Raw genomic sequence first — 60,948 nt, 5'->3', positions numbered from 1 at the left:
TGTCCACATCCAGGAGGTCTTGCTGGTGTTTGGGAGGTGACCAGTGCCTCGTTACCTCTGCTAGGACCTGGCATGAGACCCAGCACAGCCTCTGGCACACAGAGCGCTCTGTTCTGATCCTTTGCACTTCCCTGCTGCTGAGCTGCCCTCTAATCCCCCCCAAGGAGGGTTTTTTCTCTCCCAACCTTCTCCCAGTGCCTCTGTCCCCTCAGAGAGCAGGGGCAGGGTAATAATTTACTTCCTGCCACAAGCCACTCCTTCGGACTTTTCCTTTGACCTTCAGCCCGAATCGCCAAAATAAAAACACCGGGAGGGAGAGCGGGACAGGCTGCTTCCCGCAGCTGGAGCGTGGCAGTGCCCTGGATCCCAGCTCCCTGCACCTCGCTCTCTGCAGGTAACACCAATTTACTCTCTCTGGGATGATTGTGACTTTCCCTTCTCTTAATGAGGTCCAGAACCTGTTTCACAGGAGCAGAGGTTTTTGTAAAGGGACCCCGCTGCTCCCTGGGTCTGGCTCTGGGACAGCAGCTAGAAGCAGGGGGGGAGGGTTATTTCCAGCAGCAGGTTTGTTTCCCAGTTGTGAAGGAATCCAGAGAGGAGACCAACAGCATCCTTGCTCCCTCTGAAAACACTGGATAGGTTTCTTGCATCATCTGTGCCTCCCCCAGGAAACTTCCATGAATAGGAGCTTCCATCACCCTGTTTGTGTCCACTGCCCCACACCAGCTCACCTCCTGTGGGGAGAAGCCACAAATGTTTCCAACCCTGAGTAATTTCAGGAGCTGGCAGATCAGCAGAGGTAGCTGGTGACTGGCCATGTGTGTCCCCATGTCCCTAAGCCCCCTGTGCCAGGAAAGGAGGCTTGGGCTGCACTGCAGCCAGCACCAAGAAGGGTGAGGTTTGCACCAGAAACTTCAGGTCGTTTCAGCTGCGGTTTCCGTGGCTGCATCTCTGCAACCAGCCTGGGCCTGGTGAAGCTCAGAGTGCTGTGTTTGGCATCCCTCTAGTGAGACAGCCCTGACCCTCTCTTTGGCAGGACCAGGAGGGCTGTTTCTGCTCGGTGTCAGAGCAGGGGAACAGAGATGGGCTGAGCAGATTTCAGCCCAGAGCTGCTGCTCTTACCCAGGGGCTCCCAGCTCCTGCGAACGCCTCGAGCAGTGCCTGGCCCAGCTTGGACTGGGCTGCCTGCTGCATCCCTTGTGTGTAACTGCTGGAGACAATCTCTAGCCAAGCCAGCACTAGTTGCCTCCCAGGTTTTGTATGTGGATAAAAAGAGGTGAAAACATGCAGCCCACACAGCAGAGCTGGAGCCAACAGCTGACAGAGACGGGGATGGAGCAGGGCAGAGGGCAGGCGTTCTGAGGGACACTTTGTCCACAAGCTTTCCTAACAAACTCAGTGCTGTGCCAGCAGCAAGGGGCCCGTTTTCAGGCTCTCTGAGCCATTTCCAAGCTGCTAAACCCTGCTCAATCCGGCCAGGAAACTGCCTCTCTGCCCTTGTCCCTGCCAAGCCGGTCACACGCAGGGCTTGAGACTGAGCATGCACCCTGCATCAAGGCTGACTGTGCTGTGGGAGAAGAGAGGCACTCATCCCAAAAAACAGTTGCTTCTTTTAAAGAAAGGCTCTAAAACATAGGCTGTAGTGTGTTCTGAAGTCCTGCTGGGGAGGAGAGGAGAGCAAGCAGGAGAACTGCACCTTCTCTGAGGACAGCTGAGCAGCTGCATTACTCACAGCCAGGCTGCTTCCAACTTCATGTTATTTATTCACCAAGACTGCACCTCTGCTTAAAAACTGCTTGGATGCAAGAAAATCCCAGCCAATTAATTTACTGGCAATAATAATGTGAGACATCTAGTCCTCTGAAGATGTAGAGGCTTTACAAGAGATCAGTAATATTCTGCCACATTTATATTTGTAGAAACAGAGGCACAGAAAGTTACAAGAGCTGCTGAAACCCATGTTAGCTGTCCTTCAGAATAAAAAACTGATTCCGAGCAGCCTCCACTTGGCTCCTTTCACCAAAACATGGGAAACTTCCCAGCACCCATGTGGGATTCCTCAGCAAAATCAAGGACAATGCCTGAGGCAGAGCCTTGGCTTTTTGAGGCTAAAAGGAAAATATAGAGAAGGGGGAGGGGAGGAGAAAGAAAAATCTTTTCAAGAACCTCACTGGTCACCAAAAGTCTATTTGGCCTTAAGATGAAGAAACTGGCTAAGACTTTATTATCCCTATCCCTATCCTATTCCTTACTCAACAGAGATATCCGAGTAGCCAAACATTTTAAGTCACCTTTCACTGCAGGTCGATGGGAACTTGCTTTGTGCTCTCTAGAGAAATGTTTGTTTTAATCTTATCTGGACCATTCCCTGCAATTCTGATTGCTCAGGACTGTGTGGTTCCACTTCAGTGATACTTTTATGATTATACTTACAGATATTGCTAGATAGGGAGATTAAGATAGTACAGCTTTCCCTATAAAATAGCAGATATGCATAGCCTGTAAAATATTATATACTTCTCTGGGTGTAGAGGCAACAGGTGGGACCTGTTGTCCATTGGATGTGTCTTGCCCCAGAGAAGCTGCAAATGTGGCTTCCCCAGGGTGAGGGGCATTGACCACGGAGGGACCAGGATCAGCTGCTGCAGCTGGAGGGGCCATGCAGCCCTGGACCCTCTCTAGGGTTTGGGAAAGTGAAGGCAGCTTTCCTCCCTCGGGGGGAAGAGGAAAATGTTTCCAAGCACAGGCAATGTCCAGAGGCTCTGAGCTGTGCCAGTGTGGTTGAAAAATCATTCTTCTGTGGCCAGGGCTTGTTTCCACCTTGTCTGACTTTCCCACCATGGTCTGACCAAGCCCTGGAGACATGCACAGAAGGGGTTAAATCACCCAAGAGCTGCTCATCACCTCTGGACTCAGGTCCAGCCAGAGATTTTCCTGGCATAGATGTGCTCGGGGGGGGGGCAGGGAACCACCACCCCTGCAGAGAAGACCAGCAACACTGGCAAAACCCAGCACTGAACCCAGCGGTTCTCCAGCTTTTCTAAACTTGTTTAATTGTGTTTAGGAGCTCGTGGGTGCTGGGCAGAGGAACAGGCCAAGTCCAGTCCTGGTGAAAGGGGTGCATGGCCATGCCTGCAGCACCTGCAAGGATATGTGCCTGCAGGCCTACACAAAGGACGTGTCCTGCAAGTGTTCCCACCTCCAGCAGTCTCTTCAGCATAGCACTGATGTGCCCCAGCATGAGGGAAGAGGCAAGAGCTGCTGCTGGATGTGGCCCAGCTCACATCTACCTGTCCCACTCATGCCCCTCATCACAGGGACAACTGCTTGCCTGGGACACCTCTCCAGGACGAGTCATGGGGCTCTCCAGGGCAAAGCCCTCTGCAGCTGCCCCAGGCATCTGGTGGCATCTGATTGAACCCCTATGCTATGCTGGGGATTTACTGCTGCTCTGCGTGTCCCTGTGCTTCCAGGGAATGTCTTCTCCTGTGCCCAGGAGCCATTGGTCCCAGGGCAGTCACCCCAGGCACATGGAGGACAAAAGTAGTCTCAGTCCATGAAAAGCACCAAATAACAAGATCCTTTCCTGAGAGCAGAAATCTGAATTTAACAGTTGTAGGGTCAATATCTTCTGCTGTACAGAAGTCAAACAGCCAGGCAGTACCACCCAGCTCTCTGCCAGTGCCCTCCTTCTGCCAGTCCCAAAGCCCTTTCCAGAGGAGCACAAAGAGAGGGACACTGGAGTGCTGGCGGAGCCTGGGGTGACCCCAGCACCCTGATCCCCACCAGACCAAGTGCTGGTGAGTGCTGGCTGGGCAAGGGTCAGGGAGCTGGCCCCGTGTCCCAGAGCCCTCCCCAGCTGTCAGGCAGCCAGCACTGCACCCCAGGCCTTGTTTCTTCTCTGACTCCTGTGCCCTTCGCCTTTGCAGCTGGAGAAACATCCGTGTGCTCTGCTTCCTGAGGACACGGTGGTGGTCACCAGGCAGCCCTAAGGAGAGGGGACTGTTTCGTCTGGCTTTATGTCCGTGGCCTGGATGGAGCCCTCCTCCACTGCCCTGGGGAAGACAAAGGGTAATGATCCTGGCTGGTATGGTGTCACGAACCCCTTGGGGACAGCGAGGGCGTGGAGGAAGCTTCCCCACGGAGGTCTCCTGCCAGCATCGGGTTGTGGAGCCCTTCCCAGGAAGGGCTGCATGGTATCCAGTTCTCATGGGAGGGGGGGCAGCAGGAGGTGCTTGTGTGCATGGATGTTGGGTGAGCAAGATGTTCAGGCTTTGACATGAGAGGGAACAATATTCCAAACAACACGCTGCTTCCTCTCTCTCATTACACATGGCAATGAGTACATGAGATGCTTCAGATGTTTTCATCCTCATAGTTGTAGTTTGGGGGAAGGGGATTGTCAGGCAGGAACCAGCCCCTCTGCTCTCAAACCAGGACACCTGGGAGAGCACACAATTCACCTCCAACACCAGGTTTTCTCCTCCGTGTGTGTTTATGTTTGCATTTACTCCTGCTGCAAAGCACTGGTCTGGCCACCCCAGGCTGCAGTCTGCCCAGGTCAGTGGAGGACACTGGAAGGAGCAGCTTCTTCTGGGTTTGACCTGAACCAAACGACAGTTTTGACCTTCCTCCAAACCACAGGACAGGGGACAAATTTTCAGCTTACTAATGTGTAGAAAATAATTCTGAACACCTGAGATGCCAGCTGGGATATAATTGGCTCCTACCCACCACCCCCATCCCTCCCTCCTCAGTCAAAACTATCACTCCCCCTAAATCCTCACTCCTTGGTTATATCTAGCAGGTGTCTCCTCATTTTTTGCAGCTGATCAGCTTTTCCTGCTGTCTTTAAAGGGCTGCAGGGAGGCAGCAGCAGTGGTATGTTCACCCTGAGGAGGTGGGGGAGTTTCTGGGCTAAATGAACTGCTGCAGGAAACAAAGCTATTCCTCTCTGAGTTTTAGGATCAAGCCTCGGGCTTCTGCTCTGCCAGAGCAGTCTGTGGCAGGGCGGGCTGGTGCAAGGATGGGAAGTGCAGGGGATGAGGGGTCCTCGTGTTCACCAGCTGTGAATTGCTTCCCCTGCTTCAGGACACAGCCTCTGCTGGTAGATGTGTTCCCAGGTGTGTCTTTGAGGCTTTTGTTTTCTGTTTTCATGGGGTTATTTTAATTTTTTTCTTACAAGATGTTCCAAGCTTTGGCCACCTGCTGGTTTTTTTTTAGCTCTGTGTGTAGCTTTTCTCTAAAGTATGGGGGGGGTTTGGTCTGTGGGCTCCAGACTGCTCAGAGTCAGGGTTGCTTGGCTGGCATTCCTGCTCTGGTTTGCAGTGTTCCTGGGGTGTAGGGGAAGGGATCCTCAGGAGAGAACTGGAAGCTGGGAGCTCTGAAGAGGGCAGCTATGAAAGCTTTCCCAAGTGTAGAATTCCTTTAAAGTCTCTCCTAGCTTCTTCCTGGATTTGCTGTGTGCTGCAGTGTCTCAACAGGAATGGAAGAGGAGGCCCTGGCCTGGAGCTCTTTCTTAGATCTGTTGCAGGGGGAAGCTTGGGTTCTCTTTTTTTTTTCTTTGGCTTGTAAAATTGTGCATTTGCTGGAGTCCTCCCTGCCCCCTCCCCCTGTGCTCCTTCTCTGAGCTGGAACAGGAGCATTTCCCCCTTATGCTGTGCACAGCCTCCGTGCTGGATGAAAGCTGTGGGCTGCCTTGGGTACCCCTCTTTCACCCCTGCCCCTCCAAACCCTGTGCTGCTTCCAAAAAACCTCACCTGCTGGCCCAGCGACAGCCTGCCAGGCCTCCTTGCCTCTCTATGCTGGCTGCCAGCCCTTCCCAGAGCGGGAGAGGACGAGGCACTTGCTCGGAGGGGTTTGCAATCTAGGTTAGGTAGGAAATGATTGCAGTGACATCAGGGAAGAGGGTGGGAGGCAGCCCTGCAGACGACGAGTGGCTGAGGTTGCCTCTCGTTGCAAGGTACGCCTCGTGCTGGGGATGTGTTTGTAGCAAATAACGCTGGGCTAGCATGGGAATGTGGGTCACTGCTGGAGGAACTGTTGGAGGAAGAGGGAGCTGCTCGTGCTGTGCTGGGAGGAGAATGTATGTTACCGAGGGATGTTTGGTGGGGGGGAGATTTGGCTGCAGGAACTGCTCCAACTTGTAAGTAGCAGCTCTGTGCTGTGTGAGTGGGTGCCTGGGGGACGGCTCTGGCCTGAGGGTTGGGGTGAAACGGTGCTTGAGGAGGGAGGGCTGGGGTGCAGTGGGTTGTGTTCCTGGTGTGCAGCTGTCACACCGTGTCAGGGAAGCCTTAGGTTTGCTTGCTGATGCTCTCTGTGGCCCTGGCCGTGCCTGGAGCATCCTTGCTGCCCCAGCAGGCACACGGTGGGATGCAGCTGGGCATGGATAACCAGGGATTCCAGCGTATTTTCGTGACCTATTTCTGATGCTGTTGTTCAGTGTGTGTGTGCTCAGGAAATCTTTGTGCTTTATGGGGGGTAGGGTTTGTTAGTGATAAGGAAAAGCCTGTTGGACTGTTCAGGAGATTTAAAGCAGAGACTGATCTGGCTTTGAAGGTGAGCATGGGCTGGGGAAGGTGGCTCTGAGCCTGATATGGGATGGGGATAGACTTACCCTAAACATGTGCATGGTACTTCAGTGCAGAAAGAGACACTTGCTTCAGAGCAGGTACATTTAATGAAAGAGCTTTGTTGGGAAATGCTGTCCTTGGATGAGCAAGGACTTGTTGAGTAGCTTCATTTCCAGTAAAGACACACTGGAGCAGAATGGGGTTTGTGGAGGGAAGCATGAAGGGGCTGCCAGGCTGTGGCTCTGGAAGAGCTGAGCAGCCTTTGCTCAGCAGCAGTGATCCTGACTACTTGAAGGCTGTGGGGACCTTGCTAAAACAGCCTTGTCTATGCCCATCAGAGCATGTCAAGAACTTGTCCTGCTTCCTGAGCTGCCAGCAAGGACCTCCAAGCCAGGTGGATATGTTTCTGTGGCTTGCCTGTGTGCTTCCCAAGATGCCCACATGTTTGGAGTAGGAGCAAGGTGTTAAACAGCACAGGCTTGGTTGGGTGGCTCTGGCATGTGGGAGCCCTCACTCCTCACCTACTGCTGCCACTTGCAGCTTGGGACTTCTTCCACAGATGCCTGTGTGCCCTGGTCATCCTCTGTGCTCATCTCCCTGGTACTGAATCTTGTGTGAGTGTTGGCTGTTCTGAGACAGCAGGGCTGATGTCCCTCTGCTGTGACCATGCTGTCTGGCCAGCCTGTCTAGCAGTCTGTGAGACAAACACAGCCCTGAGGCAGGCATTGGATGACCTTCAGCAGACCTTGGTGAGCCAGGGAGGGTCAGACTGTCAGGGAAATAAGGGCTATGCCCAGTGGGAGGAGATGGGGGTTGATCCATCTTGGTGCTGCCTGCATGCTGCCCTTGTTGGTGGGTGCCTGTTGGGACAAGCTCTCCTACCTGCTGTAGAGCAAAGTATTGGACAAGGTCAGGGTCTCAGACCAGCCTGGTGTTCTCAGGTCACTCACTGAATTGTTTGTGTTTCTTTAAATTCCTGCTTTCTCCTTCCTGTCTCTTCAGAAACTCTAAAACCACAGCCTGCTTATTGGTTCCTCATCAGATCACAGAATTATAGAATGCCAGGTTGGGAGGGATCTCAAGTATCATCTTGTCTAACCTTTCTAAGCAGGAACATAGTTTAGAAGAGACAACACTCTATCTTGTCAAGCTAAGTCTTAAAAGTATCTAGTGTTGGGGAATCTACTACCACTTCCTCCCTTAGGAGATGATTCCAACGTTTTAGGCCTGGTTTGGTGGCTCTCTGGAGCATGCAGGTCCTGCAGCCTGCCAGATTCTAAGACCTGTGTAGGAAGGGCTCTGCAAATGGGCTTGTGTTTACTTTGAAGTCTGATGTTGTCCTACCAACCCCTTGCCCAGGGAGATGGGCTCTGGCTGTCAAGTTCTTGGTCTGTAGAAGAGGATGATAACTTGCTTGTGTCTACAACAGGCACTATGTTTTTGTGAGTGTTTTGACTCTTTCTCTTTCCCTCCAATAGCAAAACTGGGACTAGTAAAAACTAGTCTTGGAAGACTTTTATCTACAGCTAAGCAAAACAAGGGACTCCTCCACTAGGTTGCACTTCTCAGGCTTTTCTCTTGCTCAGCCTGTGCCGGGAGGAGCAGGCTCAGAACTTTGCTCCTCTGCAAAGCGAGAGGTGATGATGATGGGTGGTGGCAACTGCCTGCACAGCTGAGCAGCAGGGATGCTCCGTGGTGGGAATCCCAGCTCCTGGCTGCAGGTCCTTGGGCGAGTCAGTTCCTTGCTGCGATGTGTGTGTGCTGGCTCACCTCCTGCAGGGCCCTGAAAGGTTTCATTCATCTCCTTCATTACGTGCCGAGTCCTGAATGAAAGGGGCAGGGGATGTGCCAAGTGCATGACGTATCCCAGCACAGCAGAATCCTTGTGAGCACTCTCCTTGTCCCTCCTGGGGATCCAGGGGTGGCTCAGGGAGGCTGGATGGTGGAGCTTTGTCCTGAGCCCCCTCTGCTGTGGGATGGGGTGGCTGTCCTGTGGCTCTCATCCCTGTCCTGTGAGCTATTGAGGGCTCCTTGCCGGGGTGGGAGGGGAGCTGTCCTGGTTCCTATAATTTCCTGGTTATTTTGGTATGTGGGTGGGAGGGGGAGGAGGGCTGCTGTGGAGAAGAGCAAGGTCAGTGAAGAACAAACGTGCCTCTGTGCACTTGTGATCGCGCCGCCAGCTGATCGGCCCCGCTGCTCCAACTTCTCCTCGCAGAGCTCATCAAGCACGGCCGGGAGAGGATAGAACAAACCATCAAGGCCTCCGGCTCCAGGCTCTGCTCGTAGTGAGTACGAAAGCCTCCCAGCGGGAGTGGGAGCCCTTTAAAAGCTCAGCCTGATAATCCCTGCCCTGGCTCAGTGGTGAATGGAGCTGACTGGCACCGGCCAGATGTGGGCAGTCCCTGGGGACAGCTGCCAGCACCCACTGCCACCAGCATCTCCTGCCATGGTCGGCCTGGCTGCAGAGCAGGGGGGCTCTGGGATGGCCGTGGTGATGCGTGGGGGTGGAAAGGGGGAGCACCCACAGGTGAGATTTGGGGGAGGCTGGTGGGATCTTTGGGCGGCCTTTTTGGGAAGGGTTTGGGGGGAATGGGAGCCTTCAGAGCCTCCCTGCGGTGTAGAAGAGTTTGGTGGAGAGGGGGAATGGGCAAAGCTCTCTGGGCACAGAGCTTTTTTCCTTTTTTTTCTTGTTTGTCATCTTTTTAATACTAGCTTTTGCAAGGAGTGTGGGGAAACCCTTAAAACTAAAGGGAGAAATCCCTGGGGTTCATCAATCACTCCCCAGGGATGCTTGAGCAGGATGGTTCTGGACCAACAGGTGTTGTTCAAGTACAATTTCTCCACTGGGTAGGCAAGACCCCTGTGCTTTAATGCCTCTGCTTACTGACCCTGCCCTGGCTGCCATGGCCAGCCCCCCTTCCCTGCAATTCCCACCACTCCAAACTGCTCTGGTCTGTGCCAGCCTGAAAGAACAGCCTCTACTGCCAGCCTGGATGGCAAGTGGTGGTTGGACCCAGCTGGACTCTCCTGGTTGCTCTGCAGGGACACTCCTTGAGTTTCCAGGCTGGGTGTTGAGGCATCCTGGTGTGGTGGGGTCTGGTCATGGCAGACAAGGGCTGCTGTCCTGTCTGGGCACAGATGCTGTGTCACTGCTGGGGCTGTGCTGGTCTTCAGGTGGCAAGACCCTGACCAGTTGCTGCCATCACAAATCAAGGGCTAATTGTGACATTTAAAGTGCTTGTGCCTGCTTGAGTCACTTGTGCACCCAGTAAGCTTCCCCCATCTCCTGTCAGCATGGATCCACTGTCCCCTGCTTCCCACCCTCTGGGAATAGCAGTGTTACCAAGGGGGCAGCTGGGGAGCTCAGCTGAGACCTGTGACAGAGGAGTCACATACTGGGCTCTGCACTGGTCCCTGGCAGGTTAATGGTGTCAGGCTATTTCTCTTGGATTTTGTTTTTGATGATGGGTTCTTCTTTTCCAAAGTGCTGAACGAGTTGCTTTCTTAATGGATCGTTCTCGGAGCCCGGACAAAAGCACCCAGGTGAGATCATGGCTCTGAGACAGCAGGTCTGCAGCTTTGGGGCAGGAAGGGGTGGTGCCTGTAGGAGAAAGGCAAAGAGGAGAGCCTGTGTCAGCCCCTGGGAGCCTAACTGCTGCCTTGTCCCTCTGAGTGAGGCTGGGTGGGGAAAAAGAACAGGGAGGCACCATATAGCCTTTTGAACAAGGCATAATGCTTCCAGAGTCTGTGGAGGGGAAGATTCCTAGGGGAATGGTGTAAATATATGTACCCCTGGGACACTGGGAAGAGGGCTGAGCACCTCTGGTGCTGGGTGTGCATAATGGTCCTTCCAAGGCTCCGGACTTGGCATCTTTGGAGATTGATGGGAGTAGGCAGAGGGCTTCAGGGTCTGGGGGAAGGGATGCTGATGTCCTGCTGCAGGAGCACTCCTGTCTCAGAGCTGTGCCCAGCTCTTGCCTAGCAGAGGTGGTGGGAAGTGTCTTGTCTCGGTGCTGCAGTGGGAAACTGAGCCACGCAGTGCCTCTCTTCTGTGGCAGCACAGTAGGTCTTGAACACCTCAACTCAGGAGCCAAACAGTTCCTTGGTACTCTTTGTGTGAATATGGGATGAGGTTCTAGCTTAGAACAGCCTCCAACTGTACTATTGCTCTGTTTTCCCTTTCCTCACCACTCAGTTTTCCAAGTCACCCACAGTGTCTTTTCCTGATGGGTGCTTCTCAAGGGGATGCTCTTCTGAGGAAGAGAGCACAACATGCAGTGAGGTCCTTGTGACTAATGTTATTGTTATCCTCCCTAGCCTCCAACACCAACTGACAACATCAACCTTGGACCTTCTGCTAACCCAAAGTAAGCTCCCTGCAAAAGCCAGGTAGGGTGTGGAGTGAGCAGTGGAGATCTGCCAGGGGAATGCAGTTGGTTCCTGTCTTGCATGGGTGGTGTCTGCAAAAGTCCTAACAATTACACATGTATCACCAATGTACCAGCTTTCAAGACATTCAGCTGTAGCAGGGCCCCATGATCATAATCATACTCTGCTGTCAATGTCTGCAGCCCCTGTCCCACCTCTCTTGAGAGGCAGTGAGGGGAGATCCTCCTCATAACTGCTGGCTCCCTGACTACCTTTCTCTCTAGAAATGGGGATAAACTGGTCCCCTGTAAAGGTGCTACTTGCTCATGCGCTTTCACCTGCTGCCTTGTTCAGCAGGTGGGTTGCTGAGGGAATGCTTATCCTCTGCTGGGTGCACCCACCCAGGGTGAGAATCCCCTGCTTGCTGACAGCTGGGTGCGAGGGTCACCCCTCCAGTGCCCTTTAATCCCTTGCACAAACACTCGTGCTTCCAAGAAGGAACTCTGCTTTGGTGGTAGTGTTGCTGTTGTGTGTCTCTCTCCTAGAAACATTAACTTGTTTTATTCTTGCCCAACAGTGCCAAGCCAACAGACTTTGACTTCCTGAAGGTTATTGGCAAAGGAAGCTTTGGAAAAGTAAGTGGATTTGTTCAGGTGGGTTGTGGCTCTTTAGAGGCAGCTTGAAAAGAGACTTTCCTGCTGAAGGAGTTTCTAGCTTTGTCCTTTGCTTGCACCTCTCCTCAGGAGCTTGGCCTGAGTGGGAATGAGACCAGATGAGAACTGAGACAGGGTTTTCATAGTTCATTCTTAACTTGTGCTATCCTGCAGCCCCTCCAAGGACAGAACTGTGAGGTGTTTCTTGCTCAGGGTGGTGACTGTGAGGAGCGGTGCTTGACTGAAAACAAGCCCCAGACTTGTTCAGCTAGCAAAAGATCTCTAGACAAATCTGTACTTCATGGAATAGCAAGGATCCATTTAAAAAGGGACTATCCCCAGGTGCTCCAGAATTATTTTCTATTGGGTGTGCAAGAGATGTATGTGGAGACCTCGTATGTCTTTTTCTGGCAATGAGACAATGCTGGGAAGTCAGTGGGCTGGAGCTTCATCTTTAGAACTTTGACCCTCTGAAGCTGCATTCTGTGTATCACCACTCAAGGGTGTTGAGCTAATGAGGAAGCACTAACCAAGTGGCAGAGGTGAGCCTGAAACCTGTGACCAGGGCCTTCTGTTGCAGGTTCTCCTGGCCAAGCGCAAGTGTGATGGGACCTTTTATGCTGTGAAAGTCTTGCATAAGAAAACCATCTTAAAGAAAAAAGAGGTATGTCTGCTCTCCTTGGTTGCTTCTGCCAACAGTGCTCAGTATATGAGCAACTGTGGTAATGTAACTGAGGTGTCTTGTGGCTGAGTGAGCATTGGTGTAGTCATATGTTCGACATTGATTTTCTGGTGCCATGGGAAAGTGGAGAAGAACTGAGATTAATCAGATTAGAGAGAGTGGTTCCTTTTCTGGGGCTGAAGATGACCTCTTAGAACTCGCAGCTCCTGCTTGTTTTCAAAACAGCAGTGAGCCTATGTCAGACTGGACTGGTTCCCTGCCTGAAAGTCTAACTCCTTGCCTGCTTCTTGACAGCAAAACCACATCATGGCAGAGCGCAACGTGCTCCTGAAAAATGTCAAGCACCCCTTCCTGGTGGGACTCCATTACTCCTTCCAGACCTCAGAGAAGCTTTACTTTGTGCTTGACTATGTAAATGGGGGAGAGGTGAGTCCACATACAGGCTTTATTTTAATCCTCTGTGTGGTCCTTCCCAAACATGCTGTGTTATTGACTAAAACTCTTCTGGTCAGAAGATAATGGTGTTGAAGGATAATGCTGCCTTGACTTGCTGGCAAGGACCAGCTAGGAGTAGCTGGTGAGTTCTTTAACAGGTAAATTGAGTGAAGGTCATGGTGGATATGACCTATGCGAGCTGACTCCCAAGGCAAAGACAGAGGAAAACATGCTAGGAACATTTTAAAATCCTGTAGGGAACATGGGAAATGCTGCTGAACTTTACACAAAACCCACTTGTGGGCCAGCACGGGATTCCAGTCTGGGTAATTCCCTTGCAGACTTCTTTTATTGTCCTGGAGAAGCTCCTCTTTCTTCAGTGGTCTTTTCCTGTGCTACCAGAAACTGGCTGGGAGAAATTGTTAACACGGATGTTTTGTCCAAGTCTAATTTACAGGAGATGTCAGCAGGTTCAGCTCTGTCCATGTACCCACCTTCATTGCCATACTACAGCTATAATTGGCTTGTGGGCTGTGGAAAGCTTAACTAGAGCAGCAGATGACCAGTTTTTTTGGCAATAAACCAAGTGAGATGGTGATACAAAAGAAAGACAAATCAAGCAATTTCTGGAAAGGTGTTTAGATTGCTTAAAGTAACCTGGTTTGGGCTTATTTGGTGCTGCTCATGTGTCTCTGAAAACTGCTTTTAACTAAAGCAGCTGGCTTTCAGGCTTGTTCCAGATAACCTCCAGTTATTTGGAGAAGAAATGATCAACCTTATGATCTGCTTGTAGCTCTTCTTCCACTTGCAAAGGGAACGTTGCTTCCGTGAGCCCCGGGCCCGGTTCTATGCTGCAGAAGTTGCTAGTGCCATTGGGTACCTGCATTCCTTAAACATCATTTACAGGTAAGGCACGAGTCCTGCCTAGCCAGGATAGGTGCAGAGCTGGGGAGGGGGCAAAAAGAGTCTCCTGGGGCCATGAAAAATGCAGGACTGGAGCAGCTGAAGACTCTCCTACCCCAGATAGGGAGCTGCTGCCATTGTACCCTGCGAGAGGGGCACTGCACAGGAACTCATGGGCAATAAATGCTCCCAACCTGACAGCGGGAAGGAGAATGGTTGAGTGGAAAGATGTAAAATAAACCTGGCCCAAAAAGGAAACTGCCTCTTGGTCCCAATTTACCCATAGATATGCAGGGACATGCAGGCTAATACATGATCCTGTGTGAGAGCAGTCTTCCTATGCTTGCATCTGTGGTGTGTTGATACCCAACAGGGATAGGAATTGCACTTTGGGAAGGTCTTGGTGAGCTGGGTTGGGAAGTTTTGTTAGCTCCTGTTCTTAGCTGATGCTGTTTCAGTACAGTATTTTTCTAAATATCTGGCCAAATCTTCTCAAACTGCACTTTTTTGTCTTGCAGGGACTTAAAACCTGAGAACATCCTCCTGGATTGCCAGGTATATTCACAGCTCATGCTGCCTTCCTTCCAGCTTGAAAAGCATCAGGACTGTAAACAGAGGACTATGGTTCTGCAAGCTGGGCTGTACCTCAGCTGTGGCATGGATTTCTGTCTGTATGCAGCACTCTGCTTCTGGGCAGATCCCATGAGAGGGAGTGAGCTTGCCCTCTGCAGAGCTGCACACCTGGGGCCCTCCCAGCTCTATCCCAAAAGCTGGGACCTAACTTGTGGGTGGGGATCAGGGATGTTAAGAACAAGTCGCTGCTGCTACTCTGGTGGTGACTTCTATATAAATTGGCTCTGCGATAAATCAGATGAAGCACAGCAGTGCTGGATCTCTTCAAAGCTATGCAGTTGTAAACAAATCTTAAAAACATTACCTGGGCTCTACTTTCTCTATAGGCTCCTGCACTTGTACTCTAGGATGTCCAGAAGGTGAGGGAGGGGAAGCAGATCAGCAGTGGGGAGCTAAAACTTATGTGAGATATAATGTGAAGGCTAATGCTTTGAAATCCTGTCTCCTCTCTAGAGAAAGTGTGGGCCAAACTGAAATTTCTCTCTTTTAGGGACACATAGTACTGACAGACTTTGGACTCTGCAAAGAAGGAATGGAGCAAGAGGAGACAACTTCTACTTTTTGTGGTACTCCTGAGGTATGGCACGTGCAGGGGTTTCACTGTGACCTGGGGTCTGAAAACCTGCAGAGACTTGTTGCTCTGGGTCTGACTTGTGTGGGTGCTCAGCAGCCCAAAATATGGGCTCTGAATTAGACCTTCTTGGGTGATTTGGCATTGTCAGCCTGAAGCTGGGGTTCAGATAAGGCCTTGCTTACTCTGCAGAGTCAGTCTTACCTATAACAGATGATTAGTACTCCAAATTTGCTGTGCTACATGGGACAGGGATCCCTGCACTTGAAAATGGTCAGTCTTGTGACACTGGGGCTGCTCCAAGTGGCTGTTGAGACAACCTTGACCCTGGGAGCCCACGAGCCAGCCTGTGAGCAGGCTGTTTGCTTGCTCTGATTACCCTGGAGCTGCAGAACAGGGAGCCTGCTGGTACTAACACACACAGGACCTTGCTGTGCTCTTCTGTGTGTCCTTGGTTCTCAGGAGCTCCAAAACATCCTGCACAGAGGAGAAGACCAGGTTCTCCTCAGGAGAGTGTGAATACTGCTCAGAGGGGAGGAAATGCCTGTTCCCCAGTGCACCTCAAATAGGTTTTGCTAAAAATCTATCTCCACTTTGGCTTCTTGGAGCCTTCTTCCTTACTACTTACTGAACTAGGAATTTTAGTAGCCCTTTGCCCTAGGTAATACACCTGTCTTGCTGCCCTTCTTCAGGTAGCTTGAGGAAGGGTGTGTAAACAAAATAGTTTTCAGTATTAAAGCTCAGTAGAAGTGGGCAGGAATTTCCTGGTGGCAGCCCTTGGCTTTCAGCAGGGACCCACTTGTGCAATAGTACAGCACGAACCAAGCAGGAATGTTTGACCTTTGTTTTGTAGTTTTTTTGTGTTGGTTTTCTGTACCTGCCCTGGATGGGGAGCCAGATAACACATGGAGATAATCCTGTGTGAGACCAGGTTGGATGTGGTGCTTGTTCTGCAGGCTGCTTGACTTCTTGGCTGTTGCTCCTTGGTGGTGGTTATTGGTAGTTTAGCTGCTTTGGAGAGACTGAGACTGAAAACTGCAGCTTTCTCAAAAGCACAGGAGCCTCTTAGAGGTGTAATGTGTCAGTGCAGGACAAGAGTGCTGGCTGAGTTTTGAGTGGCAAATCCCAATACAATTCTTCCATAGGAAGAGAATCTTCTGTAGCCTGGGAAAACTTGTGTGGTTTTGGCAGGTTTATTTCAAACCTGTTGCTCTGAAGCAAGTGGGGAGTCTATCAAAGCATAGTAGAACAGCATTGGTTTGCTTCCTAATGCAGTGGCTCAGCTTGCACTTCAGCCAGGTTTGCATATGTCTGAGGGCAAAGCCCTTCCTTTATATTTTCACTCATATATTTACTTCTGACTCTTCCCAGTACTTGGCTCCTGAGGTGCTGAAGAAGCAGCCGTATGACAGGACAGTCGACTGGTGGTGCCTGGGAGCTGTCCTCTATGAGATGCTCTTTGGTCTGGTAAGTTGGGAAGCTGTCTGTTTCACTCTACATGGTGGAGAACTTATTTTCAGAAGTTGTGCTGTGAGGTTGGTCTGGTGTCCATACGATACCTGGCACAGGCAACTGAATCCTGAATTAAGGGACCTGGTTCAATAATACCATTAGTCTTTTGAACAGAGATAAGGCAGGTCTCCCTCATCTATTACTCTAAGATTCTATGATCTACTTGCTGTAGGACTCATTTTGACCTGTGGTGTGTGGTTCCTTATGGGAGCTTATGTTTTACTTGGCTGCTTCTCTTTTGAATTAGCCTCCTTTTTATAGCCGGGATGTATCTCAGATGTATGACAACATTCTGCACAAGCCACTCCAGATCCAAGGGAGCAAGACTGTGGCAGCTTGTGACATCCTCCAGGGACTTCTCCACAAGGACCAGAAGAGCAGGCTGGGTGCCAAGACAGACTTTGTAGGTTGCCTCCACTAGGATCAGGAGGGAGGATGGATGGGAAACCTTTTTATTCTGAGCCTTTCTCTCATGATAACAGCTCTGCCTTGGAAAAAGCTTTCTATGCATGCTGGTGCCTCTCCAGCTCCCTGAAAGGGACATATGGGTTTGACTTGGATTTCCAAAGGGAAACACATGATTCAAGGTGTGGTGGCAAGCTAGGACACCAATGTGTGATGGTGTCATCTCCCTTCAAGGGACTGCTGGACCTTGAGCCTCGTGTATTATGTTATATGGGCCCTACCTGGGTATGTGGTAGCTCCAAGTCCTGCTTTAACCACTTACTGCTATGAAACCAGCTGGCAGGTGCTGGAGAAGGAGGGTTGGCAAAAGACTGACTCTTTTTCCCTTGACTTCTTATGCAGCTTGAGATAAAGAACCACGTGTTCTTCAGCCCAATTAACTGGGATGACTTGTACCACAAGAGGATTACTCCTCCATTTAACCCCAATGTGGTAAGTGGGTATTTCTGTTGGCATCTGTTATATAGTGGTACAAAAATAATCCTCTCCTGATGTCCTCTGCTGACAGTGAGGGACGCCTAAGTAGAAACTGCAAATGCAGTGGAGGTAACACCTTTGGAAGAGCTGTTAGACTGTCTGAGCACAAGTGGTTGGTTGGGGTCTGCTCACTCAATGATCATGAATGATCATGTGCCTCTCTGCTCTTTGGCTTAGGCTGGTCCAGCTGATCTGAGACACTTTGATCCCGAGTTCACCCAAGAAGCCATCTCTGCCTCCATCACTCACACGCCTGACCTAGCAGCCAGCAGCTCCAGTGCCTCAGATGCATTTTTAGGATTTTCCTATGCACCAACTGAAGAGGACATCTAGGTTTTATAAAGGCTTTGAGAAGCCGGGTTTTTAACTGAATGTGTTTTTTATGTTTGTTCTTTCCTTTTTTTTTGTATAGAAGTTTGGTACTGTTTGTTCATGGTTTAAGGAAATTGGGACTAATACACTAACTGGCTGGAATTGAACAGGGCTCTTAACATTTGCTGTTTGGTGGATTTCCTTCTAAATGACTTGTCCTGGCAGGGAAAGTAGAACATATTTTTATTTCCCCCCTGAGTGTTTAGTGCTACTTGGGAGAATTGTATTCACTCTGTGGTGAATTTATGGTTGAGGTACACACCAACCTTCACATTAACAGACACATCTCTCTAACTGGCCACTTGATTTATTCATTTTTTTGGTGGAGCTAAGTCTGTCCAGCTCTGTCCAACTGCTTTGCCCATATCTCCAACAGAGAAGGAAACTCTTCACACTACCATGAAGAGTGGCTTGTTTTCTTCAAGTTGACTGTGCCATTTAAGCCACTCATGGTGGACTGAGTTGGGCCTGGGAACTGTTCATCAGTTATTGCTCCAAAAGCAGGTCTAAATCCTGAACTACACCCTGGCCTTTCCTTCCAGCTAGTGCCTCCCCAAGAGGAGTGGATCACCTCTCTGGTCCAGGATTGGGATGCTGCTGAAGCAACAAGGAGGCTGTTACAGAGAAGCCAGCACCTGTGGGAGGCAACTCTGGATGAAAATGGGAGGGGGAAGAGGCTGAGCTGCTTGGCAAAATAAAAATAACCTTATGGCCCAACCTGGCTTGAGGTGGGGGATGTTTTCACAGCATGTGCTTGACTTGGCTGAGGCACACAACACTACTTTGAGGAGCGGGATGGGGCAGCGAGGGGAGGGAGAGTAGCAGCACCCTGCGGGGTCCAGCCCCTGCCTGGAAACACCCCTTCCCTGCTGTAGAAGTTATTTATTCTGCCTTAATTTAAATGCTGGTGTCCTCATTGAATGTCACTGCCTGCTTTTTCTGTGTTATTTTGCTGTTCTGTGGCTGTGAGGAGGCAAAAAGGGGCCAAGGGCTTCTAACTGCACCATGGGGATCAATGTGGGGGGGGTTTCTAAAAGCTGTGTGATGCTCACGCTGTTGGGAAGCTTGTGCTGGAACAGTTGTTTGTTTTTTTTTATCGTACTTTACCTTGTACATGCTGAAATAATCAGAAAGATGATGTGGTTTTTATTAAAGTGCATACACTGATGTGCTGCTGGGTGTGACGGAGGCCGTGCCTTGCTGAGGGTGGCTGTACGCACAAAGTCAGTGCGATTTTGGGAATTAACTAGTGCGATTTTTGGGAATTAACTAGTGCCTGCTTTAGGCTAATACATCAATAATTGGGATTTTTTCCGGTTCTTGGGCCCAGAACCCTGTTCCAGGGGCCGGCAGCTGCCTGAGGGGACGGGGCCTGACAGCTGCTCTAGGCCGCCACCTCCGGCCCTGCCCGGCCTCAGGGCTCCAGCAGCCGCGGGTCCCGGGCGGAACGAGGGACCGACCGGGCAGGGCAGCCCCGGTTCCGACCCGCCCTCTCCGCGGGGACCGGTGCGGGGCCTGCGGGGCTCGGGCCCCGCGCATGCGCCGGGGGGGTGGGGGTGCGGGGTGCGGGGCGGGCGCTGCGGGAAGGCCGGGCCGGGCAGGGCCGCGGTCCGTGCGGGGAGCAGGGGGGGTTTGCGGGGTGTGGGGGGGCTGGTTTCACCACCCCCAGAGCTGGCCTGTGTCCGCCGCCCCGGGGAGCCCCATGGAGACGGGCCCGCGCAGCGCTGTCGTCTTCAACGCCTCCAAGGGCGAGGCGTTCACCCCCGCCGGCAGCTACAAATCCTTGCGGAAAAGGCTTCATGGGAATTGGAAGATCCAGAGGTGAGGGGTTGGGGGGGTGTTTCTGAGTAACTCGGCGGCTTGGTGGGGAGTTGCGGCGTGGGAGGGAAGCCTCTTTCCCAGCGGGGACCGAGGGGCCGCGGCCTGGCCGGGCTGTGCGGGTCCTTGGCCGCTGCTGAGGGAAGAGGCCGCGGCTCCTCATCCTCCCCCTCCGCAGCCCCAGGGGAAGGGGCTGGGGCGCCCGCAGTCCTGAGAGAGATCCTGAAACGCGTGCGTGTGCGGTATTGAATTCCCGAATTGTCTTTTGGGGGTGTGTATCGTAAGCTGCGCTCTGTGGCATCAGCTGTACCTTCACTGTCGGATGCTTTGGTCTTCCAGCTGTGATATCTGTGGAAGAGAAGGAGTTTTAAGTTATAAGGGCGGAACTCCAGGTGCAAGTTTTTGAGTCTCCCTTGATTTAGTGTTCGAGATAAAAAAGAAATCAGCCCTTCTGCATGTGGCTTGCCTGGACAGACAGCCCTTGCCTGTCTGTCCACTGCAAAATGTGGCCAGAGGAAGCAAAAAATGGAGTAAGAAGCAGCTCATCAGGTGCAAAGTTTCGTAGCAGCTCTGATGGTTTATACCAGTTCAGCCCCAGTGCCTTGTTACTTTTACTATTTAATGGCTTGAAGTTTGTAAGGATTGTTTTTGCTCAAGTTACCAACGATAAACCCAGGTAAAAGGATGTGAAGTAACTGAAGTGTTTTGCATTCTGTTTATTTGCTTGTTCTTAAAAAGAAAAAAAAAGTTGGGGTTCAGGACTGTGTCCAAGACTAACATCTCTTTATTAATCTGTTTGTAGCTTGAAAGATGAGATCACGTCTGAGAAGCTGTTAGGGGTGAAGTTGTGGATTACAGCAGGACCAAGGGAAAGGTTCAGTGCTGCTGAGGTAAGAAGCTAAGAAGTATTTGCTAAGAAATCACACTTTTAAGAGCAGCACAGAAGACTTTGCAGCAGTGCTGGTTTATATTAATTTACACAAGTTGAAATTTGAATGCGTTTCTGGTGAGATCAAGTTCATTGCAGCTACTCAGGATCATTTTCCTTATCTCAGTAGAACTTCCTGGAGTCGTGTGTGCAGCTTCTTTCACAAGTACTTTTTTTTTTTTGGATCTTTGTCTTCTAGTTTTCAGTTCTGAAGACATTCCTGGAGGATGGTGGAGCCATCCTGGTGATGCTAAGAGAAGGTGGAGAGTCCCGATCTGGCACAAATATTAACTTTTTGCTGGAAGAATATGGCATCGTCTTCAACAATGGTAATGGGGCTCATGGGTACCTTTAATTCTCCCATTTTCAGCAAAATCTAAAGAGCACGTTCAGCCTTTGTTGGTATAAGCCAAGCAGATCCCTCTCTCAAATTACCTTTGGGTCTGAGGGATGTTTTTTTCTTGAAATCTACATGTACATGGCAGTGTAATACTGAAGCATCAAGGGCTTTCCATGGCCACAGTACCTTGATAACAACTCAGCCATCTCCACTATTTTGCTATAGTTGTCAGTTTTCATGTTATTTAGTAACAAAAAATAATTCCAGTGATATTTCTTGGTTAAAAAGCATTTAATTTCACACATTTTTTTCCAAACATTTTAGTGGTTGAATCACTTCATGCTCACCCCAAATAAACTGGCACTTTCCTTTAGCAGGCCAATAAAGTGCCACTCGTTTGATTTTGTCCTGCCAATGTGAAAATCTCCAGCTGTGTCTCAGGGTACATAAAATATTTTTAAGGACTTTGGTGGCATTTCTAGACTGTGCCTTTTTTGGAATCAAGTATTATACTCATTGTGGTTTTGGAGCATGTATGAAAAAAGAAATTGAACTTGTAAAACTTGATACATATTCTATTAACTGGGTCATCCTTTTTGATCTTCTGCTTTGCTGAAGGCATTGAGGAGTGCTTATTTTCATCTTTTAATTTGAATTTGCAATTATATTGCTATTTTAAAATGTATGTATCTAAAAGGAAACAGTAGCGAGTGTTGATTTGAGTTATTTTGGGAGCCACATGCCAAGCTTTGTGGTGTTAGAAGCAAACACCCAGGGAATCCAAGAGCTAAACTGATTTTTCATTGCTATGAATGATCAACACTCTGATATAAATGTATCATATTTTTTCTCTTTCATCAAGATGCTGTAGTACGAAACGTATATTACAAGTACCACCACCCAAAAGAAGCACTTATCTCTGATGGAGTTTTGAATAGGTAAATATTTGGGGTATCTAAGTCTTTACAGTAAACTCTTATAATCCCTAGTGTTTTCAGTAAGTTTTGCACTTCAACTTTTGCAGGGGAATCAGTGAAGCTGCAAGAACACCCCTGCTTGAGACAGCAGATGAAGATGGAAGTGGACGTAACTCACAGTAAGTCTTTTATTTGGAGGAAGCTGATGTGAAAAGATGTAGAATAACTTGGAACTGGCAGGTTTGCAATCTAGCAGGAGTGTGTTAGGCTTGTGTTGTGGTTTTCTAATGTGTTTCTTGTGTCAGTTTCTTACTTCTCAAGCTTGTATCCGGAAAGGTGAATGTGTAAGTAATGCTTAATAACCAGTGAAGGAGCAGGGGGGATAAGTTTTGAAGGGAATAATTACTCTCCTGCTCAGATCTTTTTTGACCCTAGTCTGTGGATTTGAATTTGATTAATTATTTTGAATAACCTCTAGACAAGAGGCTGTTTGGCTGCTGACATGAGTAGCTCTACGTCTTTGTAAAGAGACTCAATCCAGGATAAGGTAGATATTTATTGTAATTTTTGGCTTTTCATCCCTCTGAGCTGCAGAGGAGTGAAGAAGCAGTGGAAAGAATGCAGCTTTTCTGTAAATAACTATAAATGTTTGTATTCTTTCTTACAGCTAGTTTTTAGACTAGTAAATGACCATGTGGTTGATTGATTGCAATGTAAAATGTAAGTGTAAAAACACTTCATGTAGTTTTGTTCCAGAATATAGATTCATCTGTGAAGTAAATACCCCTACCCTTCTCCCAGGTACATAACTGTGCAAACAGATACCAGGAGTGTTCTCTGTTCCTTATTTAAGACAAATTGTCAACCTGGAAAAATCTGTAGAAAGAGGCAGACATGCCATTATAATGATCTGAATGTTCAAAACGATGCCCCTTGGCACTCCACCTCCAGTGCACAGTGACAGTTTTAGGGACACAAAAGGCAGTTCAGGGACACAGACTGAGTTTTAGAAATCTGTCCAGCCTACTTGATACCTGTGGGTACTTAAGGACTTCCTGTGTTCCCTGCAGAGCGCTCACTTTTGTGTATCCATTTGGTGCCACACTGAATGTGATGAAGCCAGCAGTGGCTGTTCTGTCAACAGGGTCTGTCTGCTTCCCACTCAACAGGCCTGTTCTTGCTTTCTATCAGCACAAGGTATGATCCTTCCTGTAACAAACCAAACATCCTTCCCCTGCCCCACACAAAACCTGTGTTTTCTGGACCTACTTCCAAACCCACTTCTATTTTTGATTTATCCATCTAATTTTGATAAATTGTTTGCACCTCCCTGAAGTGTTTTGCATAGGTTGGTCACTGAAGTATAACGGGTTTGTGCAGTGGAAGCCAAGTACACATCAAACTGATGGTGCTTCCTTTGATATAATCTGTGATGGGAATGTCAAATAGATGACATCCTTTTTCCTTTCTAGCTCAAGGAGGTTATAGACCCAAGGGTAGAAGGTGAAGGCAGAGACAGAGATTGTCTCTCAAGCAGAGCAGAGAAACTTGGTAGGAGGAAAAAAAATATCTCTTGGAGTGAAAAAGAGATATGGTAAAGACTAGTAACAGAAGGTGAAGGAAAGCAAGAGCAGTGGATACTAACCAGTTGTGCTGTGTGGGTAGAGCATGTAGAATTCAGGTTAAAACCTTGCAAACATGGATTATGAAAGATCAGAAATTTGTTAAAACTGACTGGAAGTCTGTTTGATGTACCTTTGAATTCCTTACAGCAGTCTTCATGGCAGTACTATGCTTTGAGTTTCACAGTTGGTGCAGGGAGCATTACAGGGTTCCTGGTTCTGTTGAAAACTTGACTATTTCTTAAATATCTCCTTGTGGAAGGATTGAGGAGTAATCTTAGAGAAGAATTCCAAAGATGTTTCATGAATGCATTTTCATGCATCTTTAATTTAGCTGAATTAAAACATAATGACCTGCATATTTTGCATTTTATTCTACAAATAATAAAATTACCAAACTATTTTCCCATTCCCTGGCATGAATCTACTCTTACAAAGTGCAAATCAGTATTTTTAATAAATTTATGAGCCCCAAGAGCATCTACACTTTTAATGCTGCTGTGAGCTTGCCAAGTTTGGAGCTGCTTTTGCCACTACTTAATCCAACAGTTTCAATTTCTTTAAATCACAAGTACCTCTAGAACTGTGATTTGGAAGGATGTTTTGTTGTATTCTTTGTTGATAGGCTCAAGGTGGAAAGTTGGCAGCACTGGGATCTTCCCACATGTTCAGTGATCAATATTTAGATAAAGAAGAAAACAGTAAAATCATGGTAAGTTTGTGGATCTTCACAGCACTTGCAAAGAAATCCAAGCTCACTATCTTCATCTTGGAGCAAGACAGTTATGAATTGGATTTAATATAGAGATTCTAACAGAATACTAACATCCTGAGAAATTTGTTAGAGCAGAACTAACAGGAAGGAGTTTTTAAAGGTACAGTTTATTATTTATGTCACAGGACTCCAAAAAGCTTCTCCTACTTCTGTTCACTTTATTGTTATTAATATTTAAATACTCAGTAGAGGGGTTTTTTGTTGGCTATTTTTTCTTAGCTTTTTGAGTGCTTGATTATGGCTGCTGATTAATAATAAATCTTTGCGTATATATAGCTCCTGATCCCAAGGTGTTGTAATGTGCTTTCCAAAGTGGTTATGGAATGTTGTTCTTTGGAAGAAGGGGAATTTCCTCCTGAGGTGTTCCTGAAAGCATGCACCTCACACAAAGTATGCTCATTGCCATGCCTTCTTGCTTCTGTATCTAAATACAAATAAAGTTTGTATTTTCTTCCTAGATAGTCTTTGTTTTTTAACCCATTTTTTCTTCTTTTTCATGCTGTGTAATTTAATAGATTTAACATGAATGCTTAAGCATAATATAAGGTTACTTGGACCTTCCTGAAAGTAACTGTTTTGCCCTCCTTCAGGACGTGCTTTTCCAGTGGCTTACAACATCAGATATCCATTTAAACCAGATGGATATGGAGGACCCTGAGGTAAGAGCCTTCAGAAGGCAATAAATAATAGTGTGATCTAGCAGCACCAGTTTTGGCAAAACAACTATTTAGCACAAAGTGGTTAACAGCTAAATGAAGGCTGTTGTTCTTCAGACCCTTTATTCGGGGTCTGAGATTGAGTCGACAGAGGGATTAGGCATAAAAAATAATGGTATTGTGTCTCTGTCAGGCCATTCCTTATCAGATTTCATTTGTCAAAGTCTCTTTCCAATTTGCCCACGTTTATGAGATCAACTCCAGCAGAATAAGTTTGCACTTTGCTCTGAGCCCTCAGACAAGAGGAACATGCAGGAAGTGAAGGCAGATTTTCTGTATATGAGTAGGGATCAACCTGTGTCTTCATTTAATTGTTTTTTTTTAACTGATGTGTGCAAATGCTACTTTTATTTGGAAATATCATATCTGATGAAATAGTATACTCTTTTTGCATCAAGAGAACATTGATCTTGTACAGTTGACAGGTAAGCTTTTAAAATTTAAAGTAATTAACGGAAATCTAGACACAAAATCCATGTGGTGAGAGAGCAGGGTTTGCAGAGTCTACTAATCCAGTAACCTGCACTGCAAAGGGTCATACCTGGTACAGAGTTAAATAATAATTTCTAGATGGTTTTTTTTAGGTGAGATACAAACTAGAAGAAGGGTACGTCCATGTCTTGGTGTATTTATCCCACGGGTGTGTATCTGTGTGTTCAGATCTCAGACTATACGATGCTCCCTGACACGGCCGCGCTGTCTGAACAACTGCGAGTCTGTCTGCAAGAAGGAGATGAGAACCCCAGAGACTTCACAAAGCTGTTTGATACATCCCTTTATCAGCTGGATACAACCGCCCTCCCTTCAGTTATCAAGTCAGCAGCTGTGATTCTTGATTTATTCATTTTTCCATTGTGCGTGCTGCATTTTTGTTTGTGTTTAACTGTGTCTGCTGAAGAGCAGAAGGGACTGAGCTGCAGGCAGCGTTCTGAATATGGAAATACCAGAAGATTGATTTGTGCAGTGTGACAGTCAAGCTTACTCTTGCTTCTTGTCTTAACTGTCTTCTGACATTGTTTTTTCCCTTTTTCTGGCTATTGTTGATTCAGTGAACTGGTATGTTTAGTAGAACTACCTGCAGCGATGTTGGGTACTTTCTGCAGTGATAATTGAGAGCTGGAGGGTTTTTTTCCCCACGTTTGAACTACTTGGCATTTACTGAAGCTGCTTTTCATTCATCTTGGCATTTCCTAGTAATTGTGTCATGAGATTCACCTGCTGCTCAGTTTTACTAGTTTTGTATCATTAGCAGCTTTGTCCTTTGTAACACATCTGCTACCAGGTCATGTATGAACACGTTGAATAGTAGCAAGCTGAACACAGATCCCATGAAACTCCTCTTTCTTGTGGACACTTCCTTCTTACTCTGTATTTCTTGTATTTTCACTAGATGTGAATTCCTAGTGGGGTCTCCTTTCTCATCCCGTAACAAATAACTTTTAAAAATAGCTTTAGGTTATGGACTTCCTGAAAACCTTTTTGAAATCATAGGTCTGTTCTTTTTTAATTGGATCTTCTTCCTCATGCATGTTCGTCCCTTTAAAAGTTGCATTTGAAGAGCTGAGGTGTCACTTCCTTCTTTTTTATCATCTTATATATCCAACTATCATTATCTTCTTTTCTGTCATAATTTTAACTAATTTGCTTGCTGTAGAGGTCAGTTACTACTGATGCATAGTTCTCTGGGGCCCTTCTAAAATTAGACATCCCATTTTTTTAATGCTATGACTGTGTATAATATTGACCCTGGTGTCTTCATAAAAATTAATCTCTATGGCCTTTATTGGATGCAGGTGGAAATGGCTGTTGGATCATGTTTCCTCTCATACTTTGTCTTCTTCTGTGCTGCAGAGCTTATGAACAACTTAATGTGAAGCACGAGACCCTCCAACTCATTCAGCCTCAATTTGAGACTCCACTACCTGTCCTCCAGCCAGCTGTGAGTAACCTTCTTGCTGATACAGCCCATGGAGAACCCTTCTATAAGAAAATATCCTGTTAATGTAAATATGTTTCCAAGCTGAGCTTTTATGGTGAACTTAGTGTCTCAGCTATCACCTGGATCTCATGGAGCAAAACTGCAAAGGCAGTATGTCTGATTGTGATGCTAGGTGATCATTCTGGCACACTTGTGACTAAACTCTTCTGGAAAACTCAAGTTATTTTTACAAAATACAAATTGAATTTTTAAAAAGGTGTAATATACCCCTGTGCTGTGGGCTTTGGTGTTGCTTTTTGACTTTCATAAAGTCAAAAGTCCAATCTAAATCCAAGTCTAAATTCAAGTCCAATCTAAGTCCAAAGTGTTATCTTAGAGATCTGTAGAGTACAGGAAAAATATTTGGCAATAAACCATGATAATTCTTCTCTTCAAGGTTTTTCCACCTATTTTCAGAGAATTGCCTCCTCCATCTCTGGAGCTTTTTGACTTGGATGAAACTTTTTCCTCTGAGAAAGCTCGTCTTGCAGAGATTACAAACAGATGTAAGTGTTGCAGGCTGATTGTTTGCACAAGTTTTTGGAGGAAAATTGTTATTATATTTAATTTAAAAATGTGGGCCTCGTTTATGAAAATCCACTGCTTTCATCCTGGGCCAAGACATTAGAAGGCCTTGGAAATGGAAGACATGACTTTATGTACTATGACATTTTATTTTATTTGTTACATGACATTTTGTTATGTTTCTACCTGCTGTTCCCTGTATCATGTATAAATGGCTTGGTACTCCTTTGTTGATTTCTTTCAGAGCTTTTTTATGCTTTGAAGTTAAAATATTGAGGTTATTCTAAACACACATCTAAAAAGATTGAGAAAGTAAGGATGAATCATGGCTAGTCCACTGAACTTAGTTGTAGGACTTAACCTCCCAGAATGGCAACAAAAATGAGATTGGTAGGAAGGTTTTGCCCAGCTGATGCAGATATATGTGGTACTCAACTGCTTTCTTCCTTGGGATGCTTGTCAGGTACTGATGATGACCTGGAGTTTTACGTACGAAAATGTGGAGATATCCTGGGAGTAACGAGTAAACTCCCAAAGGAGAAGCAAAATGCCAAATATATCCTGGAGCACATCTTCTTCCAAGTGGTTGAGTTTAAGAAACTGAATCAGGTATTTTTCATAACAGAATTACAAGTGAATAGTTGACAGTATGGGCACGGGGGCTGATAGATCTTTGTGACAGCTGCACTTGTCACAGGTAAGAGGTAAAGTGATGAGTTAAGACATTAGTTGTATAATAAATTAGACTAATGAAGTGTGATCCAGAATACTTAGGACTCTTAATCTATCTGGATTGTGTAGTGCTCAATTTATTAAGTCTCTCATTTATTTTAATTGGGAGATTAATGCATGCAAGTGTAGTTTCAGTAATTTCAGCTGAATGCAGGTCTTTAATGGCACATTGTATAAGAGCAGCGAGCCCTTGGGAGTGCTCCCAGTGCTTGCTCATGCTGCAGTGAGTGTGAAACCAGCCTTGTTACTGTGTTGAAATAGTTCTTCATAGTAGGTTTGATGCTTCAAAGTCTGTTGGGAGCATATTGGCACATCAGCTGTTTCTACTAACAAGAATTCCCTGTTTCTCAAGTAGTCTTAGTTACAACAAAAATCTGGCACTTCTACCCTATTGTTAAAATGTTTCTTTTTTTCCTTTTCTCCTCCTTTTCTCATATCTAAGGAACATGATACTGACACGAGTGAAGCTGGATTCCAGAATGGTAACTGAGACCTGGCTTTCCCCCATTTGAGATACAACTTTTACTAAAAACTCATTTTTCCATTTAATCTTTTTTTCTAACCTCTGTGCTCGGTACATTGATTGGGACTGTCTTAGTAGTTCACTGAATGTTTGGATCATTTTTGAGTGGTAGTTTGGATAATGAATGCCTTTTGAGGAACTGCTTGTCTTTTGCAAGCAACTTCCAAATGATTTCCTATTTTTCTATTTCTTGATTGAAACTGTAATTTTGTAATATATGGGGGGAGAAAAAAGAAATCTTGTATTAAGAAAATGTGGATTGGGTCCTTCTTTCTGGCTTTAGTATTTATTTAAGGCTTAGTATTTGAGTAAGGCTTACTGTGAGTTCTGCTGGACATTAGCCCTTAATTGCACTGTGAAAAATATAGTTATTTTGGTTTCTGAACTAAAGAGAGGAAAATACAGTCATAAATACAGGAGCTGCTGAAAACATGCTAGTCTGTCGCTCCAAGGCAGTCTCCTTTTGTATCTGTCAAAGTGAGGCAAGGAGAGGTGGGTTTGTCACAGTAGAAGAAAAACATTTCTTCTAAGGGTGGGGAAGATCTGACATTAAGCAATAATGACATTGTTAGAGATCTCTGCCTCATATAAGACTGAAAAGACATCATTTTGAAAATAAAGGAAAGCATTTGGACGGAAAAGACTTTAAGATTTAATGGATCATTATAAAGAAAACATGATACTGTGCAGAAGCAGGGATATTTTTACTGACAGTTACTTGACACCTAGCCCATTCCCAGAGATAGTCAGCAAAATAATGCACAAGGATGGAAAGTCAAGTGAAATTCACTGACCATAAAGTGCTGCAGCTCAATGCACAGCAGAAGTAGAAGCAAGGATGTGTGTGGTGAGAAGAAAAGATTTGCCAACATCATTAACACTGTCTGTTTTCATTGCAAGGAATATTTTTTGCATCAACACTGTGAGATTACACTTAAGATTTTTTTGGATGTCAGTCTGGTGCTCAAACTGTGAAGTATAAATTCTTCCCCCCCTTGAGTGTCTCTGCAGCCTTTGTGACACCTGTGCTTTACCTTGCTCTGCCTTGGTTTTTAATGTCAAAGCTGCTTTTTTTTCCAAAAGACCTGTTTGTCTTTTATCCCACAAAAAAAACCCCTTTCATTTTACATTGTTTCATGCCAACTTGGTGCAGGTTTTTCTACAGGAGGTGCCCCAAAACATCTGCTCACTTACTGACCAGTTGTGGTATCATCTTATCAGAAGTGGTTCTATCTCTGCAGATGTGCCTTTTTCATAGCAGCATGTTTGCAATTTTTATTTTCTTCCTCTTTCATATATTTGTCTGTGAGGACATGGTTGTGTTTGTCACACAGCACACTTTGGACATTCCAGCTACAGATTTACACAATAGGCTTCATCTTTCTCCTGCAGTGCCAATACCAATCAGTCAACAACTGCCTGATCCTCTTCCTCATTGAAGATCTGGTTTGCACTGTTCTGTGGTGTTTATACTTCAAACTGTAAATACTTTCTCTTTCCTAGCCCTTTTTCTGAGTTGTTTTGTCACCTGTTCCTGTTGTTGTAACATGGCCTAGAAAAAAAAATCATCTGAGCAGCTGGAGAATACAAGCAGCTCCCTGTTCACTGTTGGTCTGTACTGCCTCTCTGGCAGCTGAAGTAAAAGAACAGATTTTATTTATTTTTTATTCACTGAATGGATGTTTTTTTGGCCAGAAGCTCTACTGTGAAGTATATGTGGAGAAGATAGCTTCCATCTCTTTTTCAAAGCTGTCCCTTCGGAAGTATTTAAACTGTTATTTTGTCAACAGAAGTGCTTGCTTTGGTCATGGGAGTGTGATCCACATAAAGTTTAGAGCTGATGGACAGAATTTTGAAGAAATGAAAGTAGGTGAGGGCTTTTAAGAAGCGAGTCTAGACCAGTGGAAGGTTAGGCAAGCCATGGACCTTCTGTATTCATGAAGTTATTCTTGTAATTCACAGAAGTTGATTCCCAGCAATCCTTTTTTTGTCTGTCCTCTCAAGCAGTGTAACTTCTCGTCTCTTAATTTATCCCTAAAAGAAGAGAGGGAAGTGTGTGACAGTCCTTCAGCAAACTGGAAATGCCCTGAAAAGTGGTTTTAATAAGTCATTCTCTGTAAGTGGAGAGGAAATAAAGGCTGTGCGAGGTGGGCTGCTCGAACAGCAGAGGAAGAAAACGTGTAACGGGAGGGGTGGGCTCGTTCCTTTCCCTCGGACCGGGATATTGACGGAGTCAAGTGGCAAACGTCGGCAGTGCTGAATTCCTCCAGCCGGGGTGAGGATGAGGACAGCGGATGAAAGGAGGGGCTGCAGCCCGGGAGCTGCTCTGCTCTCTGCGCTGCCCGGCCCGGTCCCGCCGCTCCCAGCCTGTGTTTCTCCCAGCGTGCCAGAAGAGGGATCCCCATCCCCGCCCGCCGCTTCCCTGCCCGCGCCCCCGGGGGCAGCGGCGGGGCCCGGCAGCCCGGGAGCAGCCGCCATGGCCCGGCCTTGGCCAGAGCCGCCCTCCCGCTTCCCTCCGTCGCCGAGACCTTCCCGCCTTCCTCCGCCAGGTAACGGGGCCGGGGCGGGGAGCGGGGCCGGGGCGGGGAGCGGGGCTCGGCAGGGCCCGGCCATCTTGAAGCCGAGGCTCGCCCTTCCTCAGCCGGAGCTGCGGGCGGGCCCTGGGGCTCCCGCGGCGGCTGCTCCCGGCGGCTTTACCGGCAGCCGGGCCCCGGGGCGGCTGGAGCCGGGCCCCGGGGCGGCTGGAGCCGGGCCCCGGGGCCCCCGTCCCCCCCCAGCTCAGCCGCAGGCCGGGCGGGCAGCAGGGAGCAGCCGCGCAGTGACATTTAAATCTTGATTGCATTCATACAAAAGAGAAGGAGCGGGGAGAAGGGGGAGCCCGCAGGGCTTGCTGCTTAGCCAGAGGGTCGCTTGGGGGAGGCTGCCCAAGCAGCCTGAGCTTTCCCCACCCAGCAGAGCCCCAGGCCGCTTCACTCACCCCAGGCTGGGAGATCCAAGCATGCGGTGCCTTCAGCAGGCCAGCCCCTGGCTCAGGGCAGGAGGATTCATCTGGGATCATCTTCAGGGTGGCTGTCCTCAGGCTGGCACCCCGCAGCCCACCGTGCTCCAGCCTGGAGCCAGGGCAGCAGCTGGTGCAGAGACACTGGGACAAGGTCAGGATCACTCAGCTGGGTCTCAGCAGTGCCAGACCCCTGGGTCAGTCTCTTGAAGGCTCCAGGCCAAGCCAGAGGAATTAATACAGATGTCTCCAGGGATGCTGTGTCCTGTTTGGAGCATCCTAGTAACCTCAGCTCCTCAGTTGCTCACATCAAGGGACAGGCTGGTATCCAGAGAGGCTTTTATTGCTGAGATCTCCCATCTGGATGCTGGAGTCTTCCCAAGGCTTGAGGGGTCACAGGTGAGCTCAGTGCTCTTGGAGAACAGGCTCTCCAGCTGTTTGGGGTGCTTCTGTCTTGCATGGTGTTGAGGTGTTTTGTGATGCCAGGTCCATCAGGCAGGTGGCTCTGCTGAGGTGCTCACAGGGGAGGCCAGACAGGTCAAAGATGGCCTGGTTGTGGTGAGTCTTGCAGAAACAAACAAGACTGAGATCAGAGATGCCCTGGGTCAGGCTGTGCAGGTCTGTCTTAATGGAGCTGCTGAGGGACTCTGGCTGCTTGACAACACACAGGGAACTGCCTTTTGTTGCATTCTCCAAGTCCATGAGAATCTCCCAGGTGTCTGGTTTGGAGGCACTGCTGGGGTCTGTGTAGCAAGTGTGGACAGGAGAAGAATGGGCATGGCTGGAGGTCCCAGCTACAAACCCATTTTTCAGGATTTCCTTTATGGTCAGGATGCTGGTACCATGCCTCTTGGTGGACAGCATGGTGCAGAATCCCACCACTGTCAGGCTTATGGAGCCCACGATGTTCCTGTTAGAATAAACATGTTATTGATCATTACTGTTCATTAATGAGTTGCAAACTTAAAGAGTAGCAGGACTGCTGTCTGCACAATCTTGTCTCAGTCCTAGAAAAGCAAGGAGCTGAGTGGGATCCAGGACAAGTAGGTGGCCATCCAGCCTGTCATTGTCTTCTAGAGCAACACAGTTGCATCAAGGCCTCCTTCCATCTTGGAGGTCATCATAGAACCTCCCTAAAGTTGTATTTATTAAGCCTCAGCACTCTTTGTGCTGGGTGTAGTGGAGTCTTGGTAAGCCTCTCCAGCTGCTAGTGGTACTAAGATGGAGCTGGTTTTCCTGGAGGCACAAGACACTTCATCCTTGTTCCTTGAGTCAGAAGTCTATTAACCCCAGTTAGAGGTTAGATAGAGGCACTAAAGCCAGGATCTGGTTAGGATGGGGGATGTTGAGGAGCAGCTCTCATCTCAGCTTGAGTCCCACACATGATAACCCTCACCCATAGATCTGTGGGGTCTGAGGGAAATCCTTATGTACAGGCCCTCCTGGCCCTGCCTTCTGCTCCAGGGGCAGGAGCTTCCTTCATGCTCCTCTTCCACCCAGATTTTCCACACTAGTTCAGTTAGCAGCTAGCTGCCTACCAGCCACCCCCAGAGGGAAGAGCAAGTTAGGGAAAGCAGCTACTGTGGTCTGAAACCGTTTTTACCCTGAACACATTAAAAGCAGAAAGAAAAAGCTCCTGAGGGCTGCAAAGGGAGGCTGTATGGCCAGCCTAGAAGGCAATTAAAGTCCTTTTTCCTTAAAGATGACTTAATGTAAGTAAAGTCATGTGATAAATCTAAAAAGCACATGCTAAGAGGACAGACTAAAAAGCACTACTTACTGCAGTTTCTGTAGAGACCCCCTTAGAGATCTTGATCCCTTTTTTGCTAGTTCTGCTTATAGCAGTTTTATAGTTCTGGTCATTCATTAACAGGCTAATTTCCTAATTGAGCTAGTTTGGGAGAGGGAGGGGTCTTTGTTTACTTCCTTTTAAGGACAGGGGCAGTGAAGGCCAACTGGTAGAGGTAAACTGAGTCCTGCGAGGGCTGGCCTGTGGTTCACAGGAGCCAAGCTCCTCTGCTGCAGGAGGACACATGGAAGCAGCACTCAGGGAGAGTCCCCAGCAAGGTGACATATCTTTCCAGTGTTGTGGTGGCTGCTCTGCAACGCTGGCTGGGAGCATCCACATGCAGGGGCTGAGCATGGAGATGACAGCTGCGGTGGGGACACGAGCAGGTGTGTGTGTGTGTGTGTGTGTCTCCTGGCATCGTGCAGATACCCGCACCCCAGACACGTGTGACAAGGTGTTGGGGGCAGTTGTCGCCAGGGCAGCTGCTCCTCCTGCCACCTTTTCTCCCCGCTGTGTCGGTGCCGCTGCCGGGAAGAGCTGAGCTTTCCCACGCTGACCGCCTCTTTCCTCTCTCTCTCCCAGGCAGCCCCAGATCTCTGCCTGCACCCCAGGATCCCATAACGCACCCCTGGAGCGAGAGGTGCCGCGCAGGCAGCTTGGGCAAGGTGGTTGGCTTTAATTTGCCTTCGATTTTTCACCCGTTTGCGTGGCAGGCGGCTGCCGGGGGCGCGGTGTCGCGCGGGCAGCTGTGGCAGCAGGTGCCCGCAGCGGTGTGGTGACAGAAGGGAACCCCTTCTGCGAGCTGACCACGGGTGTGCTCGGGACACCCCAAAACTGCCCTGAGCTGCCTTCCTGGTGGGGGGCTGCAGTGAGTCCTACAGGGGGTGTGTGTGTCTGTGGTTATATCCTCCTGCCCTGCATTCAGAGCTGCCCACTGCGGTGCTGGTCGGGGGGTGTCGGGGGAGATGTCGGGGGAGATGTCGGGGGGTCCTGGGGGAGATCTCGGGGGGGGGGAAGATCTTGGGGGGGGGGGGGGGGAGGCGGGGTGGTGTGCCAGAGGGTCTGAGGGAGGATGCCAGAGGGTCCTGGAGGGGATGTTGGGGGGTCTAGGGGGGATGTTGGGAGGTCTCTGGGAGGGGGGATGTTGGGAAGTATCGGGGGGGGGATGTCGGGGGGTCCCTGGGGGGGCTGTCAGGAGGTCCGGGGGGGATGCCGGGGGTCCGGGGGGGATGCCGGGGGTCCGGGGGGGGCTGTCAGGATGTCCCGGGGGGGATGCCGAGGGTTCGAGGGGGCTGTCAGTCAGGGGGTCCCGGGGGGGATGCCGAGGGTTCGGGGGGGCTGTCAGTCAGGGGGTCCCGGGGGGGGGATGCCCGTGCCCCCTCAGGCCGGGCCGGGGGCGGAGCGGCCGGGCTCCCTCCCGCGCGCGCCTCTTTGTGCGGGCGGGAGGGCGCAGCGCGCATGCGCGGGCCGGCCCCGCGCGGGCGGGGGCCGCGGTTGGCGCGAGATAGGAAAGCGGCGGCGCCGCCCGGGCCCTCCTGCCATGGCGCGACGGGGCCGCGGGTGAGCGCCGGGCCGGGGCGGGCCGGGGGCGCGGGCCCTTCGCCACGGGGGGGCTCCGCCGCCAGCCCCGCGCTTGCCGAGCCCTCGGGGCTCCTCTCCGCCGCGCCGCTCCCTCTCGGCCGCCCGTTCCCGCTCTCCGGTTCCGGGCAGTGCCGCCGCCCCGCACCCCCCGTTCGGCGGGTTGCAGGGCTGCGGCCGGGAGCGGGGCCCGAGGGCACGGCTCGGGCTGCTGGAGGAGCAGGGGGGTGATGTGCCGCTCTGCCGGCGCTGGCTGCTCCTCGCGTCCCTGCCCTGTACTCCAGCAATCCGGGAGTGAGGGCTGTGAGGAGGGGAAATGGTGCCAGTCCTCCCGGAGGGACAGGAGGGAGCAGAAATGGAGAGAAATGCTCCCTGCCCTGCTCTCGGCAGCGCAGAAATTCCTGGCACAGCCCAGGAGCCCAAATCCAGGGACCTCTTTAGACCTGGGGTGGCTCGAGTGATTGTGAGCTCGGTGCTGGTGGGGAGCAGGTCTGGAGCTCTGCGCCGTGAAAGTTGCTCCCTCTCTGCTGCGTTTTTACTGCAGAGGTATAAATGATCATCTTTGCTTCTGGATTTCTAGCGAGGACCAGGATGACCTGCATTGCCAGGACACGGACTCGGATGTGCCGGAGCAGCGGGATGGCAGGTGCAAAGTCAAGTGGACACAAGAAGAGGTGAGTGAGAGCCTGGTGCTTGCTCAGGGGAGGTGTCTGGGTTAAGACTCTGCCAGGGCATCTAGGGCTTGTGTTCCTCCACCCCAGTGCTCACCTGTTGGCTGTGACACCACCTCCTGCTGTCTTGCTGCTGGAGAAGACCATGTGTCTGTTTTACTGGAGAGAGCTGAGGCCTTAATGAACCTAGGAGGTTCAGGGGAGTTTGAAGTGTAGCCTGGAGAGGAAGAGCCCCCATTGCTTTAGGATCTGGGACCTGAGTGAGGCATCTGCTGTCTACAGATCTCTCGTGAGCAAAGAGAGGTTCCAGAAGATGGCTGAGGCCTCCAGCAAGTGGAATTGCACGTGGAAATGCCCTCCTTTTTCTCTAGGAAAAATATGGAGTATTGAGACTGATGGGATCATGGCTTAGTCATCCTGTCTGAGAGCCAGAAAATAGTTGGGATATTCTCTCCCCTCCTGCTAGTTCCTCCATCTTTGTTCTGTGTGAAAGCTACAAGTTGTCCTGTTTCCCCCACGTTGGGCAGGGAGTTATTTTATGCCTCTCTTTGCCCAACCAGAGCACACACACACAGAGCTGAGTCAGGCCTGAGTGTGACAACAGCAGCTGAGCTCTTGTTTTCTACTCACTGTAGAAGCTTGCCCTGGTAGAGAGCCTGGGACCAGCCAGGATGTGGAGGCCACTTGGAACAGGAGTGCTGCTGGAAGATGGCACAAACTGCCTTCCTCCCTTGAATGCAGAATGCAAAAAAACCCCAACCACCACCTTGACAGCTCAAAACATCTAGCTTCTCTTGATGCTATCGGCCCATGGGTGCCTGTGGCGTGTGTTGCCTCAGTGTATGTGAAAGTGGATGTCTTTGTTCTTTGCAGGATGAGCAGCTGAAGATGTTAGTAAGACATTACGGGCAGAATGACTGGAAGTTCCTGGCCAGTCACTTTCCTGTAAGTGACCCTTGCCCAGCTGGGAATCATAGTGTTTGCATGTTGCTTCTTGTGCTCATTGCGCTGGTTCTCCGTGTCTGTGCAGCACTTTGCACAGTGGGACTTTGTTCCCTGGCTGCAGCTCTAGGCTGGGAAACTCTGCTCCTTCAGGGCAGGAGACATCCTTCTTGTATAGAGGACTTCCAGGGGCAAGTCTGTTGGAACTGAGGTTCTTGTGTGTGTGCCCAGTGCCCTAGTCAGTCTGCATTCTCCATGTGCTTCTGCAGGTTTTCTGAGGGGCATCTTGTGTGTATGTGGGGGCTGCTGTTGCTGCAGGGGCTCTGGGAGCCCCCAGACTAACCCCTGGCTGCTCTTGTTCCTGTTCCCAGAACCGCAGTGATCAGCAGTGTCAGTACCGCTGGCTGAGGGTGTTGAATCCAGACTTGGTTAAAGGCCCATGGACCAAAGAGGAGGACCAAAAGGTGAGTCAAGGCTGAGAGAATCTGAGTGTTGGTCTGTGACTGCAGAGTGTCAGATCCTCAGGTCTTTTCTTGTAAGCTGTGAGTAACATTTTCCAATGGTGAATACCTGCGAGAGCAGCACTCTGAGCTGTTCTGAGCAGCCTAGTGCAGATGTGGTTGTGATGAGCAGAAGAAGGTCTTGGCCTCTTTAGCTAAACACCTTCTTCCTTTCACACAGTACTGCTACAGCAGGCTGCCAAGGGAGAGAGCAGAAAAGGGAGTGAATTCATCTGCCTGCTGGCAGTGCTTGCACCTGACCTGGCCATGTTGGTCCTGAGAAAATAAGACTGGCATTTCCTGTGCCACAGCAGAGAGCCTGAAGGGGATGACTGAGACTGGCTAGGTGAAACACAGCTTCTGTGAGCCTGTTTCTCTGCTGATTCCAGAGTGACCTGACAGGAGCCAGCTCAAGTTCATAATCTTGATACGTTTAAGAAAACGTGGAGTTCATTCCAACTTTTACCAATGTTTTCTGCTGCAAAACTTAGTTTTTGAGTTTTTCTGTGAAACTTCTGTCCCCCTGTTTCTTTCCCGTTTGGTCCCTTTCCAGGCTGTTGCTCCCATCTGTGCATTATGTCAAGGAAGCTTATCTTGTCATTCCACCTCCTTAGAGCAGAGCAAGCACTGCCTGCTCTCCCTTTCCCTTTGCATGTCCTGACTGGCAGCCTACCCAGTCATGCCCACTGCCATCCTGGCCAGGCTGGGCTCCAGCTCTCTCCTCCTGACACCACACATTGCTGTTGCCTGCAAGCATTCCAGTTCCTTGGCCTGTGCCTCAGTTTAGTGTCTTTTGTCTGTTTTTCTGCACTTACTAGTCAAGTCTGCAGTAGGGACATTTGTTATGGGCCAAGATCACTGTGAGCATCACCCACACTTTTCAGTGTGGCCAGGATGAGCCCTTCAGTCTCTTCTCTAAGGTTTAGGTGGGCTGAACATTACAAGCTGTTTCAACCTGACTGCCATGGACATACTGCAGGCACTCAACAGATTTCCTGCCAGAAGCATTTCCACTGAGCCTCAGGCAGAAGTGACAAAGTCCTGGGGGAAGGGGAAGTGGCAAACTGGAGGGCTCTGAAGTGAATATGGCTCATTTATGCTTTGGAGCTCGCACTGTGTGTCCTGTGGGGCATGGAGCTGCAGCCCTGGCATGTCCTTGGTGTATCACACTGTTAGAGAGAGGCTGTGCCTCTGTCCCAGCAGGCAGACCAGTGCAGAGCTGGTGGGGACTGTTGTCATTTGGCCGGGTCTTCAGGGGGAGGGAGGGCAGAGGAGCCTTGGAGCATGTGGGACATGCTCAGAAATGGACATTCTAAATCTGGGCATCTCTGCCCCTGGTGCAACTGCCTGTCTCCACCACACCTTCTGTGAGTAGTTATCTGCATTCACAGGTGCCATGTGGCAAAATGTCTGCATGGAAACAGCCTCTTTCAGACATTGGGCTGAACTGTTGCTCTCACAAGTGCTGACACACCAGGTTGTCAGTGCTGGGTCCCTCCAACTGACTTGTTCTAAGGGGCCTCTCTCTGTCTGCCCACACCTGGTCCCAAGAGAAGTGAAGAGCAAAGCCTGAAGAAGACTGTGTTGACCTTCCCCTCCTTTATTCTGTTTCCTTATTTCCCTCCCACTCTCTTCAAAGGTAATTGAACTGGTTAAAAAATATGGCACCAAACAATGGACCCTGATAGCCAAGCACCTGAAAGGACGCTTAGGGAAGCAGTGCCGGGAGCGCTGGCACAACCATCTGAACCCTGAGGTGAAGAAGTCCTCGTGGACAGAGGAGGAGGATCGGATCATTTTTGAGGCCCACAAGGTCCTGGGGAATCGTTGGGCGGAGATTGCCAAGCTGCTGCCTGGGAGGTAGGACCTCTTTGCTTCACAGCTGGGTGACCATGGAGATCCATGTGTTGGACTCGCAGGATGAGGCTGGAGAGCACGTAGGAGCTGTTAGCTGTGCTTTAAAGCTGCTGTAAATGGTCATCTCTGTTTCCTGCTTTCTCTGCAGGACTGACAATGCTGTGAAGAATCACTGGAACTCGACCATCAAACGCAAGGTGGACACAGGAGGCTTCCTCAATGAAACTAAGGAGTCCAAGTCACTCTACTTGCTTGTGGAGGTGGATGACAAGGAGAGCCAAAGTCAGACGGGAGTTGAGAGCCAGGTACTGCACTTGCATGTTTGCAGCAGGCAGCTGGGTCAGTCCCCTGCTCTGCTAATGCATATCAGAGCTGATCATCCACCCTTCTGCTGCCTCTTCTGCAGCCTTTGCCACAGCCTGGTGTCCACGTAGATAGTCTGTGCCTTCCCCCAGCCTTCTTCAAGATACTGACTCCTGGGAGATATCTCCCTCCAGGAGCTAGAGGTGTCATGTGTGCCTGAGCCTGTTATCTGGGCAAAGAACAGCAGTCTGCTAGTGCTGTTATCTTGCCAATCCCAGCATCAAGTTAGTCTTGGAGACTGAAGATTTCTTTTTTGGCTCCATTGTGCTGTTGCTGTTGGGAGAAGGAGGCTGCTCCAGACAGTGTGTGTGTGGTGAAGAGGTTTTTTCCCTTCTTTCCTCTAAAAAAGGGAGCAGGGGAAGTACACCCACTTATTATTTATTTTTTTAAATGAAGAAAGCATGTAGTTTTCAAATGTGGGCTCTTGGAAAGTAGGAAATGCAGAATTAGGGCTACCTGCTCAGCCTTCCTTCAGCTTTCTCTTGGGATACTGTAAAGTGAAATCTTTGGTTAAACAGTCCTGTGCTTATTATGTTGCATGGTCTCCAGCTTGTGGTGTGTGGGACAGAGCTGTGAGGGAGAAGGGGGATGTCAAACTGAGCGTCAGGTAGGAGAGCAGGCAGAGCTGAGCGTATCCAGGGACACTTGCTTATTGTCCCCAGGACTTGACATTATTCCCTGGGTTTCTCCTAATGACTGGACTTCTTGTTTACACACAGAACACCCTGCCAAATGGCCCAGTCGATACCTCTGAAATTAAGGAAGAGGATGTCAGTGATGAGGAGGTGACAGGAGTGCAGGAGCTCCCTTCAGAGCTGCCAGCTGCTGAGCTGGTGGAGCAAAATGCTGAGGGGACCCCAGAGGATGCTGTGCCTGAGGATGCTTCTTCCTTTATCACATCACCCTACAAATGGGTTGTTGAAGCTACCAACTACTTGTACCCAACATCCGTGCCAGCCTTCAATGAAGCTCTGGAGATGATTGAATCGGTAAGTAATAGACCCTTAGTCCTCTGGCTCATGTAGGGAGACTGGTCCACATCTTTTTCCCTTGAGTGGACTTGCTGGTTCCCCTTGCTCATCACCATGGGCACCCTGAGGAGGGCTGAGTCCTGTCATTAGCTTGTGGCTTCCCACCATCTCTTTTCCTAGGGCTGGATTAGGCCTTTTCGGCTCTCCAGGGTTGTTCTAGACTTGCAGATTCCTGTAGGTGGGTGTCCTTGTGTGTGGATTCTGCATGGGCTGGCAGACCTGATCTCAAGCCTTCCTTTCATAACAATTCATGTCCATGCTCCTGGGCTTTCCTTTCCCTCCTGTTTTGGGATAGGACTGGGAGTGGGCCAGGCCCACTTGTAGTATGCAGGACAGACCCCTTCACAGTGAGTGTGTCAGTGGAGGTGGCTTCACTGAGATAAGTAATTTTGGGCCAGTCAAGCAACGTTTAGGTTCCCAGGGTGACAAGTAACTGGGCAGGAGGCTGCAGAGGATCAGCAGAGCACTCAGCTGCCATCAGAGGGAAAGGTCCCTACAGTTCCCAGCCTGCCTGAGGAGTTTATGAGCTGGTTATCCGTGAAGGATCCATGTTGCATGTGTATAGGAAGACAGGGAGTCTGTGCCCAAGGCTTAACAGCCCATCTGTGGGTCCTTAGGGGTCTGCTTGTATGGGACTTGGGGTACTGGTGGGGTTGAGCTGCCAAGCAGCTGATCTTTGAACAGGTCTGGTTATTTTTAGTCTGGCCAGCTGTAGTGATGTGCCCAAGACAGTGGGTTGGTGTTGGGTGACAGTCGCTTCATTCAGCCACTGTCCCCAGACCTGTCCCCAGCTGCTGTTTTTGTCCCCTCTGTGTGGGGCTGCAGCTGTTTGTGCAGCTGTGCTGTGAACCCAACTGGGAAACCAGCCTTGCGTAAACAGGAAAATGTGCCCTGTGCACAAGCAGCAGCTTTCAGCTGGGTCAGTTCCCTGCTGGGGCTCTTGCTGTGCTGGCAGTGGAGAGGAGGAGGCCTTGAGCTCTCTCCTCTAGCCAGGCTCCTTACACAAGGTGATGCAGCCTCGCAGACACACACAGTTATTTCACCTCCTAGTTCGTCTCTGCCTCTGCACCGGTTGATAGCTGCTCAGCTTTCCTCCCTGGGCTGCTTCTGATGGTTTCCCTCGTGTGCAGGACCCAGACGGGTGGTGTGACCTGACCCAGTTTGACCTGCCTGAGGAGCCCTCCGCTGGCAGCAGCAGTAGCAGCAACAGCCCCGTGAGGGAAACCCCCAGCAAACCAGCGCCCTCCCTGCCCAACGTGACCGAGTACCGCCTGGATGGCCACACCATCTCCGACCTGAGCAAGAGCAGCAAGGGGGAGCTCATCCCCATCTCCCCACACGCAGAGGTGAGCTTTGGCACACCACCCTCTGTGCTGAAGAGGCAGAAGAAGAGGAAGATCTCCCTCTCCCCTGTCACGGAGAATGCCACCAGCACCAGCCTTTCCTTCCTTGACTCCTGCAACAGCATGACACCCAAGAGCACCCCTGTCAAGACACTGCCCTTCTCTCCATCTCAGGTACAGAGCAATGGCAGAGCCCAGTCTGTGCTCCTCTGCTCAGGGCTTGGTCATGAGCTAATAAGCACATTTGTGCTCTGTCTGTGTGCCCTAATGCCATGTGTTCCCTGTGTGATGGGCAGGACAGGTGCCTGCTATGAGGAGGGAGCACCTTTGTGCAGATCCTAATGCCTGCCTGCTGCTGGATCCCTGGAGCATGGTGCTCCTGTCCCCACAGCTTTGCTGCCCCAGCTGTGGGTAGCTGTGCAGCACCAGTGGACAGTGGCTTTTCCTGGTCACTTCCAGTGAAGTCACACAGGCAGGCTGGGCAGCTTGTGCCTTGTGCAGATCTTGGAGTTGCTGTGCTTTGGAAAATGCTTCTGGGCTTGTCTATGTTGCAAAGGGGCTAAGTGTCTTTCAGCCTTTGTCATGGGTGTATCAGTCTGTAAGAGTCATCCTGGTTTGTACTGGGACAGATCCCTCTTGTGCCGCTGAGTGTGGAAGGATTGTCCCTGCTTCAGTTTTCCCCCATATTTAGGAAGAAGTAGTGATTTGTGATACTGTGCTATGATGCTTGAGACTGAGTGTCTGTCTTTTCTGTGCAGTTCCTAAACTTTTGGACCAAACAGGATACACTAGAACTGGAGAACCCCTCTCTGACCTCCACACCTGTGTGCAGTCAGAAGGTGATTGTCACCACCCCGCTGCACAGGGACAAGACCCCTTTGCTTCAGAAGAACTCAGCGTGAGTGCTTTCCTCCTCCCCCATCCCCACTTGAGGGCACCCTTTTCCAGTTCAAACATACCTGCCCCACTGCTTGTATGGGCATGACTGGGAGAAGAGCAGGGCAGGATGGGGATTTTCATCAGTCGATGTTTTCCCCCAAAGACAGCTCCTCTGTGAGCTGCAGGGAACAACTGTCCAGGCTGCACTGGGCTGCAGCCAAGTGACCATCCTGGTGCTCAGCTGCTGAGTGGGCTGTTGCCTTCTGTGCATGTCTTTGTCTGGGAAACATTGCTGTGCTGTGAGCCCTGTGCCAACAGGGAAGGGTTTTGGTGTCCTCAACAAGAGCTGTTCAGATCCATCCCTTTAGCTCTGCACCCTCTGCTTTGCCTGCCCCAAGGGGCAGTCTGGGCTGGTGGTTACCCAGGGTGCTGTACCAGGCAGGTGAGAAGAGGTGCTCAGCACAGGCAGCACTTTGCTGGCTGACATGTCACTGCCCTGATCAACACAGGGTTTAGGAGTGCTGGCAGTGCAAGCCAGGCAGGTGGCTTCTGCTGCCACCACATGGGACTCTGCAGGTGGCTCTTTTAATGAGAGGGCTCAGGACAGGGGTTACTTGGTGTGGGTTACAGCATGTCTAATTCTTCATCTTGCCCACTCTCTGCTGCCAGCTTTGTCACACCAGATCAGAAGTATGTGGTGGACAACACTCCTCACACTCCCACACCTTTCAAAAATGCCTTGGAGAAATATGGACCAATTAGACCTCTGGTAAGCACTTGGCAAGTCTGTCACTTGATGGCAGAAACAGAATGAATGGAAACAGGAAGTGGGGTTGTTCAGCCTGGAGAAGGGAAGGCTCCAGGCAGGCCTTGTAGCAGCCTTCCAGTGCCTGGAGGGGCTACAGGAAAGCTGGGGAGAGACTGTTGATAAGGGGATTGTAGCAATAGGATGAGGGGCAATGGCCTTAAACTGGAGCAGGGTAGGTTTAGATTTGGTATTAGGAAGAAGTTCTTTACAATGAGGGTGGTAAAGGGCTGGAACAGGTTGCCCAGGGAAGTTGTGGAGGCCCCATTCCTGGAAAACTTCAAGGTCAGGCTTGACGAGGCTCTGAGCAACCTGATCTTGTTAAAAAGGTCTCTGTGCACTGCAGGGGGGCTGGACTAGGTGAACTTCAAAGGTCCCTTCCATCCCCACATGTTCTATAATTCTATGTGGGGAAGGCTGCAGTGCAGCTGTGAGTGAGCTGTTATTTGGGCCACAACAAGATACAGTTTGGTAGTGCCAGGCTGAGATGGGAGGGATGAAGGGGATCTTGTCATGATCCTGGTAAGTAGCCACAGGACTTTAGCTGGTTTACAGAGGAGCTTAGAAGTGCCCAAACCTGCCCTTGAATCAAGCTGCAGTGCTTGGCTACTGGTGACCTTAAGAAAAAGCAAGGGAACAATCTATGCAGGCATCTCTGAGGAACTAGGTCTCTCAATGCAGGTGTGGGGATGGCAGTTTCCAGTATCCCAGGCCTTCTGTGCATACTGGTCCCTCGATGGCACATTTGGGGTTCAGCTACATGTCTCTCATGCCTGGAGATCCTGTAAATCTGTCAGGCTAGCAGAAATCTTGCCATAGCTTTTCCAGCTGGGAAGTAAATATGTTGTCTTTGTGTTTGTCCTCCCACTGTGGGCTCCCCAACGCAATTATCCCTTGGGGGAAATACTTGTGAGTCTTCTCAGCATATAGATTTTGACTGTCTTGTGCTTTCTCTCCTTTTTATACAAGCCACAGACTCCTCACCTTGAAGAAGACTTGAAAGAAGTGCTCCGAAGTGAAGCTGGCATTGAACTCATCATAGAGGATGATGTGAAGCCTGAGAAACAGAAGGGGAAACAAGGGGTGAACTGATTTTGCATCTAGTACCTGCTGCTGAGCTGTCTTGTGCTGCTAAGGGGTGTTTTGGCTGATTTTGTTCATCCTGCTCTTGATGTTGAAAAGATTTTGGCCTGTGACTGCTGCCTTTTAATCAGCAAGAGGTGCCTGAGGTTCAGACCTGCTTAAAACAGGGCAGGCTGTGTCCTGGCCTATGCTGAACTTCGTCTGTGTTAGGAGATGCTGTGTCCCTAACCTGCAGGAGAGACCCATGGCACACTTGGAGCATCTGTTGGGCTCCCAGGAGGTTGTGGGTTGGTGTGCAGGGTCTTTTGGGTCAGTTCCCTGGTGGCCTTCCTTTCCTACCAAAAGGGGCTTCCTCTTCTAAATCAGTGGCTCTTGATGCCAAGAGGAGAGCACTGAAAGCTGCTGTGCCCTGTGGTGGGGAAGGCTGCAGCACACCACCTTCCTGAGGTGCTGGTGCAATGCAAACTTGGGCTGACATGGGCTTGATGTGCACCCTGGGCCCTCAGGATAGGAGTTCCCTGGGTTGATTCCTGGTGACCCTTGTTTTTCCATGTCCCTCAGTTGCGCAGGAGTCCCATCAAGAAGGTCCGGAAGTCTCTGGCCCTGGACATTGTGGATGAAGACATGACTCAGAATGCACCTGCCCTCCCCAAGACTGTCTGTTTCAAAAGAGCCCAGGTGAGGGGGCCTGTGCTCAGAGCAGGGGCAGAGCTGACTTCTGCTCCAAAGAACCCCTGTGCAAAGAGCAGTGGGAGATTTGCTGGGGTTGCCTTGGAACAGGACCTCTGAGTGTGGATGGAGGGCTGGATTTGTTTGCTGGCCTTTTGGCCAGGCCAGATAGCAGCCCTGTTAGAGCAAACAAACTTGTCTCCTTATGCTTTTCTTTTTTCCCCTTTTTCAGCCTGTGAATTTCCTGTCGAGGTCCCTGAATCTTTCCTCCTCGAGCAGGAAGAACGACAGTGGTTTGCTCAACAGGGCCTTCGTGCAAGTGCAGCCAGAGAAAATGTCCTACAGGAAAATGCCGAGCCATTTCAGACCACCAGCACCGGTAAGCCCTGCAGCCACTGCTGTCCCCATCAGGAGATCAGCTGCAAGTGCAGCCCTGTTCCTCTTCGAGAGGAGGAGCAAGGGGATGAAGCTCTGCACGCTCCTGCATAGGCATCCATAGGCTGTCAGGGCTACCTTGGCACCAGGGTTAGGAGATGACCATGTTTGTCCTGCTACAGCTTCCTCCTGTCTCTGTAAACCTGCCCTTTTGCTGAGGCTCAAAGCCCTGTGGTGAATCAGAGCTGAGCCTACTTAGCATGTTTGGCCTTGGATTTCCTCTTGGGAATCTGCATCCTGTCCCAGTCCATCAGGGAATTTGGGGGATTGATCCAGCAGTGAAGTAAACCTTCCTTTTTCCAGTGAATGCTCCATGAGTGGGAAACAATAGTCTCATCTCTTGTTTTTCTGAGCATAGCAGGTCTGAAGTGCTGTATAAGTGCTTAAAAAAATATATTTCCCACCTCTGTGATTTTTAGGGTGTTTGTAGGTTGTGATGTGTGCCACAGGCAGCCTGGGCTGGCTTTATGCTGCTGTTTACCTCAACCCATGGCAGTACAGAGCTCCAGCTGATGTGCCACCCTGCAGCTGGTGCTGAGGGTGGTGCTGTTACAGCTACTCTGTCCCTCAGCTCCACACACAGTTGTATCTGGGTGTTGCTGGAATCACAGCAGCCTAAAAATGCCCTTTTGGGGCACAAAGAGTTTCTTGTGCTCTTTCTAAAATCTTCACTGCCTGGTACATTTGCAGGCAGAGTGCATTAGTGGAGGGTAACCTTGCTTTGTTGGGCCGTGTGGTTTAGAGAAGGGGATTTGGACCATGAATTTGCAGATGTTTGCTTGGGCCAAGTCATGGGATCTCCCCAGTGCCTTGAATGAGGATGGAAATGCTCTGCTTGTGGAGAGGGGATGAAGCTGTGGACTGGGATGGGGATGTTTTCACATCCCAGGAAGAGCCTAGGTGCAGTGTTCTCTTCACTGAGGAGCCTTGGCTCAGTCTTCACAAAACACAGCAGCAAGGGGGGGTTGCAGCTGTCCCTGGATTAGAGTTGTCAAAGCTCTTCTGACAAATAAGTACTCCTCAGCCAGAGTAATTCCTTCCTCTTCTCAAAATAAACCCTACTTAAACACTTTCATTTCTCCTCCTGTCCTAGGCAGGGTTGAATTGCTCTGAGAGCTGATAGACCCATCTAAATAAAGCTTTGGGAGGGACTTGAAGGTGACAGGCAGTTTGTGTGGTGACAGAGTACAAATACAGCTCTGCTGTCTGTGGGCAGTGGGATTTCACTGCACACTTGTTGCTGGGTGACCTTTCTGCTTGCACACCTGATTTTCAGCTCGTGCTGTGGGGCCCTGCTGAATCTGAAGGCATCAAATTGTGGTGAAGGATGGTCTCTGACCAGTCTAGACCTGGGGCTGAGCAGCTCTACTAGGAATTGGACTGGTTGGGAATAAACCCTAAAGCTGTTCATTAACTCCTTCCATCCCTCTGGAATCTCTTCAGCATGAGGAGTCTTACTGGGTTTGTGCCTTGGGTGAATTTTTTTTTTTGTCTCCAGAAAGCCCTGAAAAGGCATATGGGTTGCCCTGAAATGGAGCACTTGCCTGGGAAACTGCTGGTGGTGTAACCCCTCCTTGCTAGAAACAACCGTCTAAGCTGTGATGATTAGTACTGTGAAGGTTCCTCCTGGATGCAAGATGGGTGCTCCTAAGTCTGAAGCTTTATTTGTTTATTATTTGTGGCTGCCCCATCCCTGGAGGTGTTGAAGGGCAGGTTGGATGGGGCTCTGAGCAACCAGATCTAGTGGGAGGTCTCCCTGCCCATGCAGGGGGTTGAAACAAGATGATCTTTAGGGTCCCTTCCAACCCAAACCATCCTATGATTCACTGGGTTAGCAGATGCTGGTTAGTTTTATTTATTTTTGAGGTATTTTGAATCAGGGTATCAATGTGTTTGTCCTCTCCCATAATTCCCGTGTTGTACATGTGCTTTCTTTTCCCTCTGTAGATGACCAGGGCTTGGAAAGTGGTGGCCTGTGGTGGAACCAGAGACCAAATCTTAATGCAGGAAAAAGCTCGACAGTTTTTGGACGTGTTGAAACAGAGTCACACATCAAGGACCTTAATTTTATCATGAAGGATTGTTCTGCATTTTTTATTTTATTTTTAATTTTTTTTTTAATAAGGGGAGGGGGAACCACAGGAAAAAATACCCTCTGCCAGGCCTATAGAGTGTGGGGGTGAATTTTGTTCCTTCAGTTCCCAGGTAGATCTATATTGTAATAAATGGGGCTAACTGCTGGCTAATGTGTGGAATGCAACTTATGGGATCCTTATGGAAAGGCAAATGAGGGAGGGTTGGAGAGCCAACAGCAAGACCTCTCTCTGCAAGACCTGGGTTCTGCAGAACCAGAATGAAGCAGCCATGTTCCACCTTGGATGGTGCAGTGGATAGTGGAGACCGGCCTCGCTGCCTGCCCGGACTTCCTGCTGGCTGCTCTGGTACCTCGGGAGCAGCTTTTACAAAGGTTCCTGTCTGTTTTTACTTCAACCCTTCCAGCTCTCCTCTGGGGATGGAGTGGCTCTAGGAGGAGGGAGGGTGTTGTACACTCGGGGGGGACGTGCTTTGGGGTGACTTTGTCCCTTTGCTGCCCACGGGCTGTTCTGCACTGCCTTGCTGCGTGGGGAGCGGTGGGTGCCTCTCCTGGGGCTGTGCTCCCTCTTCAAATAAACCATGGTGCTAACATCATCCTGTCCCTTGGTCTTTGACTCTGCCTGGGGTCTGCTGTTTAGAAATGGTTTTGACTGCTTGATGGGAAGGTGGCACAGTGTGTGTGAGCTCAGCATGGCTGGGATCTCTGCAAAGCTGCAGGAGTGGAGGGAGGCTGCAGGGAGTGGTGGGTTGGGGAACAGCATCAGGAGCGTGTGTTATAGCAGAGGCTGTTCTGCCTTCAGAGGCCAAAACTGCATCCATGTAGCTGTTTGTGTGTTAACAGTAATGTGGGGTCCTGTTTGCCATAGCCAAGGCTGAAATGTAGCAATTGTAGCAATACAGTAACTGCATTTGGAAAGGTGCTGGAAAAACTGAAGAGCAACTCACAGGTTAGAGCAGCACATGAACAGCTCTGGGTGAGCTGCGTTGGTGCTGTGTTCTGATGTGCCATCCTTTGCAAGCCACCAAAACCCCCTGGTGGCAGATCTGCCTCCAGCAGGGGGGCAGCACAGCAAAGGTGCAGCTGAGAGGGTCTGTTCACCCTAGTGCCTCTTAATGGGGTCACAGTCCCCAGTCCCTTTGCAGGGTGTAAAACCAGCAGGGCTGTGTACACATCTCGTTCTTCAGGTGGTGGCTTGTGTTGAAAAAGGATCCTTACTGACAAACTTGTTAATAAAAACTTGGATCCTGGGAAACAAGGGAGTTTCTGAAACCCAGCTCGTTTCTCATTTCTACAAGCTCAGGGCCAAAGCAAATCCATGAAGTAATTTTTATTTCTGTTTCTCAGTGCTGCAATGTTTGCTTTGGAAAGACTGCTGGGACCACTTGTCTGAAAGCCTGGCTTTAGCTGCTTCCATTCTGTTCTTATTTTAAGAGAAATTGTCATAAAACCATCCCTCTCTGCTTGGGCTTTAGTGGCCTTGGCTGTTCCTGTGCTGGGCAACCTTATAAATATAATCAAGCATAGAACTGCATTTTTTTTTCCCAGAACTGATGTGAACTGGGAGTCCTGAGCTGGAGAATAAATTGGTGCATGAGCCCAGCACGTATGTTTGGGAGCTGCCCCTAAATTAAAGGATTATGAGACTGAGAAGTATTAACTGCTGCTCTGATGCTGTAAATCCAGATAGTGGTGGGTGCCCTGCATTGCAGAGTGCTAATTAAGAAAGATTGAGGGGCAGAAAAATATCAAGGAAAATGAGCAAGGCCTTGCATAGTTAATAAGTAAAAAGGCAATTAGCTTTTAATTGAAAAATGGAGCTCCTTCTGGTGTGGACATTGCCAGCCTGGCTTGGCTGTCCTGGGGCTTGGGAATAGGCACTGCTCTGGAGTGGGGGAATGAAGCCCCACTTGATTTGGTTTTCTGTTAGTTTGGATGCTCTGCTTTCTTTTCAGTCAAAATCTCAGAGAGGTTGAACTTTATGCTGGCTGTAAAGTCCCTGGATGGGAGCTGGAGACCCTGGCAGGGGGTTTTGTTGGAGACTGCTCTCAGTCCAGGGCTCCATGTCCCCATGGTGTCCCTGGTTGTGCCCTGACTGTTGTCCCTGTGAAGCTTCTGCTGTAACCCAGCCCTCTCGGGCTATACAACCCTCATTCACAAAGAGGAACCTGGAAACTTAGTTTAGGTTGATAAAAAAGGTTAGGACAAAAGAATCCCAGGAGCTGCACTGCCTTTGTTGAGCAGGAGTGGGATCTCCTTCCATGGCCTGGCTTGCTGGAAAGCTGCAAGAAGCCCAGGTTGCTGCTTTATTTTCATCTTTGTATTTCTTTTTGGTGTTTTGCATTCCTCAACAGATCAGATGATCCCTTGCTTGAATCCAAAGATGGAAAAAGAGTTGATTTTTAGCAGGGCCAAGAGATGGATAGCACAGCCAGAGCCCTGTGGCAGTGTCCTGACTGCAAGTGAGACGTTCCTTCGAGCCAGGACAAGCCCTGAAAAAGCTGAGGAAAGCAAAAATACTGGGATAAGGAGAAAAAGAGAGGACACTCAGGGTTTTTTATTGGCTTTGTTGGTTTATTTATTGATTTTATTTTATTGGCTTCCTTCAGGATGGAGCTAGGCAGTGCCTGGCAGGGCAGAGTGATGCTGAGCTTGCAGAACTCTGTGGCCAGCACTGGGGGAGTTGCTGCCTGTCCCTCTGCTGCTGGGCTTGTTCCTGCTGCCTGTCCCTCTGCTGCTGGGCTTGTTCCTGCTGCCTGTCCCTCTGCTGCTGGGCTCGTTCCTGCTGCCTGCAGGGATTTCCCAGCCTTTTTGTCTTGTTTTCCCAGCTAATCCTGCTGAAGCTCCATGCACACAGCAAGTTGCTCACAGGGGGCTGTTTGGGTCTGTGGGGAGGGCTGTCCCTGCACACACATGTGCAGGGGTGCGGGTGGGGAATGAAGACTTTTTTTTGTCCTGTTTTGGGTATTTCTTGTAGGTAAAGGAAATAGGAAGGCAAAGGAAGCCTGTTCTCTAGCTCGCCAATAAAACCCTAGTAAAGCAAGAGCTTTGCCTGTGCCAGACAGGCTTGCTGAGGTGCAGCAGGGCCCAGCACCACAGCTGTGGCAGGAGAAGCTGCTGCCCTGGGTGCAATAACCACCAAGCCCCAACTTGCCCTGTTGGCCTGGCTAACATGCAGTGCTTAGTAACTAATGGGGTGGCATAGAGCAGAGTAAATTGCAGAGCATGAAACAATGAATAATTGCTTAGAGGTGAGATGAGCTTTGACCTTTAGTGTCACCCGTGGCTGCCTGATGTTCCCACAAAGCAGGGAGAGGCTGCAGTGGGCATGGAGGGTGGCTGGTGGGATTGTCCTCTGGAGCAGTGGTGTGATCCCATGTTACTGCAGGGCTGTTGGCGGCACCAGGAGGATCTTAGCTCCCTGATTTCTGGTGCTTCTCCATCCCTACAGGATTCACACAGGCTGAGCATCATCTGGGGCTGTGGATGTGCTGCAGTGGGGTGAAAAAAGCTCCCATCAGCAGCTAAACTGGAGTTGGTTCTACCTTGAGGATGTTTCATGAGCTTTATCATAGCTTGGTGCAGGAAAGGAGGCTGCCTTGGACCCTGTGATGGGTGCAAGGGGTGCTGAGGTCTGGGTGGGCATCTGGAGCTTCTGCTTTGCCAAAAAATGCTTGGACTCTCTGGATTACTCCACGCAGCAAAGTGCCCCCTCTCCTGTCTTTGCTTGTGGTATTTATTGAGCAGTTGCTAAGCAATAACCTTGTAAAATTTCCCATATACTTTTTTTTTTCCTTTTTTTTTTAATCACACTCCAACCTGTGGGTTTAGAGATTTAGGAAATTAAAAGGATAATTTTAGCCTGATAGTTACGTGCTGAGGATTAGCTGAGCAGCTCCTGGATTCTGCAAGAAATGGAAACTGCTCATGTTGAGAGCTGGCTGCAGCTGGACAGGAAACTGTGCTTTGGAAACTTAAAATCCTCCCTCTTTCTGGAGTGAGAAAACTGCAATTCTTTACCTCTGCCAGTACGGAATAATAAAAGATTAAAATATGGTGGGAGGTCAGGAAAATATTTTACTGTGGAAACCAAATGGCTCAGAGTGAGGAAATTGTTATTGCTACTTGGAAAACATGAGAAATGAGAAATTTCAGAGAGTTAAACCCCTTGTTGTGAGAAGACTCACCAGAACTGGCCAGAAGACAAATGCAGGCTCATCTCCCCTTGCCAAGGGCAGCATCCAGCTTGGATGTGAATAGTTGGCAGAGGTCAAAGCCATCACCTGGATCATGCATGGACTAGGGAAAGGCAGATGTAATGCTTTTAGAGGGGGCTTACTGGTACATGAATTAATTTGGGTTTTTTTCTTTTCAAAATGCTAGACAGATGATGTAGGAAAAGAAAGAGGAATCACATTCCTAAGTCCCCCGAGGGTTTCTTTGGTTTGCTTTTAGAAATTTCACCCCAAGCTTTGGCTGCACCTTCACCTCCTGGCTGCCCCCTTCCTCCCTTGGACAGTCAGAGCTTGAGTGCAAGGTCTGGTGCATAGAAGTGTGGTTTTAGTGTCCTGTGTTTGCAGAGCTGTCCCAGCAGCAGCGCTGGCATGAAGGGCTGGGGAAGGGGCTGCCAAGCCCAGGGAGACTGCTGGGGTAAAAACTCCACTATCAAATTAGAATCTGCAGCTCTGTACAAATAAAGGCTGTTATCTGTAATGGTGCAGCAGGTAACGGGCACTGAAATTGGTGTCAGATTTGCCCCAAAGGGCTAGATAACAGGGGGGAGAAGTAATCATTTTAGATTCAGTTCTGCTGATGTACTCGTCTGTTCCCAGGGTTGGTGTAAATTGAGGTTTGAATGAAGCCAAGACAACCCCAGTTAATGCTGGAATCTGCCATTTCTCAGGCCCTGCAGAAGCAGACAAACACAAAATCGATACTTGCTCTAACTGTTGCTAAGTTTTCTTTACAGGCTCATTTCTGCTCGCTGATCCCTGCAGTCGCAGGGAGTCCCTGGAGACTTCCCTGCCACGGGGCCCGATCCTGCTCCATCCCGAGGGATGCTCCCGGGCTGCCGAGGCAGAGGGAAGGTGTGGACAGCCTGTCTCACCCCGGGGCTGCCTCCTGGATCCCTCCTGTGAAGCCAGCCCTGCTCTGCCTTCAGGGAGCTGCACAGCATCCTTGCCTAGCAAGGAATAAAACCTTTTTCCCCCCCTCTCCAAATGTCAGGCATCTTTGTTTGGAAGGCGGTGAGAAGCACCACGCTGCGGACGCGCAGCCGGATAAACACCCAGAGGTACGTGCCGGACCCAGCGTTGAGCCGGATCATTTTGTCCCCTTTTTTTTTTTAGAGTTATTTCTGCTCCGAAGGCTCATTCTGGGCTCTCGCCACTAAGGGGGAGTGTTGTCCCGCCCAGAGCCCGCCCTGAGCGGCCGGAGCGGCGGGGCCCGGCTCCTTCTCGCAGCTGCTGCTTCCTCCGGGAGCGCTGGGAGAGGCAGGAGTGGAGGATCCACCACAGCATCTCCCAGGAGAGGACAAACACCCTGTTGCTTTGTATCAGAAGGGGAGCCACCCAAATTTCAGGAGTTACTTGGGCCAAGGAGCGGGGGCTGATCGCTTCCAACCCTTGTCCTCTCTGAGGACCTTTGTCTCTCCCAAACCCTCACAAGTGCATCGTGCAGAGCCTGGCTGGTGGCCCAGGGAACCAGAGAGCAACTTCGTGTTGGTGCTGCCCCGTGTGTTACCCAGCCAGGGGGAGCTCTGTTACACCTTGATGCCCTACAGCCTCTACTAAAGGCTCTTTTGTGTTTACTGGGATCTGTTTCAAAGTCCGGCCGTTTCACACAAGCACAGCAATCTCAACACTGACATCTCACATCAGCTGAGCTTCCTGTGAGCTGGTCCTGTGTCTCCATCCAGCCCACCTTCCCCTTCTCCCTGCTCCTCTCAGTCAAGCCTGGACCTGCTGAACATCTCCAGCTTTGCATGTCTCTGGCATGTACCTCTCATCCATCTGTTCCTGGGGGCTTTGTGAGTCCAGGGCTGTGCTCCAGCATGTGAAAGCTTCCTTTGCCCAGGTAGGTTTATCTGTTACTCGTGGCTGGTGGGTCTGAAAGGAGATCAGTTGTGCTACATGTTATTTGCAGCCTCTCAGATGAAGTAGGTCACCAATCCACCTTTGTTGCATTTTGTGTGATGCACAGAAGGCAGTGGGATCCTGTTTCTTCCCTGTCCTTCTCCCCATCCACAGGTGATGGGAAGGAGGGCTGTGAAATCCCAAGGAGGAAGGCCTGATCCAAAGCTGTGCTGGCTCTTGGTCTGCTGGAGCAGAGGATGTGCCCCTGGGGACATGTGCCAGGACAGGGGGCTGATTGACTGTCCAGGTGCTGGTTTTGCTTTGCCTGGAGATGTTGGGCTGCAAATGTCAGTGGCTCAGAAGATGCCAGTTGTCCCCAAGCAATTCTCCCTGGTTTTGCACTAGGCAGGGGATTCATGTGGTAACTGTGTTACAAAAATCATGCTGAAGCAGAAACTGTTTGTGTTATTTCTCCTGTTGCTTTTTCTGGGTAAATTACCTTTTAAGTGAAAGTGAAGGGAGATGAACTATTTTTCTGCTTGATAAAACCCATGCTGTGTCTGTTGTGGGTGCTTTGGAGCATTCTGTGGCTGGCTGGAGACCTACATTTCCTCTGTTATCAGGAACAATCCACCATGAAATATAAAACTTTCCTCATCTCTCTCCCTTGCTCTGTTTAAGATTCTACTTGGGGGTTTTATTGGTGCCCATCTGGGTCTGGGCTGGTTTCTCTCCCCTCCTGCCCCTGGGGCCATGTCCCTGGGACAAGGACAATGCCAGGACATCAGAAGGACTTTGTGAGATGGAGATGATGAGGAGCCAGATCAGGGTGGGGAGCTGGTGAGAACACAGTAGGATGATCTGTTTAAGGACAAAGAGCTCCAACTCTAAACCACCAGCAAAGGCAAGGGAGGCAAAGCTGCGGTTGCTGAGGATAAGTCCTTTTGCTGGGGGAAAAAAAAAGGGAAGAAAAAGAAGACATTTTGGGTGTTATTGATAAAGAATCAACTAAATTCCTCCTTTCTGTGTCCTCATCTCTGGAAGAGATCGTTCAGCTATTCAGCTGAGGCTTAGCACACAGGGCTTTTGAAAGCATCTGGGTGTAAGTGCTTGGAAAATGCTATCGCTTCAACCCCTACCAGCTCTGCCAGGAAACATGCCCCAGGCACCAGCTCTTGGTGCCACAGAGGGAGCGTGTGTCTGGGAACACTTTGTATCACCCGGGCAGGAAATAATGTGAGTCAAATGCAGCATCAGGCTGCCGGGGCTGGGGGCAGCCTCGGGCCAAGGTGTCTGGTGTGCCCAGGTGGGCTCCCAGCCAGGGCTGGGGCTGAGGCAGAGCCTGGTGTCCTCGCAGGCAGGAGACCCTCCCAGATGAGCTTTGCTGGGACATCTGACAGGCTGGGAGAGGTGGGGTGTTCAGCCTGGAGAAGAGAAGGCTCCAGGGAGACCTTAGAGCACCTTCCAGAGCCTGAAGGGGCTGCAGGAAAGCTGGGGAGGGGCTTGGGACAAGGGCAGGGAGGGAGAGGACAAGGGAGAATGGGTCAGAACTAAAAGAGGGGAGATTTAGGTGAGATGTTAGGAGGAAATTCCTCAGCGTGAGGGTGGTGAGACCCTGGCCTAGGTTGCCCAGAGAAGCTGTGGCTGTCCCATCCCTGGCAGTGTTGAAAGGCAGGTTGGATGGGGCTTGGAGCAACCTGGGCTGGTGGGAGGTGTCCCTGCCCTTGCAGGGGGTTGGGACTAGATGATTTTAAGGTTCCTTCCAACCCAAACCATTCTGTGATTCTATGATCTGCCTGCTTCTGGAGGGTCTTCTAGTCCTCTGCAGTGGGGCTTCTCTTATGGGTGGTGGGAGAGGCAAAGTGAAGTGTAAAGGGATCAGTGCATTTGTTTCTCAGACAGAAGTGATACAGTTTCTGGAAGCAACCCTGGGAGTAACCAGCTGAGCATCATCAACTGTGTGACTCTTAGACAGGAGTAGCAGGAGGTGTGAGCAAACCCTGCTTAGCCTGAGCTTTTGGTGGCAGTTTTGAGCTTAAAGAGGAAGATCAGTTAGATCCTCCACTGAGGTCTCCACCATTCCTCTGACAAAATACAGAACTGGGAGATTTTGAAAGCACTGCTGCAGGTACTGAAATGCTTTTGCATCACATGGTGCTTGCTTCTGCCCACACATGCTTCTGAATCATGTGAAGTTTCTTCTATAATTACCTTTATTACCAATTTGCTATGGTGACACACTATCCTGTGCTGTGCATAAGACTCAGCTGAGCAGGAATTCTGCTCTGGGTGAGAAGCTGATTCCTGGGATGTGGGAGGCAAATCCTGTAGTAGTCTTGCTGTCAAGCTCTCCCTGCCCAAGACAGCTTCACAGCAGGTTGCACAGAATTAATAACATTATCATCTTTCTTGTGTATTTTGGTACCAACAAGCTAATTAATAATGATGGGTCAACAGTTTTTAGGCTTTTAGGATTAGCACCAGGTTTAGAAGAGGATCACACACGTGTCTGAGCTGCAGTGTGCAGATGTAGGCAGATAGGTTGGAGTAAATTATTTATGACCCACATTTTGAACTTGTTTTGTCTTTGAAAAAAAAATAATAAATGTGCTTCTTGGATATGAAGGCTACAGACTTAATCCTCTTTTTTTTTTCCCACCTGCCCCAATTTATTTAATCCTTTTTATTCAGGATAAATCAAAGCCTTTTGTTTTATCAGATAAGTTATGACTTTTGGGTAAGATGGCCCAGCCCCCTAAACTTCCATTATTTTAAGAATTGCCTCCCTGATGTGTTGCAGGGGCAAATTGGCAGCTGAGGCTGTGGTGGCATCTCATGTCCCAACAGAGTGTGGCTGAGACTTAGAGGTCACTGAAGCTCCACATTTGAGCTGTGGTTCAGGAAACCTGTGGTGTCCTGGTGGCTTTGTCATCGGGCAGATCCTGGGCTGAAGAAGCTGTGGTGCAAGTCTTCACAGTTCAGCTTCAAAACTCCATGGTTTGGTGTTAGGTGCTTTATAAAGGTTTACATTTCTACAGATGTGATTTACTGCTAGGAAAAACAAACAAACAAAAAAAAGTCTGCATTGAAGTCCCTCCTTTCTGGAAGTGCCTATCTGCTTTTTCAGGTCTGCTCTTCTCAGAAAGCAAAGTGAGCAGACGGTTGGGAAGTGCTGATGTGCTGGTTTGCAAGGGCAGCTGTGATGCTCTTGTGGATGCTGGTCCAGCTTGAGCTCTGGCACCTGACATGGTTGTACCTAAAGACTAATTTACAGTGACCTCACTTGGGGTTTGAAGGAAAGGAAGGTCCTCAAAGTCTTTCATTCCCTATGAACTTAGAGTAAAACTGTACAGCTCCAAATAATACAGAACTCTCAGGAGGTGACATCCCTCCGGTTGCTTTTCAACCTGGGGTTCCAGCCCTGTAGCAACCTCGGAAGAGATGACTGGAGTATCTTGCCATGTCAAAGGCTGAAGGAAGGGCCAGCTCTGCTTGCAGAGTCATGCCTGGAGAGCCCCTTGCAGGAAAGCAATGGGGCAGGATTGGCTTTAAATGTGTTGCCCTTTCTGAAAGTGATTTGATGTTGGGATGAATCATCTGGATGAGTTAGCTGTGACTCTGCATCTAATTGCTGAAGTGTACATCTGCCTCCTGCCTTGTAACACACAACAAGATGCTTTCTGTGGGTGCTGGGCTCTGCAGATGGTGTTTGTGTAAGGACAGGGCCCTTTGTCACTGGCACTGAGCCTTCCTGACACATTGGATGCTTATACCAGCCTGGCCTGGTCCAGCGCCAGTGCTAATGCTGTGTGGAGCAGGAGGCTGGATGAGACACCTCCAGCCTGACTTATCTGATCATTTCCCAACACTGTGCAGTTTTGCCAGCCCACCCTGGCCGTGGATAACTGCTCTTCTCCTGCCACCCGGGCTGACGTGATGAACACAAGCCACTGCTCCCTTTTTGGTGTCCCCCTGCCGTGCTGCACCTCAAGCCACCTGGCAGAACAGAGAGCTGGTGAGCCCCTGCCTGCCCCTGCAGAACTGTATCACAAGGCCTTTCTATGGCGACTAAACCCTTCCTACCTCCTTCATCTTCTGGTGTCTCCATCACCTTTCTGCTGGCCCTCCCACCCGTTTCTCTCTTTTCCCCTGAGCGCCGGTAACCTCAGCAGCGTAAGGAGAACCCTTTGGAGAGGAGCTTGCCCTGCTCAGCCCCTCTGAGATACCTCCTTCCTGCAACCCCAGCAGAGACTCTCTGCCTGTCTCATGGCAAGGAGACCCTCCAGGGACCACAGCAAGGCATGATGCATGGCCAGGGCTGCAGTTAGCAGCCTGCAGCCAGCCCGGACAGCATGCCTGCCTGCAGGGAACCAGCCAGCCACACTGCACAGCCTGCTGGATACCAGCAGGGCAATCAGTGCAGAAGCTGCTCATTAAAATATAAGTATACTGCGGTGAGAGGGTGCTTGTGCAATGGGCCTTGAAATGCAGTATTTGCATAGCTGACGAGGGACAGTTAATGCTTGGCAGTGACTCCGTGCTGTGGGCGTGGAGGCTCCTCAGGCCTGTCCCGCTGTCGCCAGCTCCCTGACCTGCAGCCATGGTGACTTTGTGCCTCGTCCCCGTGGCTGCGGCCCCCTCAGCAGGCCTGGGGTGAGCGTTTTGGTTCAGCTTACACAGAAATCGTGAGTGAAAGGTGCTGGTTGTGATGTTCAGGCAGGGAGGAGTGAGTGCAGGGCTGACCCAGCCGCTCCCAAGGGGTGAGCCAGTGGTGGGGAGGAGGTGCTGGCTGCTCGGTGCTCCTGGGTGACTGTCCTGCAGCACCTGCTCCAAGCTGGCTCTTTACTGCCTTCACTTCTATCACATTTTGCCAAAATGCTTTGAGATCGTTGGAGGAAAAAATGTAGTCTGAGATAGTTGGTGTAACAAGCCAGACCCCAGCTTGCTCTTCTCTTGTTCCTGCCCGTCCATGACATCTGAGCAGATTCAACATTTGCTCAGGTGGCAATTCAAATGTGGCCCTTACACCTGTTAAACAGGCTGGCACACAAATTAAGGGTGAACTACGATAATTTCTCTTATAATGAGTATGGAAAATTAAACAGAGAGGGCAGGAATTAGGTGGCTCTTCATTTTCCAGAGACTACTCCCAAGGAATTTCTTACGGCCACTGCTGGGCGGGTGCTGCCCTGAAGACCATGCCTGTTGCTCTCTGCCTCCAGATTTATATGTTTTCTGCCATTTTTTTCCACCTCCAAGCAGTTGTGCTTGGCCAAAGTGCCTCCTTCACCTCAAGCTTTGGTGCTGCAGCAAAGTCTGAGTCATGGAAGATGATGACACAGGAATGAGTATGGCAGCAGGAGCCTGCATGCTGCTGAGGGTTTTGGATTGGGGCTGGCCTGGAGCTGAGCAAGTCCCCAGTGTTGGTCCAGAGGTTTTTTTGGGCTGCTTAACGGAGCTGCTGTCACGATAACCCTAAGAGGCAGAGAAACACTGTGATATGAGGGGAGATGAAGTGTGTGGGTCTTTGCTGGGGAGCCCAGACATCAGCTCTTCAGCTCTGACCATGGAGCAACATACCTGCTCCTCAGTAATGGGACAGAAATCAAGGGTAGGGAAAATTCTGTAGAGGAAAGCTTGAATTTCTGGAAAACTCCATCTCTGCAGCCAGGTGCTGCTGCAGGGTCTATCCTGTGACAGGCAGGGATGCCTGCTGTGGGGAAGCAGTGTTGCCAGCAGGCTGGGCAGAGCGTGAGGGATTTACAGAGGTCCTGGGTTCAGAGAGGGTCCCTTTGCAGTAATCACCTCTCCTGGGCTGACTCTCTGAGAAAGGCAACCCTGGCACGTGGGAAAAGTTATTTTATTTTCTCTTTGTGTTTGCTGGAGGAGGGCTTTTCCAGCCACTGCATACTTAGTGACTTCCCAGGGCCATTTATTAACCTGACAAGTCGACCAGTGAATCCCAAACAACGATTCCAGCTGCTTGCCGGGGCGTCTCTTTACCCCAATAAACTTTCCCACTCCTAGTTCAGCTGATGGATCTGCCTTGAGATGCAGAGCAGGGTATCTCCAAAACAATGAATTCACATCCAAAGATTTGTGAGCAGCCAGCCAAACAATTGCAGCCACGGAAAGACACAAGAACAAACAGCATTCCCGAAAGCCCTGCAATATTGATTAAGCATTGGTGATCCATAAAACATAGCAGCAACGTGGGGCTGGCTGCAGGATGAATTCTACCAGAAAGGTCTTCTTTTACAGTCTCTGATCCTCAAGGACGAGGGGAAAGCAAGTTTAGTACCGAGCAGGAATTCATTTGTTTAATAATGGTTTTTGATGACTCGTAAAGGTTATTTTATGATTAGCCATCTAATTATAAAATGGCCAACAATTTCATCTTATCCAAATCTGCATCAGCTAAATTATGAAATGCCCTTGTTTTATGCAAATTCTGGAAATATTGCTTCTCTAACCTCCCAACCCTGCTGTCTGTCAATAAGCCTTGCGTGGAGCATAAATCTTAGGGCAGTGCCAGAGCTTGATTCAGCTGCAGATAAAATGTGGCAAATTAAATCTGCAGAGGTGTGAGCACAGGGCAGACGTGGGTGCCTAACCCCGTGGTGGGGCTTGAGCTGGGCTGTCCTGTCTGGGGAGGTGCTGGGGTTAGCAAGAGCAGGTAGGAGAGATTAGTATTTCTAAGAAAAGGTTCACTGGTTATCAGAGGGACTGAAGGTGTGAGATGCCCTCGCCCTCAGGCTGTGCAGCTGCTGGAGAAGAGCTCTCCATTCTGGCTCTTCTACACACTCTATCCTTTCTTGAACCACCCACTGGTTCCTTTCTGCTTGAATTTTTTTTGGTCAGTTGGGGTCAAGAAAATTTTCCCCTTTTTTCCCCTCCACTTTGCAGCCTGATGGCTCTGACTAGCATTGCTGGAAGGTCCTAGGGCAGTGGGCCAGGAGGCACACCCAGCTTTGGATGCTTCTAAGATTCAGCTCGACAGGTTGTTGGGCTGCCTTGTCTAATCCATGCTTTAGCCAAGAAAGCTTGGGCCAGATGATCCTTGAGGTCCCTTGTGTTCTATGATGCAGATTCCTCCTGTTCTTGTCCCCTCTCAGTGTTGCAGGGAGGGTGGATGGGGAAACAGAGGCACAGGTCCCACCTCCCACAGGGCTCATACAGAGCTGCATCCCTGCCTGGCTGTGCTACAGCCTCTGTGTGTGGGCAATCCTTCATGGGGACATTTTCTGGTCTCTGGGCAACAGTGTGACTTCCAGGGACCAGCAGGTGAGGTGAACAAGGACACAGGTTCATTTAGCTCTGCA

The 60,948-nt window shown here is 49.7% G+C and overlaps 3 protein-coding genes and 1 pseudogene across 7 annotated transcripts; 3 read left to right on the top strand and 1 right to left on the bottom strand.

The window, feature by feature from the left end:
* Positions 1 to 288: 288 nt before the first annotated feature.
* SGK2 (serum/glucocorticoid regulated kinase 2) lies at positions 289 to 18,818 on the top strand. 4 transcript variants are annotated; one of them, XM_051632918.1, is made up of 15 exons: positions 289 to 394; positions 3,930 to 4,071; positions 8,788 to 8,857; positions 10,058 to 10,115; positions 10,890 to 10,939; positions 11,518 to 11,575; positions 12,174 to 12,257; positions 12,570 to 12,701; positions 13,504 to 13,616; positions 14,132 to 14,168; positions 14,737 to 14,823; positions 16,189 to 16,284; positions 16,577 to 16,732; positions 17,137 to 17,226; positions 17,449 to 18,818. In XM_051632918.1, exons 2-15 carry the CDS (start codon positions 4,020 to 4,022, stop codon positions 17,602 to 17,604), a joined length of 1,239 nt encoding a protein of 412 aa, XP_051488878.1. In that variant the 5' UTR covers positions 289 to 394; positions 3,930 to 4,019; the 3' UTR covers positions 17,605 to 18,818. The 4 variants fall into 4 exon arrangements, with proteins under 4 accessions (XP_051488878.1, XP_051488880.1, XP_051488877.1 ...); XM_051632920.1 differs by having other exon boundaries at positions 8,753 to 8,857; XM_051632917.1 differs by having other exon boundaries at positions 3,930 to 4,083.
* A 460-nt stretch (positions 18,819 to 19,278) lies between these two features.
* On the top strand, positions 19,279 to 28,770 carry IFT52 (intraflagellar transport 52). The gene is made up of 13 exons (XM_051632916.1): positions 19,279 to 19,464; positions 20,264 to 20,351; positions 20,589 to 20,718; positions 21,592 to 21,667; positions 21,754 to 21,825; positions 22,717 to 22,843; positions 23,894 to 23,980; positions 24,634 to 24,702; positions 25,420 to 25,574; positions 26,611 to 26,698; positions 27,135 to 27,243; positions 27,726 to 27,871; positions 28,437 to 28,770. The coding sequence occupies exons 1-13, from the start codon at positions 19,346 to 19,348 to the stop codon at positions 28,482 to 28,484; spliced, it is 1,314 nt and encodes a 437-aa protein (XP_051488876.1). The 5' UTR covers positions 19,279 to 19,345; the 3' UTR covers positions 28,485 to 28,770.
* Positions 28,771 to 30,879: 2,109 nt separating this feature from the next.
* On the top strand, positions 30,880 to 48,148 carry MYBL2 (MYB proto-oncogene like 2). 2 transcript variants are annotated; one of them, XM_051632914.1, is made up of 15 exons: positions 30,982 to 31,066; positions 33,887 to 33,969; positions 35,463 to 35,556; positions 36,427 to 36,498; positions 36,867 to 36,959; positions 38,635 to 38,855; positions 39,001 to 39,157; positions 39,935 to 40,204; positions 41,377 to 41,763; positions 42,348 to 42,487; positions 43,138 to 43,237; positions 44,243 to 44,356; positions 44,918 to 45,034; positions 45,258 to 45,404; positions 47,408 to 48,148. In XM_051632914.1, exons 4-15 carry the CDS (start codon positions 36,442 to 36,444, stop codon positions 47,534 to 47,536), a joined length of 1,932 nt encoding a protein of 643 aa, XP_051488874.1. In that variant the 5' UTR covers positions 30,982 to 31,066; positions 33,887 to 33,969; positions 35,463 to 35,556; positions 36,427 to 36,441; the 3' UTR covers positions 47,537 to 48,148. The 2 variants fall into 2 exon arrangements, with proteins under 2 accessions (XP_051488875.1, XP_051488874.1); XM_051632915.1 differs by lacking the exon at positions 33,887 to 33,969 and having other exon boundaries at positions 30,880 to 31,066.
* On the bottom strand, positions 31,681 to 32,379 carry LOC127391100 (uncharacterized; annotated as a pseudogene).
* Positions 48,149 to 60,948: the final 12,800 nt, after the last annotated feature.

This window comes from Apus apus, chromosome 15 (assembly GCF_020740795.1).
Source record: "Apus apus isolate bApuApu2 chromosome 15, bApuApu2.pri.cur, whole genome shotgun sequence".
Taxonomy (NCBI): domain Eukaryota; kingdom Metazoa; phylum Chordata; class Aves; order Apodiformes; family Apodidae; genus Apus; species Apus apus.
The sequence above is the reverse complement of the archived record's forward strand: the minus strand, read 5'-3'. Positions and strand labels throughout refer to the sequence as shown.

Bases quoted from the DNA above. Each gene is read 5' to 3' on its own strand.
- SGK2 (XM_051632921.1), top strand. From the start codon at position 4,922: ATGAACTGCTGCAGGAAACAAAGCTATTCCTCTCTGAGTTTTAGGATC. The intron at 12,702-13,503 runs GTGAGTCCACAT...ATCTGCTTGTAG, and splicing joins ACTATGTAAATGGGGGAGAG to CTCTTCTTCCACTTGCAAAG. The intron at 16,733-17,136 runs GTAGGTTGCCTC...CTTCTTATGCAG, and splicing joins TGGGTGCCAAGACAGACTTT to CTTGAGATAAAGAACCACGT.
- IFT52 (XM_051632916.1), top strand. From the start codon at position 19,346: ATGGAGACGGGCCCGCGCAGCGCTGTCGTCTTCAACGCCTCCAAGGGC. The intron at 27,244-27,725 runs GTAAGTGTTGCA...GATGCTTGTCAG, and splicing joins TGCAGAGATTACAAACAGAT to GTACTGATGATGACCTGGAG. The intron at 27,872-28,436 runs GTATTTTTCATA...CTCATATCTAAG, and splicing joins AGTTTAAGAAACTGAATCAG to GAACATGATACTGACACGAG.
- MYBL2 (XM_051632915.1), top strand. From the start codon at position 36,442: ATGTTAGTAAGACATTACGGGCAGAATGACTGGAAGTTCCTGGCCAGT. The intron at 38,856-39,000 runs GTAGGACCTCTT...CTTTCTCTGCAG, and splicing joins GCCAAGCTGCTGCCTGGGAG to GACTGACAATGCTGTGAAGA. The intron at 45,035-45,257 runs GTGAGGGGGCCT...CCCCTTTTTCAG, and splicing joins TCTGTTTCAAAAGAGCCCAG to CCTGTGAATTTCCTGTCGAG.